Here is a 72,089-nt window from a genome sequence, read left to right on the forward strand (position 1 = left end):
TTCCATACTAATGCAATGGAACAAACAACTGATTTTTATAAAGCGTTACTAAGCAGAATTATGGCTTATGTAATATTGTGAAAATCCAGACCTCTCTATAAATTAAAATCTCAGTTGCTGTTTTAGGCCTAGCATACATCTCTCAATCCTATGCCTTATTGTATCCACTCGCTACCAAACTCTAGCACCTATAGTTGGACATGGATAAAAAGATCAGGTTGCCAGAATGCAACAGCGTACCATTTTCACTGCAATTCTTTTAAGTTATGGTACACCAATAGCAATTTATTCATCTGATAAGCTGGGGTAGGAAGGCTTAGGATATCGTTAAAGGGAATAATAAAAGGTATGAATTACAGATTCTAACTTCTTCATTTTAGCACATCCCAGCCAGTGAAACAATAGTCAAGTTGAGAATATTATGATCAAACACCTTCAAAAAAGTGTACATCTCAAATAATGCCTATTTTATCATCCCACCATCTTAGTCTTCTGCTGGGCATCCGGTCTACTCTGCTTCCCATTTGAACACTATGATAATGACATCCTACTGCTTGCTAGATAGTGGATAGACCTCATGTCAGATGACATACTTCTGTAGCTTTATGATGTCAGGGCTCCATTGGACCAATTGCTCTGAGTGAAGATGACACTCTGGAGGATTATGCATCAGCAAATATGCACTAGGGTACTACATGTAATTATGACTGAAATGCAAGTAGGCGCTGTAATGGTAAAGCACTCAGAGCCACTGAAAGCATTGAGCTACTTCTGAAATTGCGATGGAGTTGTGAGAATTGTGTCTCACAAAAAAACATCCATCTTGAGTATCAGAGTCACACGTGGAGAGTGCAGAGAAACATGTTAAATGAGCTTCCCTCCAGGAAAAAATACCTCATTCGCTCAATTTAAGACAGCTTATTCCAGCCTCAAAAGTTAGTATTTCCTCTGATGACATATTTCTAGCACAGGCATATAAAGAAGGATTTGTCAGCCTTAGAGACCGTCAAAGTCGTTGATTAATTAGAAGGAGCTCCATAATGACATCCACATTACTACCATGGTGACAGAAATTATATCTACGCAGAAGAGTCCACTATAAGGTACCGAGGACATTGAGATGCTATGAACTTCTTTTAATGACTAGCAAAAGGATTACATGTGAGGTTGACTTACCATATAAATACATCAATCAAGCAGAAGGCTGATGACGTTTCTTTTTTTTTTTGTTTGTGCGTCTCAGCAATGCAGGGAAGTTCTCTTCTGCAACACTGCCACCGCTGGTCAATCAGTATATTCTGCAGATGGAAAAGTCCACCGTTAGTCTATTATTAGAACATGACATTTTCCATACTAATGCAATGGAACAAACAACTGATTTTTATAAAGCGTTACTAAGAAGAATTATGGCTTATGTAATATTGTGAAAATCCAGACCTCTCTATAAATTAAAATCTCAGTTGCTGTTTTCAGCCTAGCATACATCTCTCAATCCTATGCCTTATTGTATCCACTCGCTACTAAACTCTAGCACCTATAGTTGGACATGGATAAAAAGATCAGGTTGCCAGAATGCAACAGCGTACCATTTTCACTGCAATTCTTTTAGGTTATGGTACACCAATAGCAATTTATTCATCTGATAAGCTGGGGTAGGAAGGCTTAGGATATCGTTAAAGGGAATAATAAAAGGTATGAATTACAGATTCTAACTTCTTCATTTTAGCACATCCCAGCCAGTGAAACAATAGTCAAGTTGAGAATATTATGATCAAACACACCTTCAAAAAAGTGTACATCTCAAATAATGCCTATTTTATCATCCCACCATCTTAGTCTTCTGCTGGGCATCCGGTCTACTCTGCTTCCCATTTGAACACTATGATAATGACATCCTACTGCTTGCTAGATAGTGGATAGACCTCATGTCAGATGACATACTTCTGTAGCTTTATGATGTCAGGGCTCCATTGGACCAATTGCTCTGAGTGAAGATGACACTCTGGAGGATTATGCATCAGCAAATATGCACTAGGGTACTACATGTAATTATGACTGAAATGCAAGTAGGCGCTGTAATGGTAAAGCACTCAGAGCCACTGAAAGCATTGAGCTACTTCTGAAATTGCGATGGAGTTGTGAGAATTGTGTCTCACAAAAAAACATCCATCTTGAGTATCAGAGTCACACGTGGAGAGTGCAGAGAAACATGTTAAATGAGCTTCCCTCCAGGAAAAAATACCTCATTCGCTCAATTTAAGACAGCTTATTCCAGCCTCAAAAGTTAGTATTTCCTCTGATGACATATTTCTAGCACAGGCATATAAAGAAGGATTTGTCAGCCTTAGAGACCGTCAAAGTCGTTGATTAATTAGAAGGAGCTCCATAATGACATCCACATTACTACCATGGTGACAGAAATTATATCTACGCAGAAGAGTCCACTATAAGGTACCGAGGACATTGAGATGCTATGAACTTCTTTTAATGACTAGCAAAAGGATTACATGTGAGGTTGACTTACCATATAAATCCATCAATCAAGCAGAAGGCTGATGACGTTGCTTTCTTTTTTTTGTTTGTGCGTCTCAGCAATGCAGGGAAGTTCTCTTCTGCAACACTGCCACCGCTGGTCAATCAGTATATTCTGCAGATGGAAAAGTCCACCGTTAGTCTATTATTAGAACATGACATTTTCCATACTAATGCAATGGAACAAACAACTGATTTTTATAAAGCGTTACTAAGAAGAATTATGGCTTATGTAATATTGTGAAAATCCAGACCTCTATAAATTAAAATCTCAGTTGCTGTTTTCAGCCTAGCATACATCTCTCAATCCTATGCCTTATTGTATCCACTCGCTACTAAACTCTAGCACCTATAGTTGGACATGGATAAAAAGATCAGGTTGCCAGAATGCAACAGCGTACCATTTTCACTGCAATTCTTTTAGGTTATGGTACACCAATAGCAATTTATTCATCTGATAAGCTGGGGTAGGAAGGCTTAGGATATCGTTAAAGGGAATAATAAAAGGTATGAATTACAGATTCTAACTTCTTCATTTTAGCACATCCCAGCCAGTGAAACAATAGTCAAGTTGAGAATATTATGATCAAACACACCTTCAAAAAAGTGTACATCTCAAATAATGCCTATTTTATCATCCCACCATCTTAGTCTTCTGCTGGGCATCCGGTCTACTCTGCTTCCCATTTGAACACTATGATAATGACATCCTACTGCTTGCTAGATAGTGGATAGACCTCATGTCAGATGACATACTTCTGTAGCTTTATGATGTCAGGGCTCCATTGGACCAATTGCTCTGAGTGAAGATGACACTCTGGAGGATTATGCATCAGCAAATATGCACTAGGGTACTACATGTAATTATGACTGAAATGCAAGTAGGCGCTGTAATGGTAAAGCACTCAGAGCCACTGAAAGCATTGAGCTACTTCTGAAATTGCGATGGAGTTGTGAGAATTGTGTCTCACAAAAAAACATCCATCTTGAGTATCAGAGTCACACGTGGAGAGTGCAGAGAAACATGTTAAATGAGCTTCCCTCCAGGAAAAAATACCTCATTCGCTCAATTTAAGACAGCTTATTCCAGCCTCAAAAGTTAGTATTTCCTCTGATGACATATTTCTAGCACAGGCATATAAAGAAGGATTTGTCAGCCTTAGAGACCGTCAAAGTCGTTGATTAATTAGAAGGAGCTCCATAATGACATCCACATTACTACCATGGTGACAGAAATTATATCTACGCAGAAGAGTCCACTATAAGGTACCGAGGACATTGAGATGCTATGAACTTCTTTTAATGACTAGCAAAAGGATTACATGTGAGGTTGACTTACCATATAAATACATCAATCAAGCAGAAGGCTGATGACGTTGCTTTCTTTTTTTTTTTTGTGCGTCTCAGCAATGCAGGGAAGTTCTCTTCTGCAACACTGCCACCGCTGGTCAATCAGTATATTCTGCAGATGGAAAAGTCCACCGTTAGTCTATTATTAGAACATGACATTTTCCATACTAATGCAATGGAACAAACAACTGATTTTTATAAAGCGTTACTAAGAAGAATTATGGCTTATGTAATATTGTGAAAATCCAGACCTCTCTATAAATTAAAATCTCAGTTGCTGTTTTCAGCCTAGCATACATCTCTCAATCCTATGCCTTATTGTATCCACTCGCTACTAAACTCTAGCACCTATAGTTGGACATGGATAAAAAGATCAGGTTGCCAGAATGCAACAGCGTACCATTTTCACTGCAATTCTTTTAGGTTATGGTACACCAATAGCAATTTATTCATCTGATAAGCTGGGGTAGGAAGGCTTAGGATATCGTTAAAGGGAATAATAAAAGGTATGAATTACAGATTCTAACTTCTTCATTTTAGCACATCCCAGCCAGTGAAACAATAGTCAAGTTGAGAATATTATGATCAAACACACCTTCAAAAAAGTGTACATCTCAAATAATGCCTATTTTATCATCCCACCATCTTAGTCTTCTGCTGGGCATCCGGTCTACTCTGCTTCCCATTTGAACACTATGATAATGACATCCTACTGCTTGCTAGATAGTGGATAGACCTCATGTCAGATGACATACTTCTGTAGCTTTATGATGTCAGGGCTCCATTGGACCAATTGCTCTGAGTGAAGATGACACTCTGGAGGATTATGCATCAGCAAATATGCACTAGGGTACTACATGTAATTATGACTGAAATGCAAGTAGGCGCTGTAATGGTAAAGCACTCAGAGCCACTGAAAGCATTGAGCTACTTCTGAAATTGCGATGGAGTTGTGAGAATTGTGTCTCACAAAAAAACATCCATCTTGAGTATCAGAGTCACACGTGGAGAGTGCAGAGAAACATGTTAAATGAGCTTCCCTCCAGGAAAAAATACCTCATTCGCTCAATTTAAGACAGCTTATTCCAGCCTCAAAAGTTAGTATTTCCTCTGATGACATATTTCTAGCACAGGCATATAAAGAAGGATTTGTCAGCCTTAGAGACCGTCAAAGTCGTTGATTAATTAGAAGGAGCTCCATAATGACATCCACATTACTACCATGGTGACAGAAATTATATCTACGCAGAAGAGTCCACTATAAGGTACCGAGGACATTGAGATGCTATGAACTTCTTTTAATGACTAGCAAAAGGATTACATGTGAGGTTGACTTACCATATAAATACATCAATCAAGCAGAAGGCTGATGACGTTTCTTTTTTTTTTTGTTTGTGCGTCTCAGCAATGCAGGGAAGTTCTCTTCTGCAACACTGCCACCGCTGGTCAATCAGTATATTCTGCAGATGGAAAAGTCCACCGTTAGTCTATTATTAGAACATGACATTTTCCATACTAATGCAATGGAACAAACAACTGATTTTTATAAAGCGTTACTAAGAAGAATTATGGCTTATGTAATATTGTGAAAATCCAGACCTCTCTATAAATTAAAATCTCAGTTGCTGTTTTCAGCCTAGCATACATCTCTCAATCCTATGCCTTATTGTATCCACTCGCTACTAAACTCTAGCACCTATAGTTGGACATGGATAAAAAGATCAGGTTGCCAGAATGCAACAGCGTACCATTTTCACTGCAATTCTTTTAGGTTATGGTACACCAATAGCAATTTATTCATCTGATAAGCTGGGGTAGGAAGGCTTAGGATATCGTTAAAGGGAATAATAAAAGGTATGAATTACAGATTCTAACTTCTTCATTTTAGCACATCCCAGCCAGTGAAACAATAGTCAAGTTGAGAATATTATGATCAAACACACCTTCAAAAAAGTGTACATCTCAAATAATGCCTATTTTATCATCCCACCATCTTAGTCTTCTGCTGGGCATCCGGTCTACTCTGCTTCCCATTTGAACACTATGATAATGACATCCTACTGCTTGCTAGATAGTGGATAGACCTCATGTCAGATGACATACTTCTGTAGCTTTATGATGTCAGGGCTCCATTGGACCAATTGCTCTGAGTGAAGATGACACTCTGGAGGATTATGCATCAGCAAATATGCACTAGGGTACTACATGTAATTATGACTGAAATGCAAGTAGGCGCTGTAATGGTAAAGCACTCAGAGCCACTGAAAGCATTGAGCTACTTCTGAAATTGCGATGGAGTTGTGAGAATTGTGTCTCACAAAAAAACATCCATCTTGAGTATCAGAGTCACACGTGGAGAGTGCAGAGAAACATGTTAAATGAGCTTCCCTCCAGGAAAAAATACCTCATTCGCTCAATTTAAGACAGCTTATTCCAGCCTCAAAAGTTAGTATTTCCTCTGATGACATATTTCTAGCACAGGCATATAAAGAAGGATTTGTCAGCCTTAGAGACCGTCAAAGTCGTTGATTAATTAGAAGGAGCTCCATAATGACATCCACATTACTACCATGGTGACAGAAATTATATCTACGCAGAAGAGTCCACTATAAGGTACCGAGGACATTGAGATGCTATGAACTTCTTTTAATGACTAGCAAAAGGATTACATGTGAGGTTGACTTACCATATAAATACATCAATCAAGCAGAAGGCTGATGACGTTGCTTTCTTTTTTTTTTTTGTGCGTCTCAGCAATGCAGGGAAGTTCTCTTCTGCAACACTGCCACCGCTGGTCAATCAGTATATTCTGCAGATGGAAAAGTCCACCGTTAGTCTATTATTAGAACATGACATTTTCCATACTAATGCAATGGAACAAACAACTGATTTTTATAAAGCGTTACTAAGAAGAATTATGGCTTATGTAATATTGTGAAAATCCAGACCTCTCTATAAATTAAAATCTCAGTTGCTGTTTTCAGCCTAGCATACATCTCTCAATCCTATGCCTTATTGTATCCACTCGCTACTAAACTCTAGCACCTATAGTTGGACATGGATAAAAAGATCAGGTTGCCAGAATGCAACAGCGTACCATTTTCACTGCAATTCTTTTAAGTTATGGTACACCAATAGCAATTTATTCATCTGATAAGCTGGGGTAGGAAGGCTTAGGATATCGTTAAAGGGAATAATAAAAGGTATGAATTACAGATTCTAACTTCTTCATTTTAGCACATCCCAGCCAGTGAAACAATAGTCAAGTTGAGAATATTATGATCAAACACACCTTCAAAAAAGTGTACATCTCAAATAATGCCTATTTTATCATCCCACCATCTTAGTCTTCTGCTGGGCATCCGGTCTACTCTGCTTCCCATTTGAACACTATGATAATGACATCCTACTGCTTGCTAGATAGTGGATAGACCTCATGTCAGATGACATACTTCTGTAGCTTTATGATGTCAGGGCTCCATTGGACCAATTGCTCTGAGTGAAGATGACACTCTGGAGGATTATGCATCAGCAAATATGCACTAGGGTACTACATGTAATTATGACTGAAATGCAAGTAGGCGCTGTAATGGTAAAGCACTCAGAGCCACTGAAAGCATTGAGCTACTTCTGAAATTGCGATGGAGTTGTGAGAATTGTGTCTCACAAAAAAACATCCATCTTGAGTATCAGAGTCACACGTGGAGAGTGCAGAGAAACATGTTAAATGAGCTTCCCTCCAGGAAAAAATACCTCATTCGCTCAATTTAAGACAGCTTATTCCAGCCTCAAAAGTTAGTATTTCCTCTGATGACATATTTCTAGCACAGGCATATAAAGAAGGATTTGTCAGCCTTAGAGACCGTCAAAGTCGTTGATTAATTAGAAGGAGCTCCATAATGACATCCACATTACTACCATGGTGACAGAAATTATATCTACGCAGAAGAGTCCACTATAAGGTACCGAGGACATTGAGATGCTATGAACTTCTTTTAATGACTAGCAAAAGGATTACATGTGAGGTTGACTTACCATATAAATACATCAATCAAGCAGAAGGCTGATGACGTTTCTTTTTTTTTTTGTTTGTGCGTCTCAGCAATGCAGGGAAGTTCTCTTCTGCAACACTGCCACCGCTGGTCAATCAGTATATTCTGCAGATGGAAAAGTCCACCGTTAGTCTATTATTAGAACATGACATTTTCCATACTAATGCAATGGAACAAACAACTGATTTTTATAAAGCGTTACTAAGAAGAATTATGGCTTATGTAATATTGTGAAAATCCAGACCTCTATAAATTAAAATCTCAGTTGCTGTTTTCAGCCTAGCATACATCTCTCAATCCTATGCCTTATTGTATCCACTCGCTACTAAACTCTAGCACCTATAGTTGGACATGGATAAAAAGATCAGGTTGCCAGAATGCAACAGCGTACCATTTTCACTGCAATTCTTTTAGGTTATGGTACACCAATAGCAATTTATTCATCTGATAAGCTGGGGTAGGAAGGCTTAGGATATCGTTAAAGGGAATAATAAAAGGTATGAATTACAGATTCTAACTTCTTCATTTTAGCACATCCCAGCCAGTGAAACAATAGTCAAGTTGAGAATATTATGATCAAACACACCTTCAAAAAAGTGTACATCTCAAATAATGCCTATTTTATCATCCCACCATCTTAGTCTTCTGCTGGGCATCCGGTCTACTCTGCTTCCCATTTGAACACTATGATAATGACATCCTACTGCTTGCTAGATAGTGGATAGACCTCATGTCAGATGACATACTTCTGTAGCTTTATGATGTCAGGGCTCCATTGGACCAATTGCTCTGAGTGAAGATGACACTCTGGAGGATTATGCATCAGCAAATATGCACTAGGGTACTACATGTAATTATGACTGAAATGCAAGTAGGCGCTGTAATGGTAAAGCACTCAGAGCCACTGAAAGCATTGAGCTACTTCTGAAATTGCGATGGAGTTGTGAGAATTGTGTCTCACAAAAAAACATCCATCTTGAGTATCAGAGTCACACGTGGAGAGTGCAGAGAAACATGTTAAATGAGCTTCCCTCCAGGAAAAAATACCTCATTCGCTCAATTTAAGACAGCTTATTCCAGCCTCAAAAGTTAGTATTTCCTCTGATGACATATTTCTAGCACAGGCATATAAAGAAGGATTTGTCAGCCTTAGAGACCGTCAAAGTCGTTGATTAATTAGAAGGAGCTCCATAATGACATCCACATTACTACCATGGTGACAGAAATTATATCTACGCAGAAGAGTCCACTATAAGGTACCGAGGACATTGAGATGCTATGAACTTCTTTTAATGACTAGCAAAAGGATTACATGTGAGGTTGACTTACCATATAAATACATCAATCAAGCAGAAGGCTGATGACGTTGCTTTCTTTTTTTTTTTTTGTGCGTCTCAGCAATGCAGGGAAGTTCTCTTCTGCAACACTGCCACCGCTGGTCAATCAGTATATTCTGCAGATGGAAAAGTCCACCGTTAGTCTATTATTAGAACATGACATTTTCCATACTAATGCAATGGAACAAACAACTGATTTTTATAAAGCGTTACTAAGAAGAATTATGGCTTATGTAATATTGTGAAAATCCAGACCTCTCTATAAATTAAAATCTCAGTTGCTGTTTTCAGCCTAGCATACATCTCTCAATCCTATGCCTTATTGTATCCACTCGCTACTAAACTCTAGCACCTATAGTTGGACATGGATAAAAAGATCAGGTTGCCAGAATGCAACAGCGTACCATTTTCACTGCAATTCTTTTAAGTTATGGTACACCAATAGCAATTTATTCATCTGATAAGCTGGGGTAGGAAGGCTTAGGATATCGTTAAAGGGAATAATAAAAGGTATGAATTACAGATTCTAACTTCTTCATTTTAGCACATCCCAGCCCGTGAAACAATAGTCAAGTTGAGAATATTATGATCAAACACACCTTCAAAAAAGTGTACATCTCAAATAATGCCTATTTTATCATCCCACCATCTTAGTCTTCTGCTGGGCATCCGGTCTACTCTGCTTCCCATTTGAACACTATGATAATGACATCCTACTGCTTGCTAGATAGTGGATAGACCTCATGTCAGATGACATACTTCTGTAGCTTTATGATGTCAGGGCTCCATTGGACCAATTGCTCTGAGTGAAGATGACACTCTGGAGGATTATGCATCAGCAAATATGCACTAGGGTACTACATGTAATTATGACTGAAATGCAAGTAGGCGCTGTAATGGTAAAGCACTCAGAGCCACTGAAAGCATTGAGCTACTTCTGAAATTGCGATGGAGTTGTGAGAATTGTGTCTCACAAAAAAACATCCATCTTGAGTATCAGAGTCACACGTGGAGAGTGCAGAGAAACATGTTAAATGAGCTTCCCTCCAGGAAAAAATACCTCATTCGCTCAATTTAAGACAGCTTATTCCAGCCTCAAAAGTTAGTATTTCCTCTGATGACATATTTCTAGCACAGGCATATAAAGAAGGATTTGTCAGCCTTAGAGACCGTCAAAGTCGTTGATTAATTAGAAGGAGCTCCATAATGACATCCACATTACTACCATGGTGACAGAAATTTTATCTACGCAGAAGAGTCCACTATAAGGTACCGAGGACATTGAGATGCTATGAACTTCTTTTAATGACTAGCAAAAGGATTACATGTGAGGTTGACTTACCATATAAATACATCAATCAAGCAGAAGGCTGATGACGTTTCTTTTTTTTTTTGTTTGTGCGTCTCAGCAATGCAGGGAAGTTCTCTTCTGCAACACTGCCACCGCTGGTCAATCAGTATATTCTGCAGATGGAAAAGTCCACCGTTAGTCTATTATTAGAACATGACATTTTCCATACTAATGCAATGGAACAAACAACTGATTTTTATAAAGCGTTACTAAGAAGAATTATGGCTTATGTAATATTGTGAAAATCCAGACCTCTCTATAAATTAAAATCTCAGTTGCTGTTTTCAGCCTAGCATACATCTCTCAATCCTATGCCTTATTGTATCCACTCGCTACTAAACTCTAGCACCTATAGTTGGACATGGATAAAAAGATCAGGTTGCCAGAATGCAACAGCGTACCATTTTCACTGCAATTCTTTTAGGTTATGGTACACCAATAGCAATTTATTCATCTGATAAGCTGGGGTAGGAAGGCTTAGGATATCGTTAAAGGGAATAATAAAAGGTATGCATTACAGATTCTAACTTCTTCATTTTAGCACATCCCAGCCAGTGAAACAATAGTCAAGTTGAGAATATTATGATCAAACACACCTTCAAAAAAGTGTACATCTCAAATAATGCCTATTTTATCATCCCACCATCTTAGTCTTCTGCTGGGCATCCGGTCTACTCTGCTTCCCATTTGAACACTATGATAATGACATCCTACTGCTTGCTAGATAGTGAATAGACCTCATGTCAGATGACATACTTCTGTAGCTTTATGATGTCAGGGCTCCATTGGACCAATTGCTCTGAGTGAAGTTGACACTCTGGAGGATTATGCATCAGCAAATATGCACTAGGGTACTACATGTAATTATGACTGAAATGCAAGTAGGCGCTGTAATGGTAAAGCACTCAGAGCCACTGAAAGCATTGAGCTACTTCTGAAATTGCGATGAAGTTGTGAGAATTGTGTCTCACAAAAAAACATCCATCTTGAGTATCAGAGTCACACGTGGAGAGTGCAGAGAAACATGTTAAATGAGCTTCCCTCCAGGAAAAAATACCTCATTCGCTCAATTTAAGACAGCTTATTCCAGCCTCAAAAGTTAGTATTTCCTCTGATGACATATTTCTAGCACAGGCATATAAAGAAGGATTGGTCAGCCTTAGAGACCGTCAAAGTCGTTGATTAATTAGAAGGAGCTCCATAATGACATCCACATTACTACCATGGTGACAGAAATTATATCTACGCAGAAGAGTCCACTATAAGGTACCGAGGACATTGAGATGCTATGAACTTCTTTTAATGACTAGCAAAAGGATTACATGTGAGGTTGACTTACCATATAAATACATCAATCAAGCAGAAGGCTGATGACGTTGCTTTCTTTTTTTTTTTTGTGCGTCTCAGCAATGCAGGGAAGTTCTCTTCTGCAACACTGCCACCGCTGGTCAATCAGTATATTCTGCAGATGGAAAAGTCCACCGTTAGTCTATTATTAGAACATGACATTTTCCATACTAATGCAATGGAACAAACAACTGATTTTTATAAAGCGTTACTAAGCAGAATTATGGCTTATGTAATATTGTGAAAATCCAGACCTCTCTATAAATTAAAATCTCAGTTGCTGTTTTAGGCCTAGCATACATCTCTCAATCCTATGCCTTATTGTATCCACTCGCTACCAAACTCTAGCACCTATAGTTGGACATGGATAAAAAGATCAGGTTGCCAGAATGCAACAGCGTACCATTTTCACTGCAATTCTTTTAAGTTATGGTACACCAATAGCAATTTATTCATCTGATAAGCTGGGGTAGGAAGGCTTAGGATATCGTTAAAGGGAATAATAAAAGGTATGAATTACAGATTCTAACTTCTTCATTTTAGCACATCCCAGCCAGTGAAACAATAGTCAAGTTGAGAATATTATGATCAAACACACCTTCAAAAAAGTGTACATCTCAAATAATGCCTATTTTATCATCCCACCATCTTAGTCTTCTGCTGGGCATCCGGTCTACTCTGCTTCCCATTTGAACACTATGATAATGACATCCTACTGCTTGCTAGATAGTGGATAGACCTCATGTCAGATGACATACTTCTGTAGCTTTATGATGTCAGGGCTCCATTGGACCAATTGCTCTGAGTGAAGATGACACTCTGGAGGATTATGCATCAGCAAATATGCACTAGGGTACTACATGTAATTATGACTGAAATGCAAGTAGGCGCTGTAATGGTAAAGCACTCAGAGCCACTGAAAGCATTGAGCTACTTCTGAAATTGCGATGGAGTTGTGAGAATTGTGTCTCACAAAAAAACATCCATCTTGAGTATCAGAGTCACACGTGGAGAGTGCAGAGAAACATGTTAAATGAGCTTCCCTCCAGGAAAAAATACCTCATTCGCTCAATTTAAGACAGCTTATTCCAGCCTCAAAAGTTAGTATTTCCTCTGATGACATTTCTAGCACAGGCATATAAAGAAGGATTTGTCAGCCTTAGAGACCGTCAAAGTCGTTGATTAATTAGAAGGAGCTCCATAATGACATCCACATTACTACCATGGTGACAGAAATTTTATCTACGCAGAAGAGTCCACTATAAGGTACCGAGGACATTGAGATGCTATGAACTTCTTTTAATGACTAGCAAAAGGATTACATGTGAGGTTGACTTACCATATAAATACATCAATCAAGCAGAAGGCTGATGACGTTTCTTTTTTTTTTTGTTTGTGCGTCTCAGCAATGCAGGGAAGTTCTCTTCTGCAACACTGCCACCGCTGGTCAATCAGTATATTCTGCAGATGGAAAAGTCCACCGTTAGTCTATTATTAGAACATGACATTTTCCATACTAATGCAATGGAACAAACAACTGATTTTTATAAAGCGTTACTAAGAAGAATTATGGCTTATGTAATATTGTGAAAATCCAGACCTCTATAAATTAAAATCTCAGTTGCTGTTTTCAGCCTAGCATACATCTCTCAATCCTATGCCTTATTGTATCCACTCGCTACTAAACTCTAGCACCTATAGTTGGACATGGATAAAAAGATCAGGTTGCCAGAATGCAACAGCGTACCATTTTCACTGCAATTCTTTTAGGTTATGGTACACCAATAGCAATTTATTCATCTGATAAGCTGGGGTAGGAAGGCTTAGGATATCGTTAAAGGGAATAATAAAAGGTATGAATTACAGATTCTAACTTCTTCATTTTAGCACATCCCAGCCAGTGAAACAATAGTCAAGTTGAGAATATTATGATCAAACACACCTTCAAAAAAGTGTACATCTCAAATAATGCCTATTTTATCATCCCACCATCTTAGTCTTCTGCTGGGCATCCGGTCTACTCTGCTTCCCATTTGAACACTATGATAATGACATCCTACTGCTTGCTAGATAGTGGATAGACCTCATGTCAGATGACATACTTCTGTAGCTTTATGATGTCAGGGCTCCATTGGACCAATTGCTCTGAGTGAAGATGACACTGGAGGATTATGCATCAGCAAATATGCACTAGGGTACTACATGTAATTATGACTGAAATGCAAGTAGGCGCTGTAATGGTAAAGCACTCAGAGCCACTGAAAGCATTGAGCTACTTCTGAAATTGCGATGGAGTTGTGAGAATTGTGTCTCACAAAAAAACATCCATCTTGAGTATCAGAGTCACACGTGGAGAGTGCAGAGAAACATGTTAAATGAGCTTCCCTCCAGGAAAAAATACCTCATTCGCTCAATTTAAGACAGCTTATTCCAGCCTCAAAAGTTAGTATTTCCTCTGATGACATATTTCTAGCACAGGCATATAAAGAAGGATTTGTCAGCCTTAGAGACCGTCAAAGTCGTTGATTAATTAGAAGGAGCTCCATAATGACATCCACATTACTACCATGGTGACAGAAATTATATCTACGCAGAAGAGTCCACTATAAGGTACCGAGGACATTGAGATGCTATGAACTTCTTTTAATGACTAGCAAAAGGATTACATGTGAGGTTGACTTACCATATAAATACATCAATCAAGCAGAAGGCTGATGACGTTGCTTTCTTTTTTTTTTTTTGTGCGTCTCAGCAATGCAGGGAAGTTCTCTTCTGCAACACTGCCACCGCTGGTCAATCAGTATATTCTGCAGATGGAAAAGTCCACCGTTAGTCTATTATTAGAACATGACATTTTCCATACTAATGCAATGGAACAAACAACTGATTTTTATAAAGCGTTACTAAGAAGAATTATGGCTTATGTAATATTGTGAAAATCCAGACCTCTCTATAAATTAAAATCTCAGTTGCTGTTTTCAGCCTAGCATACATCTCTCAATCCTATGCCTTATTGTATCCACTCGCTACTAAACTCTAGCACCTATAGTTGGACATGGATAAAAAGATCAGGTTGCCAGAATGCAACAGCGTACCATTTTCACTGCAATTCTTTTAAGTTATGGTACACCAATAGCAATTTATTCATCTGATAAGCTGGGGTAGGAAGGCTTAGGATATCGTTAAAGGGAATAATAAAAGGTATGAATTACAGATTCTAACTTCTTCATTTTAGCACATCCCAGCCAGTGAAACAATAGTCAAGTTGAGAATATTATGATCAAACACACCTTCAAAAAAGTGTACATCTCAAATAATGCCTATTTTATCATCCCACCATCTTAGTCTTCTGCTGGGCATCCGGTCTACTCTGCTTCCCATTTGAACACTATGATAATGACATCCTACTGCTTGCTAGATAGTGGATAGACCTCATGTCAGATGACATACTTCTGTAGCTTTATGATGTCAGGGCTCCATTGGACCAATTGCTCTGAGTGAAGATGACACTCTGGAGGATTATGCATCAGCAAATATGCACTAGGGTACTACATGTAATTATGACTGAAATGCAAGTAGGCGCTGTAATGGTAAAGCACTCAGAGCCACTGAAAGCATTGAGCTACTTCTGAAATTGCGATGGAGTTGTGAGAATTGTGTCTCACAAAAAAACATCCATCTTGAGTATCAGAGTCACACGTGGAGAGTGCAGAGAAACATGTTAAATGAGCTTCCCTCCAGGAAAAAATACCTCATTCGCTCAATTTAAGACAGCTTATTCCAGCCTCAAAAGTTAGTATTTCCTCTGATGACATATTTCTAGCACAGGCATATAAAGAAGGATTTGTCAGCCTTAGAGACCGTCAAAGTCGTTGATTAATTAGAAGGAGCTCCATAATGACATCCACATTACTACCATGGTGACAGAAATTTTATCTACGCAGAAGAGTCCACTATAAGGTACCGAGGACATTGAGATGCTATGAACTTCTTTTAATGACTAGCAAAAGGATTACATGTGAGGTTGACTTACCATATAAATACATCAATCAAGCAGAAGGCTGATGACGTTTCTTTTTTTTTTTGTTTGTGCGTCTCAGCAATGCAGGGAAGTTCTCTTCTGCAACACTGCCACCGCTGGTCAATCAGTATATTCTGCAGATGGAAAAGTCCACCGTTAGTCTATTATTAGAACATGACATTTTCCATACTAATGCAATGGAACAAACAACTGATTTTTATAAAGCGTTACTAAGAAGAATTATGGCTTATGTAATATTGTGAAAATCCAGACCTCTCTATAAATTAAAATCTCAGTTGCTGTTTTCAGCCTAGCATACATCTCTCAATCCTATGCCTTATTGTATCCACTCGCTACTAAACTCTAGCACCTATAGTTGGACATGGATAAAAAGATCAGGTTGCCAGAATGCAACAGCGTACCATTTTCACTGCAATTCTTTTAGGTTATGGTACACCAATAGCAATTTATTCATCTGATAAGCTGGGGTAGGAAGGCTTAGGATATCGTTAAAGGGAATAATAAAAGGTATGAATTACAGATTCTAACTTCTTCATTTTAGCACATCCCAGCCAGTGAAACAATAGTCAAGTTGAGAATATTATGATCAAACACACCTTCAAAAAAGTGTACATCTCAAATAATGCCTATTTTATCATCCCACCATCTTAGTCTTCTGCTGGGCATCCGGTCTACTCTGCTTCCCATTTGAACACTATGATAATGACATCCTACTGCTTGCTAGATAGTGGATAGACCTCATGTCAGATGACATACTTCTGTAGCTTTATGATGTCAGGGCTCCATTGGACCAATTGCTCTGAGTGAAGATGACACTGGAGGATTATGCATCAGCAAATATGCACTAGGGTACTACATGTAATTATGACTGAAATGCAAGTAGGCGCTGTAATGGTAAAGCACTCAGAGCCACTGAAAGCATTGAGCTACTTCTGAAATTGCGATGGAGTTGTGAGAATTGTGTCTCACAAAAAAACATCCATCTTGAGTATCAGAGTCACACGTGGAGAGTGCAGAGAAACATGTTAAATGAGCTTCCCTCCAGGAAAAAATACCTCATTCGCTCAATTTAAGACAGCTTATTCCAGCCTCAAAAGTTAGTATTTCCTCTGATGACATATTTCTAGCACAGGCATATAAAGAAGGATTTGTCAGCCTTAGAGACCGTCAAAGTCGTTGATTAATTAGAAGGAGCTCCATAATGACATCCACATTACTACCATGGTGACAGAAATTATATCTACGCAGAAGAGTCCACTATAAGGTACCGAGGACATTGAGATGCTATGAACTTCTTTTAATGACTAGCAAAAGGATTACATGTGAGGTTGACTTACCATATAAATACATCAATCAAGCAGAAGGCTGATGACGTTGCTTTCTTTTTTTTTTTTTGTGCGTCTCAGCAATGCAGGGAAGTTCTCTTCTGCAACACTGCCACCGCTGGTCAATCAGTATATTCTGCAGATGGAAAAGTCCACCGTTAGTCTATTATTAGAACATGACATTTTCCATACTAATGCAATGGAACAAACAACTGATTTTTATAAAGCGTTACTAAGAAGAATTATGGCTTATGTAATATTGTGAAAATCCAGACCTCTCTATAAATTAAAATCTCAGTTGCTGTTTTCAGCCTAGCATACATCTCTCAATCCTATGCCTTATTGTATCCACTCGCTACTAAACTCTAGCACCTATAGTTGGACATGGATAAAAAGATCAGGTTGCCAGAATGCAACAGCGTACCATTTTCACTGCAATTCTTTTAAGTTATGGTACACCAATAGCAATTTATTCATCTGATAAGCTGGGGTAGGAAGGCTTAGGATATCGTTAAAGGGAATAATAAAAGGTATGAATTACAGATTCTAACTTCTTCATTTTAGCACATCCCAGCCAGTGAAACAATAGTCAAGTTGAGAATATTATGATCAAACACACCTTCAAAAAAGTGTACATCTCAAATAATGCCTATTTTATCATCCCACCATCTTAGTCTTCTGCTGGGCATCCGGTCTACTCTGCTTCCCATTTGAACACTATGATAATGACATCCTACTGCTTGCTAGATAGTGGATAGACCTCATGTCAGATGACATACTTCTGTAGCTTTATGATGTCAGGGCTCCATTGGACCAATTGCTCTGAGTGAAGATGACACTCTGGAGGATTATGCATCAGCAAATATGCACTAGGGTACTACATGTAATTATGACTGAAATGCAAGTAGGCGCTGTAATGGTAAAGCACTCAGAGCCACTGAAAGCATTGAGCTACTTCTGAAATTGCGATGGAGTTGTGAGAATTGTGTCTCACAAAAAAACATCCATCTTGAGTATCAGAGTCACACGTGGAGAGTGCAGAGAAACATGTTAAATGAGCTTCCCTCCAGGAAAAAATACCTCATTCGCTCAATTTAAGACAGCTTATTCCAGCCTCAAAAGTTAGTATTTCCTCTGATGACATATTTCTAGCACAGGCATATAAAGAAGGATTTGTCAGCCTTAGAGACCGTCAAAGTCGTTGATTAATTAGAAGGAGCTCCATAATGACATCCACATTACTACCATGGTGACAGAAATTTTATCTACGCAGAAGAGTCCACTATAAGGTACCGAGGACATTGAGATGCTATGAACTTCTTTTAATGACTAGCAAAAGGATTACATGTGAGGTTGACTTACCATATAAATACATCAATCAAGCAGAAGGCTGATGACGTTTCTTTTTTTTTTTGTTTGTGCGTCTCAGCAATGCAGGGAAGTTCTCTTCTGCAACACTGCCACCGCTGGTCAATCAGTATATTCTGCAGATGGAAAAGTCCACCGTTAGTCTATTATTAGAACATGACATTTTCCATACTAATGCAATGGAACAAACAACTGATTTTTATAAAGCGTTACTAAGAAGAATTATGGCTTATGTAATATTGTGAAAATCCAGACCTCTCTATAAATTAAAATCTCAGTTGCTGTTTTCAGCCTAGCATACATCTCTCAATCCTATGCCTTATTGTATCCACTCGCTACTAAACTCTAGCACCTATAGTTGGACATGGATAAAAAGATCAGGTTGCCAGAATGCAACAGCGTACCATTTTCACTGCAATTCTTTTAGGTTATGGTACACCAATAGCAATTTATTCATCTGATAAGCTGGGGTAGGAAGGCTTAGGATATCGTTAAAGGGAATAATAAAAGGTATGCATTACAGATTCTAACTTCTTCATTTTAGCACATCCCAGCCAGTGAAACAATAGTCAAGTTGAGAATATTATGATCAAACACACCTTCAAAAAAGTGTACATCTCAAATAATGCCTATTTTATCATCCCACCATCTTAGTCTTCTGCTGGGCATCCGGTCTACTCTGCTTCCCATTTGAACACTATGATAATGACATCCTACTGCTTGCTAGATAGTGGATAGACCTCATGTCAGATGACATACTTCTGTAGCTTTATGATGTCAGGGCTCCATTGGACCAATTGCTCTGAGTGAAGTTGACACTCTGGAGGATTATGCATCAGCAAATATGCACTAGGGTACTACATGTAATTATGACTGAAATGCAAGTAGGCGCTGTAATGGTAAAGCACTCAGAGCCACTGAAAGCATTGAGCTACTTCTGAAATTGCGATGAAGTTGTGAGAATTGTGTCTCACAAAAAAACATCCATCTTGAGTATCAGAGTCACACGTGGAGAGTGCAGAGAAACATGTTAAATGAGCTTCCCTCCAGGAAAAAATACCTCATTCGCTCAATTTAAGACAGCTTATTCCAGCCTCAAAAGTTAGTATTTCCTCTGATGACATATTTCTAGCACAGGCATATAAAGAAGGATTGGTCAGCCTTAGAGACCGTCAAAGTCGTTGATTAATTAGAAGGAGCTCCATAATGACATCCACATTACTACCATGGTGACAGAAATTATATCTACGCAGAAGAGTCCACTATAAGGTACCGAGGACATTGAGATGCTATGAACTTCTTTTAATGACTAGCAAAAGGATTACATGTGAGGTTGACTTACCATATAAATACATCAATCAAGCAGAAGGCTGATGACGTTGCTTTCTTTTTTTTTTTTGTGCGTCTCAGCAATGCAGTGAAGTTCTCTTCTGCAACACTGCCACCGCTGGTCAATCAGTATATTCTGCAGATGGAAAAGTCCACCGTTAGTCTATTATTAGAACATGACATTTTCCATACTAATGCAATGGAACAAACAACTGATTTTTATAAAGCGTTACTAAGCAGAATTATGGCTTATGTAATATTGTGAAAATCCAGACCTCTCTATAAATTAAAATCTCAGTTGCTGTTTTAGGCCTAGCATACATCTCTCAATCCTATGCCTTATTGTATCCACTCGCTACCAAACTCTAGCACCTATAGTTGGACATGGATAAAAAGATCAGGTTGCCAGAATGCAACAGCGTACCATTTTCACTGCAATTCTTTTAAGTTATGGTACACCAATAGCAATTTATTCATCTGATAAGCTGGGGTAGGAAGGCTTAGGATATCGTTAAAGGGAATAATAAAAGGTATGAATTACAGATTCTAACTTCTTCATTTTAGCACATCCCAGCCAGTGAAACAATAGTCAAGTTGAGAATATTATGATCAAACACACCTTCAAAAAAGTGTACATCTCAAATAATGCCTATTTTATCATCCCACCATCTTAGTCTTCTGCTGGGCATCCGGTCTACTCTGCTTCCCATTTGAACACTATGATAATGACATCCTACTGCTTGCTAGATAGTGGATAGACCTCATGTCAGATGACATACTTCTGTAGCTTTATGATGTCAGGGCTCCATTGGACCAATTGCTCTGAGTGAAGATGACACTCTGGAGGATTATGCATCAGCAAATATGCACTAGGGTACTACATGTAATTATGACTGAAATGCAAGTAGGCGCTGTAATGGTAAAGCACTCAGAGCCACTGAAAGCATTGAGCTACTTCTGAAATTGCGATGGAGTTGTGAGAATTGTGTCTCACAAAAAAACATCCATCTTGAGTATCAGAGTCACACGTGGAGAGTGCAGAGAAACATGTTAAATGAGCTTCCCTCCAGGAAAAAATACCTCATTCGCTCAATTTAAGACAGCTTATTCCAGCCTCAAAAGTTAGTATTTCCTCTGATGACATTTCTAGCACAGGCATATAAAGAAGGATTTGTCAGCCTTAGAGACCGTCAAAGTCGTTGATTAATTAGAAGGAGCTCCATAATGACATCCACATTACTACCATGGTGACAGAAATTTTATCTACGCAGAAGAGTCCACTATAAGGTACCGAGGACATTGAGATGCTATGAACTTCTTTTAATGACTAGCAAAAGGATTACATGTGAGGTTGACTTACCATATAAATACATCAATCAAGCAGAAGGCTGATGACGTTTCTTTTTTTTTTTGTTTGTGCGTCTCAGCAATGCAGGGAAGTTCTCTTCTGCAACACTGCCACCGCTGGTCAATCAGTATATTCTGCAGATGGAAAAGTCCACCGTTAGTCTATTATTAGAACATGACATTTTCCATACTAATGCAATGGAACAAACAACTGATTTTTATAAAGCGTTACTAAGAAGAATTATGGCTTATGTAATATTGTGAAAATCCAGACCTCTATAAATTAAAATCTCAGTTGCTGTTTTCAGCCTAGCATACATCTCTCAATCCTATGCCTTATTGTATCCACTCGCTACTAAACTCTAGCACCTATAGTTGGACATGGATAAAAAGATCAGGTTGCCAGAATGCAACAGCGTACCATTTTCACTGCAATTCTTTTAGGTTATGGTACACCAATAGCAATTTATTCATCTGATAAGCTGGGGTAGGAAGGCTTAGGATATCGTTAAAGGGAATAATAAAAGGTATGAATTACAGATTCTAACTTCTTCATTTTAGCACATCCCAGCCAGTGAAACAATAGTCAAGTTGAGAATATTATGATCAAACACACCTTCAAAAAAGTGTACATCTCAAATAATGCCTATTTTATCATCCCACCATCTTAGTCTTCTGCTGGGCATCCGGTCTACTCTGCTTCCCATTTGAACACTATGATAATGACATCCTACTGCTTGCTAGATAGTGGATAGACCTCATGTCAGATGACATACTTCTGTAGCTTTATGATGTCAGGGCTCCATTGGACCAATTGCTCTGAGTGAAGATGACACTGGAGGATTATGCATCAGCAAATATGCACTAGGGTACTACATGTAATTATGACTGAAATGCAAGTAGGCGCTGTAATGGTAAAGCACTCAGAGCCACTGAAAGCATTGAGCTACTTCTGAAATTGCGATGGAGTTGTGAGAATTGTGTCTCACAAAAAAACATCCATCTTGAGTATCAGAGTCACACGTGGAGAGTGCAGAGAAACATGTTAAATGAGCTTCCCTCCAGGAAAAAATACCTCATTCGCTCAATTTAAGACAGCTTATTCCAGCCTCAAAAGTTAGTATTTCCTCTGATGACATATTTCTAGCACAGGCATATAAAGAAGGATTTGTCAGCCTTAGAGACCGTCAAAGTCGTTGATTAATTAGAAGGAGCTCCATAATGACATCCACATTACTACCATGGTGACAGAAATTATATCTACGCAGAAGAGTCCACTATAAGGTACCGAGGACATTGAGATGCTATGAACTTCTTTTAATGACTAGCAAAAGGATTACATGTGAGGTTGACTTACCATATAAATACATCAATCAAGCAGAAGGCTGATGACGTTGCTTTCTTTTTTTTTTTTTGTGCGTCTCAGCAATGCAGGGAAGTTCTCTTCTGCAACACTGCCACCGCTGGTCAATCAGTATATTCTGCAGATGGAAAAGTCCACCGTTAGTCTATTATTAGAACATGACATTTTCCATACTAATGCAATGGAACAAACAACTGATTTTTATAAAGCGTTACTAAGAAGAATTATGGCTTATGTAATATTGTGAAAATCCAGACCTCTCTATAAATTAAAATCTCAGTTGCTGTTTTCAGCCTAGCATACATCTCTCAATCCTATGCCTTATTGTATCCACTCGCTACTAAACTCTAGCACCTATAGTTGGACATGGATAAAAAGATCAGGTTGCCAGAATGCAACAGCGTACCATTTTCACTGCAATTCTTTTAAGTTATGGTACACCAATAGCAATTTATTCATCTGATAAGCTGGGGTAGGAAGGCTTAGGATATCGTTAAAGGGAATAATAAAAGGTATGAATTACAGATTCTAACTTCTTCATTTTAGCACATCCCAGCCAGTGAAACAATAGTCAAGTTGAGAATATTATGATCAAACACACCTTCAAAAAAGTGTACATCTCAAATAATGCCTATTTTATCATCCCACCATCTTAGTCTTCTGCTGGGCATCCGGTCTACTCTGCTTCCCATTTGAACACTATGATAATGACATCCTACTGCTTGCTAGATAGTGGATAGACCTCATGTCAGATGACATACTTCTGTAGCTTTATGATGTCAGGGCTCCATTGGACCAATTGCTCTGAGTGAAGATGACACTCTGGAGGATTATGCATCAGCAAATATGCACTAGGGTACTACATGTAATTATGACTGAAATGCAAGTAGGCGCTGTAATGGTAAAGCACTCAGAGCCACTGAAAGCATTGAGCTACTTCTGAAATTGCGATGGAGTTGTGAGAATTGTGTCTCACAAAAAAACATCCATCTTGAGTATCAGAGTCACACGTGGAGAGTGCAGAGAAACATGTTAAATGAGCTTCCCTCCAGGAAAAAATACCTCATTCGCTCAATTTAAGACAGCTTATTCCAGCCTCAAAAGTTAGTATTTCCTCTGATGACATATTTCTAGCACAGGCATATAAAGAAGGATTTGTCAGCCTTAGAGACCGTCAAAGTCGTTGATTAATTAGAAGGAGCTCCATAATGACATCCACATTACTACCATGGTGACAGAAATTTTATCTACGCAGAAGAGTCCACTATAAGGTACCGAGGACATTGAGATGCTATGAACTTCTTTTAATGACTAGCAAAAGGATTACATGTGAGGTTGACTTACCATATAAATACATCAATCAAGCAGAAGGCTGATGACGTTTCTTTTTTTTTTTGTTTGTGCGTCTCAGCAATGCAGGGAAGTTCTCTTCTGCAACACTGCCACCGCTGGTCAATCAGTATATTCTGCAGATGGAAAAGTCCACCGTTAGTCTATTATTAGAACATGACATTTTCCATACTAATGCAATGGAACAAACAACTGATTTTTATAAAGCGTTACTAAGAAGAATTATGGCTTATGTAATATTGTGAAAATCCAGACCTCTCTATAAATTAAAATCTCAGTTGCTGTTTTCAGCCTAGCATACATCTCTCAATCCTATGCCTTATTGTATCCACTCGCTACTAAACTCTAGCACCTATAGTTGGACATGGATAAAAAGATCAGGTTGCCAGAATGCAACAGCGTACCATTTTCACTGCAATTCTTTTAGGTTATGGTACACCAATAGCAATTTATTCATCTGATAAGCTGGGGTAGGAAGGCTTAGGATATCGTTAAAGGGAATAATAAAAGGTATGAATTACAGATTCTAACTTCTTCATTTTAGCACATCCCAGCCAGTGAAACAATAGTCAAGTTGAGAATATTATGATCAAACACACCTTCAAAAAAGTGTACATCTCAAATAATGCCTATTTTATCATCCCACCATCTTAGTCTTCTGCTGGGCATCCGGTCTACTCTGCTTCCCATTTGAACACTATGATAATGACATCCTACTGCTTGCTAGATAGTGGATAGACCTCATGTCAGATGACATACTTCTGTAGCTTTATGATGTCAGGGCTCCATTGGACCAATTGCTCTGAGTGAAGATGACACTGGAGGATTATGCATCAGCAAATATGCACTAGGGTACTACATGTAATTATGACTGAAATGCAAGTAGGCGCTGTAATGGTAAAGCACTCAGAGCCACTGAAAGCATTGAGCTACTTCTGAAATTGCGATGGAGTTGTGAGAATTGTGTCTCACAAAAAAACATCCATCTTGAGTATCAGAGTCACACGTGGAGAGTGCAGAGAAACATGTTAAATGAGCTTCCCTCCAGGAAAAAATACCTCATTCGCTCAATTTAAGACAGCTTATTCCAGCCTCAAAAGTTAGTATTTCCTCTGATGACATATTTCTAGCACAGGCATATAAAGAAGGATTTGTCAGCCTTAGAGACCGTCAAAGTCGTTGATTAATTAGAAGGAGCTCCATAATGACATCCACATTACTACCATGGTGACAGAAATTATATCTACGCAGAAGAGTCCACTATAAGGTACCGAGGACATTGAGATGCTATGAACTTCTTTTAATGACTAGCAAAAGGATTACATGTGAGGTTGACTTACCATATAAATACATCAATCAAGCAGAAGGCTGATGACGTTGCTTTCTTTTTTTTTTTTTGTGCGTCTCAGCAATGCAGGGAAGTTCTCTTCTGCAACACTGCCACCGCTGGTCAATCAGTATATTCTGCAGATGGAAAAGTCCACCGTTAGTCTATTATTAGAACATGACATTTTCCATACTAATGCAATGGAACAAACAACTGATTTTTATAAAGCGTTACTAAGAAGAATTATGGCTTATGTAATATTGTGAAAATCCAGACCTCTCTATAAATTAAAATCTCAGTTGCTGTTTTCAGCCTAGCATACATCTCTCAATCCTATGCCTTATTGTATCCACTCGCTACTAAACTCTAGCACCTATAGTTGGACATGGATAAAAAGATCAGGTTGCCAGAATGCAACAGCGTACCATTTTCACTGCAATTCTTTTAAGTTATGGTACACCAATAGCAATTTATTCATCTGATAAGCTGGGGTAGGAAGGCTTAGGATATCGTTAAAGGGAATAATAAAAGGTATGAATTACAGATTCTAACTTCTTCATTTTAGCACATCCCAGCCAGTGAAACAATAGTCAAGTTGAGAATATTATGATCAAACACACCTTCAAAAAAGTGTACATCTCAAATAATGCCTATTTTATCATCCCACCATCTTAGTCTTCTGCTGGGCATCCGGTCTACTCTGCTTCCCATTTGAACACTATGATAATGACATCCTACTGCTTGCTAGATAGTGGATAGACCTCATGTCAGATGACATACTTCTGTAGCTTTATGATGTCAGGGCTCCATTGGACCAATTGCTCTGAGTGAAGATGACACTCTGGAGGATTATGCATCAGCAAATATGCACTAGGGTACTACATGTAATTATGACTGAAATGCAAGTAGGCGCTGTAATGGTAAAGCACTCAGAGCCACTGAAAGCATTGAGCTACTTCTGAAATTGCGATGGAGTTGTGAGAATTGTGTCTCACAAAAAAACATCCATCTTGAGTATCAGAGTCACACGTGGAGAGTGCAGAGAAACATGTTAAATGAGCTTCCCTCCAGGAAAAAATACCTCATTCGCTCAATTTAAGACAGCTTATTCCAGCCTCAAAAGTTAGTATTTCCTCTGATGACATATTTCTAGCACAGGCATATAAAGAAGGATTTGTCAGCCTTAGAGACCGTCAAAGTCGTTGATTAATTAGAAGGAGCTCCATAATGACATCCACATTACTACCATGGTGACAGAAATTTTATCTACGCAGAAGAGTCCACTATAAGGTGCCGAGGACATTGAGATGCTATGAACTTCTTTTAATGACTAGCAAAAGGATTACATGTGAGGTTGACTTACCATATAAATACATCAATCAAGCAGAAGGCTGATGACGTTTCTTTTTTTTTTTGTTTGTGCGTCTCAGCAATGCAGGGAAGTTCTCTTCTGCAACACTGCCACCGCTGGTCAATCAGTATATTCTGCAGATGGAAAAGTCCACCGTTAGTCTATTATTAGAACATGACATTTTCCATACTAATGCAATGGAACAAACAACTGATTTTTATAAAGCGTTACTAAGAAGAATTATGGCTTATGTAATATTGTGAAAATCCAGACCTCTCTATAAATTAAAATCTCAGTTGCTGTTTTCAGCCTAGCATACATCTCTCAATCCTATGCCTTATTGTATCCACTCGCTACTAAACTCTAGCACCTATAGTTGGACATGGATAAAAAGATCAGGTTGCCAGAATGCAACAGCGTACCATTTTCACTGCAATTCTTTTAGGTTATGGTACACCAATAGCAATTTATTCATCTGATAAGCTGGGGTAGGAAGGCTTAGGATATCGTTAAAGGGAATAATAAAAGGTATGAATTACAGATTCTAACTTCTTCATTTTAGCACATCCCAGCCAGTGAAACAATAGTCAAGTTGAGAATATTATGATCAAACACACCTTCAAAAAAGTGTACATCTCAAATAATGCCTATTTTATCATCCCACCATCTTAGTCTTCTGCTGGGCATCCGGTCTACTCTGCTTCCCATTTGAACACTATGATAATGACATCCTACTGCTTGCTAGATAGTGGATAGACCTCATGTCAGATGACATACTTCTGTAGCTTTATGATGTCAGGGCTCCATTGGACCAATTGCTCTGAGTGAAGATGACACTCTGGAGGATTATGCATCAGCAAATATGCACTAGGGTACTACATGTAATTATGACTGAAATGCAAGTAGGCGCTGTAATGGTAAAGCACTCAGAGCCACTGAAAGCATTGAGCTACTTCTGAAATTGCGATGGAGTTGTGAGAATTGTGTCTCACAAAAAAACATCCATCTTGAGTATCAGAGTCACACGTGGAGAGTGCAGAGAAACATGTTAAATGAGCTTCCCTCCAGGAAAAAATACCTCATTCGCTCAATTTAAGACAGCTTATTCCAGCCTCAAAAGTTAGTATTTCCTCTGATGACATATTTCTAGCACAGGCATATAAAGAAGGATTTGTCAGCCTTAGAGACCGTCAAAGTCGTTGATTAATTAGAAGGAGCTCCATAATGACATCCACATTACTACCATGGTGACAGAAATTATATCTACGCAGAAGAGTCCACTATAAGGTACCGAGGACATTGAGATGCTATGAACTTCTTTTAATGACTAGCAAAAGGATTACATGTGAGGTTGACTTACCATATAAATACATCAATCAAGCAGAAGGCTGATGACGTTTCTTTTTTTTTTTGTTTGTGCGTCTCAGCAATGCAGGGAAGTTCTCTTCTGCAACACTGCCACCGCTGGTCAATCAGTATATTCTGCAGATGGAAAAGTCCACCGTTAGTCTATTATTAGAACATGACATTTTCCATACTAATGCAATGGAACAAACAACTGATTTTTATAAAGCGTTACTAAGCAGAATTATGGCTTATGTAATATTGTGAAAATCCAGACCTCTCTATAAATTAAAATCTCAGTTGCTGTTTTAGGCCTAGCATACATCTCTCAATCCTATGCCTTATTGTATCCACTCGCTACCAAACTCTAGCACCTATAGTTGGACATGGATAAAAAGATCAGGTTGCCAGAATGCAACAGCGTACCATTTTCACTGCAATTCTTTTAAGTTATGGTACACCAATAGCAATTTATTCATCTGATAAGCTGGGGTAGGAAGGCTTAGGATATCGTTAAAGGGAATAATAAAAGGTATGAATTACAGATTCTAACTTCTTCATTTTAGCACATCCCAGCCAGTGAAACAATAGTCAAGTTGAGAATATTATGATCAAACACACCTTCAAAAAAGTGTACATCTCAAATAATGCCTATTTTATCATCCCACCATCTTAGTCTTCTGCTGGGCATCCGGTCTACTCTGCTTCCCATTTGAACACTATGATAATGACATCCTACTGCTTGCTAGATAGTGGATAGACCTCATGTCAGATGACATACTTCTGTAGCTTTATGATGTCAGGGCTCCATTGGACCAATTGCTCTGAGTGAAGATGACACTCTGGAGGATTATGCATCAGCAAATATGCACTAGGGTACTACATGTAATTATGACTGAAATGCAAGTAGGCGCTGTAATGGTAAAGCACTCAGAGCCACTGAAAGCATTGAGCTACTTCTGAAATTGCGATGGAGTTGTGAGAATTGTGTCTCACAAAAAAACATCCATCTTGAGTATCAGAGTCACACGTGGAGAGTGCAGAGAAACATGTTAAATGAGCTTCCCTCCAGGAAAAAATACCTCATTCGCTCAATTTAAGACAGCTTATTCCAGCCTCAAAAGTTAGTATTTCCTCTGATGACATATTTCTAGCACAGGCATATAAAGAAGGATTTGTCAGCCTTAGAGACCGTCAAAGTCGTTGATTAATTAGAAGGAGCTCCATAATGACATCCACATTACTACCATGGTGACAGAAATTATATCTACGCAGAAGAGTCCACTATAAGGTACCGAGGACATTGAGATGCTATGAACTTCTTTTAATGACTAGCAAAAGGATTACATGTGAGGTTGACTTACCATATAAATACATCAATCAAGCAGAAGGCTGATGACGTTTCTTTTTTTTTTTGTTTGTGCGTCTCAGCAATGCAGGGAAGTTCTCTTCTGCAACACTGCCACCGCTGGTCAATCAGTATATTCTGCAGATGGAAAAGTCCACCGTTAGTCTATTATTAGAACATGACATTTTCCATACTAATGCAATGGAACAAACAACTGATTTTTATAAAGCGTTACTAAGAAGAATTATGGCTTATGTAATATTGTGAAAATCCAGACCTCTCTATAAATTAAAATCTCAGTTGCTGTTTTCAGCCTAGCATACATCTCTCAATCCTATGCCTTATTGTATCCACTCGCTACTAAACTCTAGCACCTATAGTTGGACATGGATAAAAAGATCAGGTTGCCAGAATGCAACAGCGTACCATTTTCACTGCAATTCTTTTAAGTTATGGTACACCAATAGCAATTTATTCATCTGATAAGCTGGGGTAGGAAGGCTTAGGATATCGTTAAAGGGAATAATAAAAGGTATGAATTACAGATTCTAACTTCTTCATTTTAGCACATCCCAGCCAGTGAAACAATAGTCAAGTTGAGAATATTATGATCAAACACACCTTCAAAAAAGTGTACATCTCAAATAATGCCTATTTTATCATCCCACCATCTTAGTCTTCTGCTGGGCATCCTGTCTACTCTGCTTCCCATTTGAACACTATGATAATGACATCCTACTGCTTGCTAGATAGTGGATAGACCTCATGTCAGATGACATACTTCTGTAGCTTTATGATGTCAGGGCTCCATTGGACCAATTGCTCTGAGTGAAGATGACACTCTGGAGGATTATGCATCAGCAAATATGCACTAGGGTACTACATGTAATTATGACTGAAATGCAAGTAGGCGCTGTAATGGTAAAGCACTCAGAGCCACTGAAAGCATTGAGCTACTTCTGAAATTGCGATGGAGTTGTGAGAATTGTGTCTCACAAAAAAACATCCATCTTGAGTATCAGAGTCACACTTGGAGAGTGCAGAGAAACATGTTAAATGAGCTTCCCTCCAGGAAAAAATACCTCATTCGCTCAATTTAAGACAGCTTATTCCAGCCTCAAAAGTTAGTATTTCCTCTGATGACATATTTCTAGCACAGGCATATAAAGAAGGATTGGTCAGCCTTAGAGACCGTCAAAGTCGTTGATTAATTAGAAGGAGCTCCATAATGACATCCACATTACTACCATGGTGACAGAAATTATATCTACGCAGAAGAGTCCACTATAAGGTACCGAGGACATTGAGATGCTATGAACTTCTTTTAATGACTAGCAAAAGGATTACATGTGAGGTTGACTTACCATATAAATACATCAATCAAGCAGAAGGCTGATGACGCTTCTTTTTTTTTTTTGTGCATCTCAGCAATGCAGGGAAGTTCTCTTCTGCAACACTGCCACCGCTGGTCAATCAGTATATTCTGCAGATGGAAAAGTCCACCGTTAGTCTATTATTAGAACATGACATTTTCCATACTAATGCAATGGCAAACAACTGATTTTTATAAAGCGTTACTAAGAAGAATTATGGCTTATGTAATATTGTGAAAATCCAGACCTCTCTATAAATTAAAATCTCAGTTGCTGTTTTCAGCCTAGCATACATCTCTCAATCCTATGCCTTATTGTATCCACTCGCTACTAAACTCTAGCACCTATAGTTGGACATGGATAAAAAGATCAGGTTGCCAGAATGCAACAGCGTACCATTTTCACTGCAATTCTTTTAAGTTATGGTACACCAATAGCAATTTATTCATCTGATAAGCTGGGGTAGGAAGGCTTAGGATATCGTTAAAGGGAATAATAAAAGGTATGAATTACAGATTCTAACTTCTTCATTTTAGCACATCCCAGCCAGTGAAACAATAGTCAAGTTGAGAATATTATGATCAAACACACCTTCAAAAAAGTGTACATCTCAAATAATGCCTATTTTATCATCCCACCATCTTAGTCTTCTGCTGGGCATCCGGTCTACTCTGCTTCCCATTTGAACACTATGATAATGACATCCTACTGCTTGCTAGATAGTGGATAGACCTCATGTCAGATGACATACTTCTGTAGCTTTATGATGTCAGGGCTCCATTGGACCAATTGCTCTGAGTGAAGATGACACTCTGGAGGATTATGCATCAGCAAATATGCACTAGGGTACTACATGTAATTATGACTGAAATGCAAGTAGGCGCTGTAATGGTAAAGCACTCAGAGCCACTGAAAGCATTGAGCTACTTCTGAAATTGCGATGGAGTTGTGAGAATTGTGTCTCACAAAAAAACATCCATCTTGAGTATCAGAGTCACACGTGGAGAGTGCAGAGAAACATGTTAAATGAGCTTCCCTCCAGGAAAAAATACCTCATTCGCTCAATTTAAGACAGCTTATTCCAGCCTCAAAAGTTAGTATTTCCTCTGATGACATATTTCTAGCACAGGCATATAAAGAAGGATTTGTCAGCCTTAGAGACCGTCAAAGTCGTTGATTAATTAGAAGGAGCTCCATAATGACATCCACATTACTACCATGGTGACAGAAATTATATCTACGCAGAAGAGTCCACTATAAGGTACCGAGGACATTGAGATGCTATGAACTTCTTTTAATGACTAGCAAAAGGATTACATGTGAGGTTGACTTACCATATAAATACATCAATCAAGCAGAAGGCTGATGACGTTGCTTTCTTTTTTTTTTTTTGTGCGTCTCAGCAATGCAGGGAAGTTCTCTTCTGCAACACTGCCACCGCTGGTCAATCAGTATATTCTGCAGATGGAAAAGTCCACCGTTAGTCTATTATTAGAACATGACATTTTCCATACTAATGCAATGGAACAAACAACTGATTTTTATAAAGCGTTACTAAGAAGAATTATGGTTTATGTAATATTGTGAAAATCCAGACCTCTCTATAAATTAAAATCTCAGTTGCTGTTTTCAGCCTAGCATACATCTCTCAATCCTATGCCTTATTGTATCCACTCGCTACCAAACTCTAGCACCTATAGTTGGACATGGATAAAAAGATCAGGTTGCCAGAATGCAACAGCGTACCATTTTCACTGCAATTCTTTTAAGTTATGGTACACCAATAGCAATTTATTCATCTGATAAGCTGGGGTAGGAAGGCTTAGGATATCGTTAAAGGGAATAATAAAAGGTATGAATTACAGATTCTAACTTCTTCATTTTAGCACATCCCAGCCAGTGAAACAATAGTCAAGTTGAGAATATTATGATCAAACACACCTTCAAAAAAGTGTACATCTCAAATAATGCCTATTTTATCATCCCACCATCTTAGTCTTCTGCTGGGCATCCTGTCTACTCTGCTTCCCATTTGAACACTATGATAATGACATCCTACTGCTTGCTAGATAGTGGATAGACCTCATGTCAGATGACCTACTTCTGTAGCTTTATGATGTCAGGGCTCCATTGGACCAATTGCTCTGAGTGAAGATGACACTCTGGAGGATTATGCATCAGCAAATATGCACTAGGGTACTACATGTAATTATGACTGAAATGCAAGTAGGCGCTGTAATGGTAAAGCACTCAGAGCCACTGAAAGCATTGAGCTACTTCTGAAATTGCGATGGAGTTGTGAGAATTGTGTCTCACAAAAAAACATCCATCTTGAGTATCAGAGTCACACGTGGAGAGTGCAGAGAAACATGTTAAATGAGCTTCCCTCCAGGAAAAAATACCTCATTCGCTCAATTTAAGACAGCTTATTCCAGCCTCAAAAGTTAGTATTTCCTCTGATGACATATTTCTAGCACAGGCATATAAAGAAGGATTTGTCAGCCTTAGAGACCGTCAAAGTCGTTGATTAATTAGAAGGAGCTCCATAATGACATCCACATTACTACCATGGTGACAGAAATTTTATCTACGCAGAAGAGTCCACTATAAGGTACCGAGGACATTGAGATGCTATGAACTTCTTTTAATGACTAGCAAAAGGATTAAATGTGAGGTTGACTTACCATATAAATACATCAATCAAGCAGAAGGCTGATGACGCTTCTTTTTTTTTTTTGTGCATCTCAGCAATGCAGGGAAGTTCTCTTCTGCAACACTGCCACCGCTGGTCAATCAGTATATTCTGCAGATGGAAAAGTCCACCGTTAGTCTATTATTAGAACATGACATTTTCCATACTAATGCAATGGCAAACAACTGATTTTTATAAAGCGTTACTAAGAAGAATTATGGCTTATGTAATATTGTGAAAATCCAGACCTCTCTATAAATTAAAATCTCAGTTGCTGTTTTCAGCCTAGCATACATCTCTCAATCCTATGCCTTATTGTATCCACTCGCTACTAAACTCTAGCACCTATAGTTGGACATGGATAAAAAGATCAGGTTGCCAGAATGCAACAGCGTACCATTTTCACTGCAATTCTTTTAAGTTATGGTACACCAATAGCAATTTATTCATCTGATAAGCTGGGGTAGGAAGGCTTAGGATATCGTTAAAGGGAATAATAAAAGGTATGAATTACAGATTCTAACTTCTTCATTTTAGCACATCCCAGCCAGTGAAACAATAGTCAAGTTGAGAATATTATGATCAAACACACCTTCAAAAAAGTGTACATCTCAAATAATGCCTATTTTATCATCCCACCATCTTAGTCTTCTGCTGGGCATCCGGTCTACTCTGCTTCCCATTTGAACACTATGATAATGACATCCTACTGCTTGCTAGATAGTGGATAGACCTCATGTCAGATGACATACTTCGGCTTTATGATGTCAGGGCTCCATTGGACCAATTGCTCTGAGTGAAGATGACACTCTGGAGGATTATGCATCAGCAAATATGCACTAGGGTACTACATGTAATTATGACTGAAATGCAAGTAGGCGCTGTAATGGTAAAGCACTCAGAGCCACTGAAAGCATTGAGCTACTTCTGAAATTGCGATGGAGTTGTGAGAATTGTGTCTCACAAAAAAACATCCATCTTGAGTATCAGAGTCACACGTGGAGAGTGCAGAGAAACATGTTAAATGAGCTTCCCTCCAGGAAAAAATACCTCATTCGCTCAATTTAAGACAGCTTATTCCAGCCTCAAAAGTTAGTATTTCCTCTGATGACATATTTCTAGCACAGGCATATAAAGAAGGATTTGTCAGCCTTAGAGACCGTCAAAGTCGTTGATTAATTAGAAGGAGCTCCATAATGACATCCACATTACTACCATGGTGACAGAAATTATATCTACGCAGAAGAGTCCACTATAAGGTACCGAGGACATTGAGATGCTATGAACTTCTTTTAATGACTAGCAAAAGGATTACATGTGAGGTTGACTTACCATATAAATACATCAATCAAGCAGAAGGCTGATGACGTTGCTTTCTTTTTTTTTTTTGTGCGTCTCAGCAATGCAGGGAAGTTCTCTTCTGCAACACTGCCACCGCTGGTCAATCAGTATATTCTGCAGATGGAAAAGTCCACCGTTAGTCTATTATTAGAACATGACATTTTCCATACTAATGCAATGGAACAAACAACTGATTTTTATAAAGCGTTACTAAGAAGAATTATGGCTTATGTAATATTGTGAAAATCCAGACCTCTCTATAAATTAAAATCTCAGTTGCTGTTTTCAGCCTAGCATACATCTCTCAATCCTATGCCTTATTGTATCCACTCGCTACTAAACTCTAGCACCTATAGTTGGACATGGATAAAAAGATCAGGTTGCCAGAATGCAACAGCGTACCATTTTCACTGCAATTCTTTTAGGTTATGGTACACCAATAGCAATTTATTCATCTGATAAGCTGGGGTAGGAAGGCTTAGGATATCGTTAAAGGGAATAATAAAAGGTATGAATTACAGATTCTAACTTCTTCATTTTAGCACATCCCAGCCAGTGAAACAATAGTCAAGTTGAGAATATTATGATCAAACACACCTTCAAAAAAGTGTACATCTCAAATAATGCCTATTTTATCATCCCACCATCTTAGTCTTCTGCTGGGCATCCGGTCTACTCTGCTTCCCATTTGAACACTATGATAATGACATCCTACTGCTTGCTAGATAGTGGATAGACCTCATGTCAGATGACATACTTCTGTAGCTTTATGATGTCAGGGCTCCATTGGACCAATTGCTCTGAGTGAAGATGACACTCTGGAGGATTATGCATCAGCAAATATGCACTAGGGTACTACATGTAATTATGACTGAAATGCAAGTAGGCGCTGTAATGGTAAAGCACTCAGAGCCACTGAAAGCATTGAGCTACTTCTGAAATTGCGATGGAGTTGTGAGAATTGTGTCTCACAAAAAAACATCCATCTTGAGTATCAGAGTCACACGTGGAGAGTGCAGAGAAACATGTTAAATGAGCTTCCCTCCAGGAAAAAATACCTCATTCGCTCAATTTAAGACAGCTTATTCCAGCCTCAAAAGTTAGTATTTCCTCTGATGACATATTTCTAGCACAGGCATATAAAGAAGGATTTGTCAGCCTTAGAGACCGTCAAAGTCGTTGATTAATTAGAAGGAGCTCCATAATGACATCCACATTACTACCATGGTGACAGAAATTATATCTACGCAGAAGAGTCCACTATAAGGTACCGAGGACATTGAGATGCTATGAACTTCTTTTAATGACTAGCAAAAGGATTACATGTGAGGTTGACTTACCATATAAATACATCAATCAAGCAGAAGGCTGATGACGTTTCTTTTTTTTTTTGTTTGTGCGTCTCAGCAATGCAGGGAAGTTCTCTTCTGCAACACTGCCACCGCTGGTCAATCAGTATATTCTGCAGATGGAAAAGTCCACCGTTAGTCTATTATTAGAACATGACATTTTCCATACTAATGCAATGGAACAAACAACTGATTTTTATAAAGCGTTACTAAGAAGAATTATGGCTTATGTAATATTGTGAAAATCCAGACCTCTCTATAAATTAAAATCTCAGTTGCTGTTTTCAGCCTAGCATACATCTCTCAATCCTATGCCTTATTGTATCCACTCGCTACCAAACTCTAGCACCTATAGTTGGACATGGATAAAAAGATCAGGTTGCCAGAATGCAACAGCGTACCATTTTCACTGCAATTCTTTTAAGTTATGGTACACCAATAGCAATTTATTCATCTGATAAGCTGGGGTAGGAAGGCTTAGGATATCGTTAAAGGGAATAATAAAAGGTATGAATTACAGATTCTAACTTCTTCATTTTAGCACATCCCAGCCAGTGAAACAATAGTCAAGTTGAGAATATTATGATCAAACACACCTTCAAAAAAGTGTACATCTCAAATAATGCCTATTTTATCATCCCACCATCTTAGTCTTCTGCTGGGCATCCTGTCTACTCTGCTTCCCATTTGAACACTATGATAATGACATCCTACTGCTTGCTAGATAGTGGATAGACCTCATGTCAGATGACATACTTCTGTAGCTTTATGATGTCAGGGCTCCATTGGACCAATTGCTCTGAGTGAAGATGACACTCTGGAGGATTATGCATCAGCAAATATGCACTAGGGTACTACATGTAATTATGACTGAAATGCAAGTAGGCGCTGTAATGGTAAAGCACTCAGAGCCACTGAAAGCATTGAGCTACTTCTGAAATTGCGATGGAGTTGTGAGAATTGTGTCTCACAAAAAAACATCCATCTTGAGTATCAGAGTCACACGTGGAGAGTGCAGAGAAACATGTTAAATGAGCTTCCCTCCAGGAAAAAATACCTCATTCGCTCAATTTAAGACAGCTTATTCCAGCCTCAAAAGTTAGTATTTCCTCTGATGACATATTTCTAGCACAGGCATATAAAGAAGGATTTGTCAGCCTTAGAGACCGTCAAAGTCGTTGATTAATTAGAAGGAGCTCCATAATGACATCCACATTACTACCATGGTGACAGAAATTTTATCTACGCAGAAGAGTCCACTATAAGGTACCGAGGACATTGAGATGCTATGAACTTCTTTTAATGACTAGCAAAAGGATTACATGTGAGGTTGACTTACCATATAAATACATCAATCAAGCAGAAGGCTGATGACGTTTCTTTTTTTTTTTGTTTGTGCGTCTCAGCAATGCAGGGAAGTTCTCTTCTGCAACACTGCCACCGCTGGTCAATCAGTATATTCTGCAGATGGAAAAGTCCACCGTTAGTCTATTATTAGAACATGACATTTTCCATACTAATGCAATGGAACAAACAACTGATTTTTATAAAGCGTTACTAAGAAGAATTATGGCTTATGTAATATTGTGAAAATCCAGACCTCTCTATAAATTAAAATCTCAGTTGCTGTTTTCAGCCTAGCATACATCTCTCAATCCTATGCCTTATTGTATCCACTCGCTACCAAACTCTAGCACCTATAGTTGGACATGGATAAAAAGATCAGGTTGCCAGAATGCAACAGCGTACCATTTTCACTGCAATTCTTTTAAGTTATGGTACACCAATAGCAATTTATTCATCTGATAAGCTGGGGTAGGAAGGCTTAGGATATCGTTAAAGGGAATAATAAAAGGTATGAATTACAGATTCTAACTTCTTCATTTTAGCACATCCCAGCCAGTGAAACAATAGTCAAGTTGAGAATATTATGATCAAACACACCTTCAAAAAAGTGTACATCTCAAATAATGCCTATTTTATCATCCCACCATCTTAGTCTTCTGCTGGGCATCCGGTCTACTCTGCTTCCCATTTGAACACTATGATAATGACATCCTACTGCTTGCTAGATAGTGGATAGACCTCATGTCAGATGACATACTTCTGTAGCTTTATGATGTCAGGGCTCCATTGGACCAATTGCTCTGAGTGAAGATGACACTCTGGAGGATTATGCATCAGCAAATATGCACTAGGGTACTACATGTAATTATGACTGAAATGCAAGTAGGCGCTGTAATGGTAAAGCACTCAGAGCCACTGAAAGCATTGAGCTACTTCTGAAATTGCGATGAAGTTGTGAGAATTGTGTCTCACAAAAAAACATCCATCTTGAGTATCAGAGTCACACGTGGAGAGTGCAGAGAAACATGTTAAATGAGCTTCCCTCCAGGAAAAAATACCTCATTCGCTCAATTTAAGACAGCTTATTCCAGCCTCAAAAGTTAGTATTTCCTCTGATGACATATTTCTAGCACAGGCATATAAAGAAGGATTTGTCAGCCTTAGAGACCGTCAAAGTCGTTGATTAATTAGAAGGAGCTCCATAATGACATCCACATTACTACCATGGTGACAGAAATTTTATCTACGCAGAAGAGTCCACTATAAGGTACCGAGGACATTGAGATGCTATGAACTTCTTTTAATGACTAGCAAAAGGATTAAATGTGAGGTTGACTTACCATATAAATACATCAATCAAGCAGAAGGCTGATGACGCTTCTTTTTTTTTTTTTGTGCATCTCAGCAATGCAGGGAAGTTCTCTTCTGCAACGCTGCCACCGCTGGTCAATCAGTATATTCTGCAGATGGAAAAGTCCACCGTTAGTCTATTATTAGAACATGACATTTTCCATACTAATGCAATGGAACAAACAACTGATTTTTATAAAGCGTTACTAAGAAGAATTATGGCTTATGTAATATTGTGAAAATCCAGACCTCTCTATAAATTAAAATCTCAGTTGCTGTTTTCAGCCTAGCATACATCTCTCAATCCTATGCCTTATTGTATCCACTCGCTACTAAACTCTAGCACCTATAGTTGGACATGGATAAAAAGATCAGGTTGCCAGAATGCAACAGCGTACCATTTTCACTGCAATTCTTTTAAGTTATGGTACACCAATAGCAATTTATTCATCTGATAAGCTGGGGTAGGAAGGCTTAGGATATCGTTAAAGGGAATAATAAAAGGTATGAATTACAGATTCTAACTTCTTCATTTTAGCACATCCCAGCCAGTGAAACAATAGTCAAGTTGAGAATATTATGATCAAACACCTTCAAAAAAGTGTACATCTCAAATAATGCCTATTTTATCATCCCACCATCTTAGTCTTCTGCTGGGCATCCGGTCTACTCTGCTTCCCATTTGAACACTATGATAATGACATCCTACTGCTTGCTAGATAGTGGATAGACCTCATGTCAGATGACATACTTCTGTAGCTTTATGATGTCAGGGCTCCATTGGACCAATTGCTCTGAGTGAAGATGACACTCTGGAGGATTATGCATCAGCAAATATGCACTAGGGTACTACATGTAATTATGACTGAAATGCAAGTAGGCGCTGTAATGGTAAAGCACTCAGAGCCACTGAAAGCATTGAGCTACTTCTGAAATTGCGATGAAGTTGTGAGAATTGTGTCTCACAAAAAAACATCCATCTTGAGTATCAGAGTCACACGTGGAGAGTGCAGAGAAACATGTTAAATGAGCTTCCCTCCAGGAAAAAATACCTCATTCGCTCAATTTAAGACAGCTTATTCCAGCCTCAAAAGTTAGTATTTCCTCTGATGACATATTTCTAGCACAGGCATATAAAGAAGGATTTGTCAGCCTTAGAGACCGTCAAAGTCGTTGATTAATTAGAAGGAGCTCCATAATGACATCCACATTACTACCATGGTGACAGAAATTTTATCTACGCAGAAGAGTCCACTATAAGGTACCGAGGACATTGAGATGCTATGAACTTCTTTTAATGACTAGCAAAAGGATTAAATGTGAGGTTGACTTACCATATAAATACATCAATCAAGCAGAAGGCTGATGACGCTTCTTTTTTTTTTTTTGTGCATCTCAGCAATGCAGGGAAGTTCTCTTCTGCAACGCTGCCACCGCTGGTCAATCAGTATATTCTGCAGATGGAAAAGTCCACCGTTAGTCTATTATTAGAACATGACATTTTCCATACTAATGCAATGGAACAAACAACTGATTTTTATAAAGCGTTACTAAGAAGAATTATGGCTTATGAAATATTGTGAAAATCCAGACCTCTCTATAAATTAAAATCTCAGTTGCTGTTTTCAGCCTAGCATACATCTCTCAATCCTATGCCTTATTGTATCCACTCGCTACCAAACTCTAGCACCTATAGTTGGACATGGATAAAAAGATCAGGTTGCCAGAATGCAACAGCGTACCATTTTCACTGCAATTCTTTTAAGTTATGGTACACCAATAGCAATTTATTCATCTGATAAGCTGGGGTAGGAAGGCTTAGGATATCGTTAAAGGGAATAATAAAAGGTATGAATTACAGATTCTAACTTCTTCATTTTAGCACATCCCAGCCAGTGAAACAATAGTCAAGTTGAGAATATTATGATCAAACACACCTTCAAAAAAGTGTACATCTCAAATAATGCCTATTTTATCATCCCACCATCTTAGTCTTCTGCTGGGCATCCGGTCTACTCTGCTTCCCATTTGAACACTATGATAATGACATCCTACTGCTTGCTAGATAGTGGATAGACCTCATGTCAGATGACATACTTCTGTAGCTTTATGATGTCAGGGCTCCATTGGACCAATTGCTCTGAGTGAAGATGACACTCTGGAGGATTATGCATCAGCAAATATGCACTAGGGTACTACATGTAATTATGACTGAAATGCAAGTAGGCGCTGTAATGGTAAAGCACTCAGAGCCACTGAAAGCATTGAGCTACTTCTGAAATTGCGATGGAGTTGTGAGAATTGTGTCTCACAAAAAAACATCCATCTTGAGTATCAGAGTCACACGTGGAGAGTGCAGAGAAACATGTTAAATGAGCTTCCCTCCAGGAAAAAATACCTCATTCGCTCAATTTAAGACAGCTTATTCCAGCCTCAAAAGTTAGTATTTCCTCTGATGACATATTTCTAGCACAGGCATATAAAGAAGGATTTGTCAGCCTTAGAGACCGTCAAAGTCGTTGATTAATTAGAAGGAGCTCCATAATGACATCCACATTACTACCATGGTGACAGAAATTTTATCTACGCAGAAGAGTCCACTATAAGGTACCGAGGACATTGAGATGCTATGAACTTCTTTTAATGACTAGCAAAAGGATTAAATGTGAGGTTGACTTACCATATAAATACATCAATCAAGCAGAAGGCTGATGACGCTTCTTTTTTTTTTTTTGTGCATCTCAGCAATGCAGGGAAGTTCTCTTCTGCAACGCTGCCACCGCTGGTCAATCAGTATATTCTGCAGATGGAAAAGTCCACCGTTAGTCTATTATTAGAACATGACATTTTCCATACTAATGCAATGGAACAAACAACTGATTTTTATAAAGCGTTACTAAGAAGAATTATGGCTTATGAAATATTGTGAAAATCCAGACCTCTCTATAAATTAAAATCTCAGTTGCTGTTTTCAGCCTAGCATACATCTCTCAATCCTATGCCTTATTGTATCCACTCGCTACCAAACTCTAGCACCTATAGTTGGACATGGATAAAAAGATCAGGTTGCCAGAATGCAACAGCGTACCATTTTCACTGCAATTCTTTTAAGTTATGGTACACCAATAGCAATTTATTCATCTGATAAGCTGGGGTAGGAAGGCTTAGGATATCGTTAAAGGGAATAATAAAAGGTATGAATTACAGATTCTAACTTCTTCATTTTAGCACATCCCAGCCAGTGAAACAATAGTCAAGTTGAGAATATTATGATCAAACACACCTTCAAAAAAGTGTACATCTCAAATAATGCCTATTTTATCATCCCACCATCTTAGTCTTCTGCTGGGCATCCGGTCTACTCTGCTTCCCATTTGAACACTATGATAATGACATCCTACTGCTTGCTAGATAGTGGATAGACCTCATGTCAGATGACATACTTCTGTAGCTTTATGATGTCAGGGCTCCATTGGACCAATTGCTCTGAGTGAAGATGACACTCTGGAGGATTATGCATCAGCAAATATGCACTAGGGTACTACATGTAATTATGACTGAAATGCAAGTAGGCGCTGTAATGGTAAAGCACTCAGAGCCACTGAAAGCATTGAGCTACTTCTGAAATTGCGATGAAGTTGTGAGAATTGTGTCTCACAAAAAAACATCCTTCTTGAGTATCAGAGTCACACGTGGAGAGTGCAGAGAAACATGTTAAATGAGCTTCCCTCCAGGAAAAAATACCTCATTCGCTCAATTTAAGACAGCTTATTCCAGCCTCAAAAGTTAGTATTTCCTCTGATGACATATTTCTAGCACAGGCATATAAAGAAGGATTTGTCAGCCTTAGAGACCGTCAAAGTCGTTGATTAATTAGAAGGAGCTCCATAATGACATCCACATTACTACCATGGTGACAGAAATTTTATCTACGCAGAAGAGTCCACTATAAGGTACCGAGGACATTGAGATGCTATGAACTTCTTTTAATGACTAGCAAAAGGATTAAATGTGAGGTTGACTTACCATATAAATACATCAATCAAGCAGAAGGCTGATGACGCTTCTTTTTTTTTTTTTGTGCATCTCAGCAATGCAGGGAAGTTCTCTTCTGCAACGCTGCCACCGCTGGTCAATCAGTATATTCTGCAGATGGAAAAGTCCACCGTTAGTCTATTATTAGAACATGACATTTTCCATACTAATGCAATGGAACAAACAACTGATTTTTATAAAGCGTTACTAAGAAGAATTATGGCTTATGAAATATTGTGAAAATCCAGACCTCTCTATAAATTAAAATCTCAGTTGCTGTTTTCAGCCTAGCATACATCTCTCAATCCTATGCCTTATTGTATCCACTCGCTACCAAACTCTAGCACCTATAGTTGGACATGGATAAAAAGATCAGGTTGCCAGAATGCAACAGCGTACCATTTTCACTGCAATTCTTTTAAGTTATGGTACACCAATAGCAATTTATTCATCTGATAAGCTGGGGTAGGAAGGCTTAGGATATCGTTAAAGGGAATAATAAAAGGTATGAATTACAGATTCTAACTTCTTCATTTTAGCACATCCCAGCCAGTGAAACAATAGTCAAGTTGAGAATATTATGATCAAACACACCTTCAAAAAAGTGTACATCTCAAATAATGCCTATTTTATCATCCCACCATCTTAGTCTTCTGCTGGGCATCCGGTCTACTCTGCTTCCCATTTGAACACTATGATAATGACATCCTACTGCTTGCTAGATAGTGGATAGACCTCATGTCAGATGACATACTTCTGTAGCTTTATGATGTCAGGGCTCCATTGGACCAATTGCTCTGAGTGAAGATGACACTCTGGAGGATTATGCATCAGCAAATATGCACTAGGGTACTACATGTAATTATGACTGAAATGCAAGTAGGCGCTGTAATGGTAAAGCACTCAGAGCCACTGAAAGCATTGAGCTACTTCTGAAATTGCGATGGAGTTGTGAGAATTGTGTCTCACAAAAAAACATCCATCTTGAGTATCAGAGTCACACGTGGAGAGTGCAGAGAAACATGTTAAATGAGCTTCCCTCCAGGAAAAAATACCTCATTCGCTCAATTTAAGACAGCTTATTCCAGCCTCAAAAGTTAGTATTTCCTCTGATGACATATTTCTAGCACAGGCATATAAAGAAGGATTTGTCAGCCTTAGAGACCGTCAAAGTCGTTGATTAATTAGAAGGAGCTCCATAATGACATCCACATTACTACCATGGTGACAGAAATTTTATCTACGCAGAAGAGTCCACTATAAGGTACCGAGGACATTGAGATGCTATGAACTTCTTTTAATGACTAGCAAAAGGATTAAATGTGAGGTTGACTTACCATATAAATACATCAATCAAGCAGAAGGCTGATGACGCTTCTTTTTTTTTTTTTGTGCATCTCAGCAATGCAGGGAAGTTCTCTTCTGCAACGCTGCCACCGCTGGTCAATCAGTATATTCTGCAGATGGAAAAGTCCACCGTTAGTCTATTATTAGAACATGACATTTTCCATACTAATGCAATGGAACAAACAACTGATTTTTATAAAGCGTTACTAAGAAGAATTATGGCTTATGAAATATTGTGAAAATCCAGACCTCTCTATAAATTAAAATCTCAGTTGCTGTTTTCAGCCTAGCATACATCTCTCAATCCTATGCCTTATTGTATCCACTCGCTACCAAACTCTAGCACCTATAGTTGGACATGGATAAAAAGATCAGGTTGCCAGAATGCAACAGCGTACCATTTTCACTGCAATTCTTTTAAGTTATGGTACACCAATAGCAATTTATTCATCTGATAAGCTGGGGTAGGAAGGCTTAGGATATCGTTAAAGGGAATAATAAAAGGTATGAATTACAGATTCTAACTTCTTCATTTTAGCACATCCCAGCCAGTGAAACAATAGTCAAGTTGAGAATATTATGATCAAACACACCTTCAAAAAAGTGTACATCTCAAATAATGCCTATTTTATCATCCCACCATCTTAGTCTTCTGCTGGGCATCCGGTCTACTCTGCTTCCCATTTGAACACTATGATAATGACATCCTACTGCTTGCTAGATAGTGGATAGACCTCATGTCAGATGACATACTTCTGTAGCTTTATGATGTCAGGGCTCCATTGGACCAATTGCTCTGAGTGAAGATGACACTCTGGAGGATTATGCATCAGCAAATATGCACTAGGGTACTACATGTAATTATGACTGAAATGCAAGTAGGCGCTGTAATGGTAAAGCACTCAGAGCCACTGAAAGCATTGAGCTACTTCTGAAATTGCGATGAAGTTGTGAGAATTGTGTCTCACAAAAAAACATCCATCTTGAGTATCAGAGTCACACGTGGAGAGTGCAGAGAAACATGTTAAATGAGCTTCCCTCCAGGAAAAAATACCTCATTCGCTCAATTTAAGACAGCTTATTCCAGCCTCAAAAGTTAGTATTTCCTCTGATGACATATTTCTAGCACAGGCATATAAAGAAGGATTTGTCAGCCTTAGAGACCGTCAAAGTCGTTGATTAATTAGAAGGAGCTCCATAATGACATCCACATTACTACCATGGTGACAGAAATTTTATCTACGCAGAAGAGTCCACTATAAGGTACCGAGGACATTGAGATGCTATGAACTTCTTTTAATGACTAGCAAAAGGATTACATGTGAGGTTGACTTACCATATAAATACATCAATCAAGCAGAAGGCTGATGACGTTTCTTTTTTTTTTTGTTTGTGCGTCTCAGCAATGCAGGGAAGTTCTCTTCTGCAACACTGCCACCGCTGGTCAATCAGTATATTCTGCAGATGGAAAAGTCCACCGTTAGTCTATTATTAGAACATGACATTTTCCATACTAATGCAATGGAACAAACAACTGATTTTTATAAAGCGTTACTAAGAAGAATTATGGCTTATGTAATATTGTGAAAATCCAGACCTCTCTATAAATTAAAATCTCAGTTGCTGTTTTCAGCCTAGCATACATCTCTCAATCCTATGCCTTATTGTATCCACTCGCTACCAAACTCTAGCACCTATAGTTGGACATGGATAAAAAGATCAGGTTGCCAGAATGCAACAGCGTACCATTTTCACTGCAATTCTTTTAAGTTATGGTACACCAATAGCAATTTATTCATCTGATAAGCTGGGGTAGGAAGGCTTAGGATATCGTTAAAGGGAATAATAAAAGGTATGAATTACAGATTCTAACTTCTTCATTTTAGCACATCCCAGCCAGTGAAACAATAGTCAAGTTGAGAATATTATGATCAAACACACCTTCAAAAAAGTGTACATCTCAAATAATGCCTATTTTATCATCCCACCATCTTAGTCTTCTGCTGGGCATCCGGTCTACTCTGCTTCCCATTTGAACACTATGATAATGACATCCTACTGCTTGCTAGATAGTGGATAGACCTCATGTCAGATGACATACTTCTGTAGCTTTATGATGTCAGGGCTCCATTGGACCAATTGCTCTGAGTGAAGATGACACTCTGGAGGATTATGCATCAGCAAATATGCACTAGGGTACTACATGTAATTATGACTGAAATGCAAGTAGGCGCTGTAATGGTAAAGCACTCAGAGCCACTGAAAGCATTGAGCTACTTCTGAAATTGCGATGAAGTTGTGAGAATTGTGTCTCACAAAAAAACATCCATCTTGAGTATCAGAGTCACACGTGGAGAGTGCAGAGAAACATGTTAAATGAGCTTCCCTCCAGGAAAAAATACCTCATTCGCTCAATTTAAGACAGCTTATTCCAGCCTCAAAAGTTAGTATTTCCTCTGATGACATATTTCTAGCACAGGCATATAAAGAAGGATTTGTCAGCCTTAGAGACCGTCAAAGTCGTTGATTAATTAGAAGGAGCTCCATAATGACATCCACATTACTACCATGGTGACAGAAATTTTATCTACGCAGAAGAGTCCACTATAAGGTACCGAGGACATTGAGATGCTATGAACTTCTTTTAATGACTAGCAAAAGGATTAAATGTGAGGTTGACTTACCATATAAATACATCAATCAAGCAGAAGGCTGATGACGCTTCTTTTTTTTTTTTGTGCATCTCAGCAATGCAGGGAAGTTCTCTTCTGCAACGCTGCCACCGCTGGTCAATCAGTATATTCTGCAGATGGAAAAGTCCACCGTTAGTCTATTATTAGAACATGACATTTTCCATACTAATGCAATGGAACAAACAACTGATTTTTATAAAGCGTTACTAAGAAGAATTATGGCTTATGTAATATTGTGAAAATCCAGACCTCTCTATAAATTAAAATCTCAGTTGCTGTTTTCAGCCTAGCATACATCTCTCAATCCTATGCCTTATTGTATCCACTCGCTACTAAACTCTAGCACCTATAGTTGGACATGGATAAAAAGATCAGGTTGCCAGAATGCAACAGCGTACCATTTTCACTGCAATTCTTTTAAGTTATGGTACACCAATAGCAATTTATTCATCTGATAAGCTGGGGTAGGAAGGCTTAGGATATCGTTAAAGGGAATAATAAAAGGTATGAATTACAGATTCTAACTTCTTCATTTTAGCACATCCCAGCCAGTGAAACAATAGTCAAGTTGAGAATATTATGATCAAACACACCTTCAAAAAAGTGTACATCTCAAATAATGCCTATTTTATCATCCCACCATCTTAGTCTTCTGCTGGGCATCCGGTCTACTCTGCTTCCCATTTGAACACTATGATAATGACATCCTACTGCTTGCTAGATAGTGGATAGACCTCATGTCAGATGACATACTTCTGTAGCTTTATGATGTCAGGGCTCCATTGGACCAATTGCTCTGAGTGAAGATGACACTCTGGAGGATTATGCATCAGCAAATATGCACTAGGGTACTACATGTAATTATGACTGAAATGCAAGTAGGCGCTGTAATGGTAAAGCACTCAGAGCCACTGAAAGCATTGAGCTACTTCTGAAATTGCGATGGAGTTGTGAGAATTGTGTCTCACAAAAAAACATCCATCTTGAGTATCAGAGTCACACGTGGAGAGTGCAGAGAAACATGTTAAATGAGCTTCCCTCCAGGAAAAAATACCTCATTCGCTCAATTTAAGACAGCTTATTCCAGCCTCAAAAGTTAGTATTTCCTCTGATGACATATTTCTAGCACAGGCATATAAAGAAGGATTTGTCAGCCTTAGAGACCGTCAAAGTCGTTGATTAATTAGAAGGAGCTCCATAATGACATGCACATTACTACCATGGTGACAGAAATTATATCTACGCAGAAGAGTCCACTATAAGGTACCGAGGACATTGAGATGCTATGAACTTCTTTTAATGACTAGCAAAAGGATTACATGTGAGGTTGACTTACCATATAAATACATCAATCAAGCAGAAGGCTGATGACGTTGCTTTCTTTTTTTTTTTTGTGCGTCTCAGCAATGCAGGAAAGTTCTCTTCTGCAACACTGCCACCGCTGGTCAATCAGTATATTCTGCAGATGGAAAAGTCCACCGTTAGTCTATTATTAGAACATGACATTTTCCATACTAATGCAATGGAACAAACAACTGATTTTTATAAAGCGTTACTAAGAAGAATTATGGCTTATGTAATATTGTGAAAATCCAGACCTCTCTATAAATTAAAATCTCAGTTGCTGTTTTCAGCCTAGCATACATCTCTCAATCCTATGCCTTATTGTATCCACTCGCTACTAAACTCTAGCACCTATAGTTGGACATGGATAAAAAGATCAGGTTGCCAGAATGCAACAGCGTACCATTTTCACTGCAATTCTTTTAAGTTATGGTACACCAATAGCAATTTATTCATCTGATAAGCTGGGGTAGGAAGGCTTAGGATATCGTTAAAGGGAATAATAAAAGGTATGAATTACAGATTCTAACTTCTTCATTTTAGCACATCCCAGCCAGTGAAACAATAGTCAAGTTGAGAATATTATGATCAAACACACCTTCAAAAAAGTGTACATCTCAAATAATGCCTATTTTATCATCCCACCATCTTAGTCTTCTGCTGGGCATCCGGTCTACTCTGCTTCCCATTTGAACACTATGATAATGACATCCTACTGCTTGCTAGATAGTGGATAGACCTCATGTCAGATGACATACTTCTGTAGCTTTATGATGTCAGGGCTCCATTGGACCAATTGCTCTGAGTGAAGATGACACTCTGGAGGATTATGCATCAGCAAATATGCACTAGGGTACTACATGTAATTATGACTGAAATGCAAGTAGGCGCTGTAATGGTAAAGCACTCAGAGCCACTGAAAGCATTGAGCTACTTCTGAAATTGCGATGAAGTTGTGAGAATTGTGTCTCACAAAAAAACATCCATCTTGAGTATCAGAGTCACACGTGGAGAGTGCAGAGAAACATGTTAAATGAGCTTCCCTCCAGGAAAAAATACCTCATTCGCTCAATTTAAGACAGCTTATTCCAGCCTCAAAAGTTAGTATTTCCTCTGATGACATATTTCTAGCACAGGCATATAAAGAAGGATTTGTCAGCCTTAGAGACCGTCAAAGTCGTTGATTAATTAGAAGGAGCTCCATAATGACATCCACATTACTACCATGGTGACAGAAATTATATCTACGCAGAAGAGCCCACTATAAGGTACCGAGGACATTGAGATGCTATGAACTTCTTTTAATGACTAGCAAAAGGATTACATGTGAGGTTGACTTACCATATAAATACATCAATCAAGCAGAAGGCTGATGACGTTTCTTTTTTTTTTTGTTTGTGCGTCTCAGCAATGCAGGGAAGTTCTCTTCTGCAACACTGCCACCGCTGGTCAATCAGTATATTCTGCAGATGGAAAAGTCCACCGTTAGTCTATTATTAGAACATGACATTTTCCATACTAATGCAATGGAACAAACAACTGATTTTTATAAAGCGTTACTAAGAAGAATTATGGCTTATGTAATATTGTGAAAATCCAGACCTCTCTATAAATTAAAATCTCAGTTGCTGTTTTCAGCCTAGCATACATCTCTCAATCCTATGCCTTATTGTATCCACTCGCTACCAAACTCTAGCACCTATAGTTGGACATGGATAAAAAGATCAGGTTGCCAGAATGCAACAGCGTACCATTTTCACTGCAATTCTTTTAAGTTATGGTACACCAATAGCAATTTATTCATCTGATAAGCTGGGGTAGGAAGGCTTAGGATATCGTTAAAGGGAATAATAAAAGGTATGAATTACAGATTCTAACTTCTTCATTTTAGCACATCCCAGCCAGTGAAACAATAGTCAAGTTGAGAATATTATGATCAAACACACCTTCAAAAAAGTGTACATCTCAAATAATGCCTATTTTATCATCCCACCATCTTAGTCTTCTGCTGGGCATCCGGTCTACTCTGCTTCCCATTTGAACACTATGATAATGACATCCTACTGCTTGCTAGATAGTGGATAGACCTCATGTCAGATGACATACTTCTGTAGCTTTATGATGTCAGGGCTCCATTGGACCAATTGCTCTGAGTGAAGATGACACTCTGGAGGATTATGCATCAGCAAATATGCACTAGGGTACTACATGTAATTATGACTGAAATGCAAGTAGGCGCTGTAATGGTAAAGCACTCAGAGCCACTGAAAGCATTGAGCTACTTCTGAAATTGCGATGGAGTTGTGAGAATTGTGTCTCACAAAAAAACATCCATCTTGAGTATCAGAGTCACACGTGGAGAGTGCAGAGAAACATGTTAAATGAGCTTCCCTCCAGGAAAAAATACCTCATTCGCTCAATTTAAGACAGCTTATTCCAGCCTCAAAAGTTAGTATTTCCTCTGATGACATATTTCTAGCACAGGCATATAAAGAAGGATTTGTCAGCCTTAGAGACCGTCAAAGTCGTTGATTAATTAGAAGGAGCTCCATAATGACATCCACATTACTACCATGGTGACAGAAATTATATCTACGCAGAAGAGTCCACTATAAGGTACCGAGGACATTGAGATGCTATGAACTTCTTTTAATGACTAGCAAAAGGATTACATGTGAGGTTGACTTACCATATAAATACATCAATCAAGCAGAAGGCTGATGACGTTGCTTTCTTTTTTTTTTTTGTGCGTCTCAGCAATGCAGGGAAGTTCTCTTCTGCAACACTGCCATCGCTGGTCAATCAGTATATTCTGCAGATGGAAAAGTCCACCATTAGTCTATTATTAGAACATGACATTTTCCATACTAATGCAATGGAACAAACAACTGATTTTTATAAAGCGTTACTAAGAAGAATTATGGCTTATGTAATATTGTGAAAATCCAGACCTCTCTATAAATTAAAATCTCAGTTGCTGTTTTCAGCCTAGCATACATCTCTCAATCCTATGCCTTATTGTATCCACTCGCTACTAAACTCTAGCACCTATAGTTGGACATGGATAAAAAGATCAGGTTGCCAGAATGCAACGGCGTACCATTTTCACTGCAATTCTTTTAAGTTATGGTACACCAATAGCAATTTATTCATCTGATAAGCTGGGGTAGGAAGGCTTAGGATATCGTTAAAGGGAATAATAAAAGGTATGAATTACAGATTCTAACTTCTTCATTTTAGCACACCCCAGCCAATGAAACAATAGTCAAGTTGAGAATATTATGATCAAACACACCTTCAAAAAAGTGTACATCTCAAATAATGCCTATTTTATCATCCCACCATCTTAGTCTTCTGCTGGGCATCCGGTCTACTCTGCTTCCCATTTGAACACTATGATAATGACATCCTACTGCTTGCTAGATAGTGGATAGACCTCATGTCAGATGACATACTTCTGTAGCTTTATGATGTCAGGGCTCCATTGGACCAATTGCTCTGAGTGAAGATGACACTCTGGAGGATTATGCATCAGCAAATATGCACTAGGGTACTACATGTAATTATGACTGAAATGCAAGTAGGCGCTGTAATGGTAAAGCACTCAGAGCCACTGAAAGCATTGAGCTACTTCTGAAATTGCGATGGAGTTGTGAGAATTGTGTCTCACAAAAAAACATCCATCTTGAGTATCAGAGTCACACGTGGAGAGTGCAGAGAAACATGTTAAATGAGCTTCCCTCCAGGAAAAAATACCTCATTCGCTCAATTTAAGACAGCTTATTCCAGCCTCAAAAGTTAGTATTTCCTCTGCTGACATATTTCTAGCACAGGCATATAAAGAAGGATTTGTCAGCCTTAGAGACCGTCAAAGTCGTTGATTAATTAGAAGGAGCTCCATAATGACATCCACATTACTACCATGGTGACAGAAATTTTATCTACGCAGAAGAGTCCACTATAAGGTACCGAGGACATTGAGATGCTATGAACTTCTTTTAATGACTAGCAAAAGGATTAAATGTGAGGTTGACTTACCATATAAATACATCAATCAAGCAGAAGGCTGATGACGCTTCTTTTTTTTTTTTGTGCGTCTCAGCAATGCAGGGAAGTTCTCTTCTGCAACACTGCCATCGCTGGTCAATCAGTATATTCTGCAGATGGAAAAGTCCACCATTAGTCTATTATTAGAACATGACATTTTCCATACTAATGCAATGGAACAAACAACTGATTTTTATAAAGCGTTACTAAGAAGAATTATGGCTTATGTAATATTGTGAAAATCCAGACCTCTCTATAAATTAAAATCTCAGTTGCTGTTTTCAGCCTAGCATACATCTCTCAATCCTATGCCTTATTGTATCCACTCGCTACTAAACTCTAGCACCTATAGTTGGACATGGATAAAAAGATCAGGTTGCCAGAATGCAACAGCGTACCATTTTCACTGCAATTCTTTTAAGTTATGGTACACCAATAGCAATTTATTCATCTGATAAGCTGGGGTAGGAAGGCTTAGGATATCGTTAAAGGGAATAATAAAAGGTATGAATTACAGATTCTAACTTCTTCATTTTAGCACATCCCAGCCAGTGAAACAATAGTCAAGTTGAGAATATTATGATCAAACACACCTTCAAAAATGTGTACATCTCAAATAATGCCTATTTTATCATCCCACCATCTTAGTCTTCTGCTGGGCATCCGGTCTACTCTGCTTCCCATTTGAACACTATGATAATGACATCCTACTGCTTGCTAGATAGTGGATAGACCTCATGTCAGATGACATACTTCTGTAGCTTTATGATGTCAGGGCTCCATTGGACCAATTGCTCTGAGTGAAGATGACACTCTGGAGGATTATGCATCAGCAAATATGCACTAGGGTACTACATGTAATTATGACTGAAATGCAAGTAGGCGCTGTAATGGTAAAGCACTCAGAGCCACTGAAAGCATTGAGCTACTTCTGAAATTGCGATGGAGTTGTGAGAATTGTGTCTCACAAAAAAACATCCATCTTGAGTATCAGAGTCACACGTGGAGAGTGCAGAGAAACATGTTAAATGAGCTTCCCTCCAGGAAAAAATACCTCATTCGCTCAATTTAAGACAGCTTATTCCAGCCTCAAAAGTTAGTATTTCCTCTGCTGACATATTTCTAGCACAGGCATATAAAGAAGGATTTGTCAGCCTTAGAGACCGTCAAAGTCGTTGATTAATTAGAAGGAGCTCCATAATGACATCCACATTACTACCATGGTGACAGAAATTATATCTACGCAGAAGAGTCCACTATAAGGTACCGAGGACATTGAGATGCTATGAACTTCTTTTAATGACTAGCAAAAGGATTACATGTGAGGTTGACTTACCATATAAATACATCAATCAAGCAGAAGGCTGATGACGTTTCTTTTTTTTTTTGTGCGTCTCAGCAATGCAGGGAAGTTCTCTTCTGCAACACTGCCACCGCTGGTCAATCAGTATATTCCGCAGATGGAAAAGTCCACCGTTAGTCTATTATTAGAACATGACATTTTCCATACTAATGCAATGGAACAAACCACTGATTTTTATAAAGCGTTACTAAGAAGAATTATGGCTTATGTAATATTGTGAAAATCCAGACCTCTCTATAAATTAAAATCTCAGTTGCTGTTTTCAGCCTAGCATACATCTCTCAATCCTATGCCTTATTGTATCCACTCGCTACTAAACTCTAGCACCTATAGTTGGACATGGATAAAAAGATCAGGTTGCCAGAATGCAACAGCGTACCATTTTCACTGCAATTCTTTTAAGTTATGGTACACCAATAGCAATTTATTCATCTGATAAGCTGGGGTAGGAAGGCTTAGGATATCGTTAAAGGGAATAATAAAAGGTATGAATTACAGATTCTAACTTCTTCATTTTAGCACACCCCAGCCAATGAAACAATAGTCAAGTTGAGAATATTATGATCAAACACACCTTCAAAAAAGTGTACATCTCAAATAATGCCTATTTTATCATCCCACCATCTTAGTCTTCTGCTGGGCATCCGGTCTACTCTGCTTCCCATTTGAACACTATGATAATGACATCCTACTGCTTGCTAGATAGTGGATAGACCTCATGTCAGATGACATACTTCTGTAGCTTTATGATGTCAGGGCTCCATTGGACCAATTGCTCTGAGTGAAGATGACACTCTGGAGGATTATGCATCAGCAAATATGCACTAGGGTACTACATGTAATTATGACTGAAATGCAAGTAGGCGCTGTAATGGTAAAGCACTCAGAGCCACTGAAAGCATTGAGCTACTTCTGAAATTGCGATGGAGTTGTGAGAATTGTGTCTCACAAAAAAACATCCATATTGAGTATCAGAGTCACACGTGGAGAGTGCAGAGAAACATGTTAAATGAGCTTCCCTCCAGGAAAAAATACCTCATTCGCTCAATTTAAGACAGCTTATTCCAGCCTCAAAAGTTAGTATTTCCTCTGCTGACATATTTCTAGCACAGGCATATAAAGAAGGATTTGTCAGCCTTAGAGACCGTCAAAGTCGTTGATTAATTAGAAGGAGCTCCATAATGACATCCACATTACTACCATGGTGACAGAAATTATATCTACGCAGAAGAGCCCACTATAAGGTACCGAGGACATTGAGATGCTATGAACTTCTTTTAATGACTAGCAAAAGGATTACATGTGAGGTTGACTTACCATATAAATACATCAATCAAGCAGAAGGCTGATGACGTTTTTTTTTTTGTTTGTGCGTCTCAGCAATGCAGGGAAGTTCTCTTCTGCAACACTGCCACCGCTGGTCAATCAGTATATTCTGCAGATGGAAAAGTCCACCGTTAGTCTATTATTAGAACATGACATTTTCCATACTAATGCAATGGAACAAACAACTGATTTTTATAAAGCGTTACTAAGAAGAATTATGGCTTATGTAATATTGTGAAAATCCAGACCTCTCTATAAATTAAAATCTCAGTTGCTGTTTTCAGCCTAGCATACATCTCTCAATCCTATGCCTTATTGTATCCACTCGCTACCAAACTCTAGCACCTATAGTTGGACATGGATAAAAAGATCAGGTTGCCAGAATGCAACAGCGTACCATTTTCACTGCAATTCTTTTAAGTTATGGTACACCAATAGCAATTTATTCATCTGATAAGCTGGGGTAGGAAGGCTTAGGATATCGTTAAAGGGAATAATAAAAGGTATGAATTACAGATTCTAACTTCTTCATTTTAGCACATCCCAGCCAGTGAAACAATAGTCAAGTTGAGAATATTATGATCAAACACACCTTCAAAAAAGTGTACATCTCAAATAATGCCTATTTTATCATCCCACCATCTTAGTCTTCTGCTGGGCATCCGGTCTACTCTGCTTCCCATTTGAACACTATGATAATGACATCCTACTGCTTGCTAGATAGTGGATAGACCTCATGTCAGATGACATACTTCTGTAGCTTTATGATGTCAGGGCTCCATTGGACCAATTGCTCTGAGTGAAGATGACACTCTGGAGGATTATGCATCAGCAAATATGCACTAGGGTACTACATGTAATTATGACTGAAATGCAAGTAGGCGCTGTAATGGTAAAGCACTCAGAGCCACTGAAAGCATTGAGCTACTTCTGAAATTGCGATGAAGTTGTGAGAATTGTGTCTCACAAAAAAACATCCATCTTGAGTATCAGAGTCACACGTGGAGAGTGCAGAGAAACATGTTAAATGAGCTTCCCTCCAGGAAAAAATACCTCATTCGCTCAATTTAAGACAGCTTATTCCAGCCTCAAAAGTTAGTATTTCCTCTGATGACATATTTCTAGCACAGGCATATAAAGAAGGATTTGTCAGCCTTAGAGACCGTCAAAGTCGTTGATTAATTAGAAGGAGCTCCATAATGACATCCACATTACTACCATGGTGACAGAAATTTTATCTACGCAGAAGAGTCCACTATAAGGTACCGAGGACATTGAGATGCTATGAACTTCTTTTAATGACTAGCAAAAGGATTAAATGTGAGGTTGACTTACCATATAAATACATCAATCAAGCAGAAGGCTGATGACGCTTCTTTTTTTTTTTTTGTGCATCTCAGCAATGCAGGGAAGTTCTCTTCTGCAACGCTGCCACCGCTGGTCAATCAGTATATTCTGCAGATGGAAAAGTCCACCGTTAGTCTATTATTAGAACATGACATTTTCCATACTAATGCAATGGAACAAACAACTGATTTTTATAAAGCGTTACTAAGAAGAATTATGGCTTATGTAATATTGTGAAAATCCAGACCTCTCTATAAATTAAAATCTCAGTTGCTGTTTTCAGCCTAGCATACATCTCTCAATCCTATGCCTTATTGTATCCACTCGCTACTAAACTCTAGCACCTATAGTTGGACATGGATAAAAAGATCAGGTTGCCAGAATGCAACAGCGTACCATTTTCACTGCAATTCTTTTAAGTTATGGTACACCAATAGCAATTTATTCATCTGATAAGCTGGGGTAGGAAGGCTTAGGATATCGTTAAAGGGAATAATAAAAGGTATGAATTACAGATTCTAACTTCTTCATTTTAGCACATCCCAGCCAGTGAAACAATAGTCAAGTTGAGAATATTATGATCAAACACACCTTCAAAAAAGTGTACATCTCAAATAATGCCTATTTTATCATCCCACCATCTTAGTCTTCTGCTGGGCATCCGGTCTACTCTGCTTCCCATTTGAACACTATGATAATGACATCCTACTGCTTGCTAGATAGTGGATAGACCTCATGTCAGATGACATACTTCTGTAGCTTTATGATGTCAGGGCTCCATTGGACCAATTGCTCTGAGTGAAGATGACACTCTGGAGGATTATGCATCAGCAAATATGCACTAGGGTACTACATGTAATTATGACTGAAATGCAAGTAGGCGCTGTAATGGTAAAGCACTCAGAGCCACTGAAAGCATTGAGCTACTTCTGAAATTGCGATGGAGTTGTGAGAATTGTGTCTCACAAAAAAACATCCATCTTGAGTATCAGAGTCACACGTGGAGAGTGCAGAGAAACATGTTAAATGAGCTTCCCTCCAGGAAAAAATACCTCATTCGCTCAATTTAAGACAGCTTATTCCAGCCTCAAAAGTTAGTATTTCCTCTGATGACATATTTCTAGCACAGGCATATAAAGAAGGATTTGTCAGCCTTAGAGACCGTCAAAGTCGTTGATTAATTAGAAGGAGCTCCATAATGACATGCACATTACTACCATGGTGACAGAAATTATATCTACGCAGAAGAGTCCACTATAAGGTACCGAGGACATTGAGATGCTATGAACTTCTTTTAATGACTAGCAAAAGGATTACATGTGAGGTTGACTTACCATATAAATACATCAATCAAGCAGAAGGCTGATGACGTTGCTTTCTTTTTTTTTTTTGTGCGTCTCAGCAATGCAGGAAAGTTCTCTTCTGCAACACTGCCACCGCTGGTCAATCAGTATATTCTGCAGATGGAAAAGTCCACCGTTAGTCTATTATTAGAACATGACATTTTCCATACTAATGCAATGGAACAAACAACTGATTTTTATAAAGCGTTACTAAGAAGAATTATGGCTTATGTAATATTGTGAAAATCCAGACCTCTCTATAAATTAAAATCTCAGTTGCTGTTTTCAGCCTAGCATACATCTCTCAATCCTATGCCTTATTGTATCCACTCGCTACTAAACTCTAGCACCTATAGTTGGACATGGATAAAAAGATCAGGTTGCCAGAATGCAACAGCGTACCATTTTCACTGCAATTCTTTTAAGTTATGGTACACCAATAGCAATTTATTCATCTGATAAGCTGGGGTAGGAAGGCTTAGGATATCGTTAAAGGGAATAATAAAAGGTATGAATTACAGATTCTAACTTCTTCATTTTAGCACATCCCAGCCAGTGAAACAATAGTCAAGTTGAGAATATTATGATCAAACACACCTTCAAAAAAGTGTACATCTCAAATAATGCCTATTTTATCATCCCACCATCTTAGTCTTCTGCTGGGCATCCGGTCTACTCTGCTTCCCATTTGAACACTATGATAATGACATCCTACTGCTTGCTAGATAGTGGATAGACCTCATGTCAGATGACATACTTCTGTAGCTTTATGATGTCAGGGCTCCATTGGACCAATTGCTCTGAGTGAAGATGACACTCTGGAGGATTATGCATCAGCAAATATGCACTAGGGTACTACATGTAATTATGACTGAAATGCAAGTAGGCGCTGTAATGGTAAAGCACTCAGAGCCACTGAAAGCATTGAGCTACTTCTGAAATTGCGATGAAGTTGTGAGAATTGTGTCTCACAAAAAAACATCCATCTTGAGTATCAGAGTCACACGTGGAGAGTGCAGAGAAACATGTTAAATGAGCTTCCCTCCAGGAAAAAATACCTCATTCGCTCAATTTAAGACAGCTTATTCCAGCCTCAAAAGTTAGTATTTCCTCTGATGACATATTTCTAGCACAGGCATATAAAGAAGGATTTGTCAGCCTTAGAGACCGTCAAAGTCGTTGATTAATTAGAAGGAGCTCCATAATGACATCCACATTACTACCATGGTGACAGAAATTATATCTACGCAGAAGAGCCCACTATAAGGTACCGAGGACATTGAGATGCTATGAACTTCTTTTAATGACTAGCAAAAGGATTACATGTGAGGTTGACTTACCATATAAATACATCAATCAAGCAGAAGGCTGATGACGTTTCTTTTTTTTAATGTTTGTGCGTCTCAGCAATGCAGGGAAGTTCTCTTCTGCAACACTGCCACCGCTGGTCAATCAGTATATTCTGCAGATGGAAAAGTCCACCGTTAGTCTATTATTAGAACATGACATTTTCCATACTAATGCAATGGAACAAACAACTGATTTTTATAAAGCGTTACTAAGAAGAATTATGGCTTGTGTAATATTGTGAAAATCCAGACCTCTCTATAAATTAAAATCTCAGTTGCTGTTTTCAGCCTAGCATACATCTCTCAATCCTATGCCTTATTGTATCCACTCGCTACCAAACTCTAGCACCTATAGTTGGACATGGATAAAAAGATCAGGTTGCCAGAATGCAACAGCGTACCATTTTCACTGCAATTCTTTTAAGTTATGGTACACCAATAGCAATTTATTCATCTGATAAGCTGGGGTAGGAAGGCTTAGGATATCGTTAAAGGGAATAATAAAAGGTATGAATTACAGATTCTAACTTCTTCATTTTAGCACATCCCAGCCAGTGAAACAATAGTCAAGTTGAGAATATTATGATCAAACACACCTTCAAAAAAGTGTACATCTCAAATAATGCCTATTTTATCATCCCACCATCTTAGTCTTCTGCTGGGCATCCGGTCTACTCTGCTTCCCATTTGAACACTATGATAATGACATCCTACTGCTTGCTAGATAGTGGATAGACCTCATGTCAGATGACATACTTCTGTAGCTTTATGATGTCAGGGCTCCATTGGACCAATTGCTCTGAGTGAAGATGACACTCTGGAGGATTATGCATCAGCAAATATGCACTAGGGTACTACATGTAATTATGACTGAAATGCAAGTAGGCGCTGTAATGGTAAAGCACTCAGAGCCACTGAAAGCATTGAGCTACTTCTGAAATTGCGATGGAGTTGTGAGAATTGTGTCTCACAAAAAAACATCCATCTTGAGTATCAGAGTCACACGTGGAGAGTGCAGAGAAACATGTTAAATGAGCTTCCCTCCAGGAAAAAATACCTCATTCGCTCAATTTAAGACAGCTTATTCCAGCCTCAAAAGTTAGTATTTCCTCTGATGACATATTTCTAGCACAGGCATATAAAGAAGGATTTGTCAGCCTTAGAGACCGTCAAAGTCGTTGATTAATTAGAAGGAGCTCCATAATGACATCCACATTACTACCATGGTGACAGAAATTTTATCTACGCAGAAGAGTCCACTATAAGGTACCGAGGACATTGAGATGCTATGAACTTCTTTTAATGACTAGCAAAAGGATTAAATGTGAGGTTGACTTACCATATAAATACATCAATCAAGCAGAAGGCTGATGACGCTTCTTTTTTTTTTTTGTGCATCTCAGCAATGCAGGGAAGTTCTCTTCTGCAACGCTGCCACCGCTGGTCAATCAGTATATTCTGCAGATGGAAAAGTCCACCGTTAGTCTATTATTAGAACATGACATTTTCCATACTAATGCAATGGAACAAACAACTGATTTTTATAAAGCGTTACTAAGAAGAATTATGGCTTATGTAATATTGTGAAAATCCAGACCTCTCTATAAATTAAAATCTCAGTTGCTGTTTTAGGCCTAGCATACATCTCTCAATCCTATGCCTTATTGTATCCACTCGCTACCAAACTCTAGCACCTATAGTTGGACATGGATAAAAAGATCAGGTTGCCAGAATGCAACAGCGTACCATTTTCACTGCAATTCTTTTAAGTTATGGTACACCAATAGCAATTTATTCATCTGATAAGCTGGGGTAGGAAGGCTTAGGATATCGTTAAAGGGAATAATAAAAGGTATGAATTACAGATTCTAACTTCTTCATTTTAGCACATCCCAGCCAGTGAAACAATAGTCAAGTTGAGAATATTATGATCAAACACACCTTCAAAAAAGTGTACATCTCAAATAATGCCTATTTTATCATCCCACCATCTTAGTCTTCTGCTGGGCATCCGGTCTACTCTGCTTCCCATTTGAACACTATGATAATGACATCCTACTGCTTGCTAGATAGTGGATAGACCTCATGTCAGATGACATACTTCTGTAGCTTTATGATGTCAGGGCTCCATTGGACCAATTGCTCTGAGTGAAGATGACACTCTGGAGGATTATGCATCAGCAAATATGCACTAGGGTACTACATGTAATTATGACTGAAATGCAAGTAGGCGCTGTAATGGTAAAGCACTCAGAGCCACTGAAAGCATTGAGCTACTTCTGAAATTGCGATGGAGTTGTGAGAATTGTGTCTCACAAAAAAACATCCATCTTGAGTATCAGAGTCACACGTGGAGAGTGCAGAGAAACATGTTAAATGAGCTTCCCTCCAGGAAAAAATACCTCATTCGCTTAATTTAAGACAGCTTATTCCAGCCTCAAAAGTTAGTATTTCCTCTGATGACATATTTCTAGCACAGGCATATAAAGAAGGATTTGTCAGCCTTAGAGACCGTCAAAGTCGTTGATTAATTAGAAGGAGCTCCATAATGACATCCACATTACTACCATGGTGACAGAAATTATATCTACGCAGAAGAGTCCACTATAAGGTACCGAGGACATTGAGATGCTATGAACTTCTTTTAATGACTAGCAAAAGGATTACATGTGAGGTTGACTTACCATATAAATACATCAATCAAGCAGAAGGCTGATGACGTTGCTTTCTTTTTTTTTTTTGTGCGTCTCAGCAATGCAGGGAAGTTCTCTTCTGCAACACTGCCATCGCTGGTCAATCAGTATATTCTGCAGATGGAAAAGTCCACCATTAGTCTATTATTAGAACATGACATTTTCCATACTAATGCAATGGAACAAACAACTGATTTTTATAAAGCGTTACTAAGAAGAATTATGGCTTATGTAATATTGTGAAAATCCAGACCTCTCTATAAATTAAAATCTCAGTTGCTGTTTTCAGCCTAGCATACATCTCTCAATCCTATGCCTTATTGTATCCACTCGCTACTAAACTCTAGCACCTATAGTTGGACATGGATAAAAAGATCAGGTTGCCAGAATGCAACGGCGTACCATTTTCACTGCAATTCTTTTAAGTTATGGTACACCAATAGCAATTTATTCATCTGATAAGCTGGGGTAGGAAGGCTTAGGATATCGTTAAAGGGAATAATAAAAGGTATGAATTACAGATTCTAACTTCTTCATTTTAGCACACCCCAGCCAATGAAACAATAGTCAAGTTGAGAATATTATGATCAAACACACCTTCAAAAAAGTGTACATCTCAAATAATGCCTATTTTATCATCCCACCATCTTAGTCTTCTGCTGGGCATCCGGTCTACTCTGCTTCCCATTTGAACACTATGATAATGACATCCTACTGCTTGCTAGATAGTGGATAGACCTCATGTCAGATGACATACTTCTGTACCTTTATGATGTCAGGGCTCCATTGGACCAATTGCTCTGAGTGAAGATGACACTCTGGAGGATTATGCATCAGCAAATATGCACTAGGGTACTACATGTAATTATGACTGAAATGCAAGTAGGCGCTGTAATGGTAAAGCACTCAGAGCCACTGAAAGCATTGAGCTACTTCTGAAATTGCGATGGAGTTGTGAGAATTGTGTCTCACAAAAAAACATCCATCTTGAGTATCAGAGTCACACGTGGAGAGTGCAGAGAAACATGTTAAATGAGCTTCCCTCCAGGAAAAAATACCTCATTCGCTCAATTTAAGACAGCTTATTCCAGCCTCAAAAGTTAGTATTTCCTCTGCTGACATATTTCTAGCACAGGCATATAAAGAAGGATTTGTCAGCCTTAGAGACCGTCAAAGTCGTTGATTAATTAGAAGGAGCTCCATAATGACATCCACATTACTACCATGGTGACAGAAATTTTATCTACGCAGAAGAGTCCACTATAAGGTACCGAGGACATTGAGATGCTATGAACTTCTTTTAATGACTAGCAAAAGGATTAAATGTGAGGTTGACTTACCATATAAATACATCAATCAAGCAGAAGGCTGATGACGTTTCTTTTTTTTTTTGTTTGTGCGTCTCAGCAATGCAGGGAAGTTCTCTTCTGCAACACTGCCACCGCTGGTCAATCAGTATATTCTGCAGATGGAAAAGTCCACCGTTAGTCTATTATTAGAACATGACATTTTCCATACTAATGCAATGGAACAAACAACTGATTTTTATAAAGCGTTACTAAGAAGAATTATGGCTTATGTAATATTGTGAAAATCCAGACCTCTCTATAAATTAAAATCTCAGTTGCTGTTTTCAGCCTAGCATACATCTCTCAATCCTATGCCTTATTGTATCCACTCGCTACTAAACTCTAGCACCTATAGTTGGACATGGATAAAAAGATCAGGTTGCCAGAATGCAACAGCGTACCATTTTCACTGCAATTCTTTTAAGTTATGGTACACCAATAGCAATTTATTCATCTGATAAGCTGGGGTAGGAAGGCTTAGGATATCGTTAAAGGGAATAATAAAAGGTATGAATTACAGATTCTAACTTCTTCATTTTAGCACACCCCAGCCAATGAAACAATAGTCAAGTTGAGAATATTATGATCAAACACACCTTCAAAAAAGTGTACATCTCAAATAATGCCTATTTTATCATCCCACCATCTTAGTCTTCTGCTGGGCATCCGGTCTACTCTGCTTCCCATTTGAACACTATGATAATGACATCCTACTGCTTGCTAGATAGTGGATAGACCTCATGTCAGATGACATACTTCTGTAGCTTTATGATGTCAGGGCTCCATTGGACCAATTGCTCTGAGTGAAGATGACACTCTGGAGGATTATGCATCAGCAAATATGCACTAGGGTACTACATGTAATTATGACTGAAATGCAAGTACGCGCTGTAATGGTAAAGCACTCAGAGCCACTGAAAGCATTGAGCTACTTCTGAAATTGCGATGGAGTTGTGAGAATTGTGTCTCACAAAAAAACATCCATCTTGAGTATCAGAGTCACACGTGGAGAGTGCAGAGAAACATGTTAAATGAGCTTCCCTCCAGGAAAAAATACCTCATTCGCTCAATTTAAGACAGCTTATTCCAGCCTCAAAAGTTAGTATTTCCTCTGCTGACATATTTCTAGCACAGGCATATAAAGAAGGATTTGTCAGCCTTAGAGACCGTCAAAGTCGTTGATTAATTAGAAGGAGCTCCATAATGACATCCACATTACTACCATGGTGACAGAAATTTTATCTACGCAGAAGAGTCCACTATAAGGTACCGAGGACATTGAGATGCTATGAACTTCTTTTAATGACTAGCAAAAGGATTAAATGTGAGGTTGACTTACCATATAAATACATCAATCAAGCAGAAGGCTGATGACGCTTCTTTTTTTTTTTTGTGCGTCTCAGCAATGCAGGGAAGTTCTCTTCTGCAACACTGCCATCGCTGGTCAATCAGTATATTCTGCAGATGGAAAAGTCCACCATTAGTCTATTATTAGAACATGACATTTTCCATACTAATGCAATGGAACAAACAACTGATTTTTATAAAGCGTTACTAAGAAGAATTATGGCTTATGTAATATTGTGAAAATCCAGACCTCTCTATAAATTAAAATCTCAGTTGCTGTTTTCAGCCTAGCATACATCTCTCAATCCTATGCCTTATTGTATCCACTCGCTACTAAACTCTAGCACCTATAGTTGGACATGGATAAAAAGATCAGGTTGCCAGAATGCAACAGCGTACCATTTTCACTGCAATTCTTTTAAGTTATGGTACACCAATAGCAATTTATTCATCTGATAAGCTGGGGTAGGAAGGCTTAGGATATCGTTAAAGGGAATAATAAAAGGTATGAATTACAGATTCTAACTTCTTCATTTTAGCACATCCCAGCCAGTGAAACAATAGTCAAGTTGAGAATATTATGATCAAACACACCTTCAAAAATGTGTACATCTCAAATAATGCCTATTTTATCATCCCACCATTTTAGTCTTCTGCTGGGCATCCGGTCTACTCTGCTTCCCATTTGAACACTATGATAATGACATCCTACTGCTTGCTAGATAGTGGATAGACCTCATGTCAGATGACATACTTCTGTAGCTTTATGATGTCAGGGCTCCATTGGACCAATTGCTCTGAGTGAAGATGACACTCTGGAGGATTATGCATCAGCAAATATGCACTAGGGTACTACATGTAATTATGACTGAAATGCAAGTAGGCGCTGTAATGGTAAAGCACTCAGAGCCACTGAAAGCATTGAGCTACTTCTGAAATTGCGATGGAGTTGTGAGAATTGTGTCTCACAAAAAAACATCCATCTTGAGTATCAGAGTCACACGTGGAGAGTGCAGAGAAACATGTTAAATGAGCTTCCCTCCAGGAAAAAATACCTCATTCGCTCAATTTAAGACAGCTTATTCCAGCCTCAAAAGTTAGTATTTCCTCTGCTGACATATTTCTAGCACAGGCATATAAAGAAGGATTTGTCAGCCTTAGAGACCGTCAAAGTCGTTGATTAATTAGAAGGAGCTCCATAATGACATCCACATTACTACCATGGTGACAGAAATTATATCTACGCAGAAGAGTCCACTATAAGGTACCGAGGACATTGAGATGCTATGAACTTCTTTTAATGACTAGCAAAAGGATTACATGTGAGGTTGACTTACCATATAAATACATCAATCAAGCAGAAGGCTGATGACGTTTCTTTTTTTTTTTGTGCGTCTCAGCAATGCAGGGAAGTTCTCTTCTGCAACACTGCCACCGCTGGTCAATCAGTATATTCCGCAGATGGAAAAGTCCACCGTTAGTCTATTATTAGAACATGACATTTTCCATACTAATGCAATGGAACAAACCACTGATTTTTATAAAGCGTTACTAAGAAGAATTATGGCTTATGTAATATTGTGAAAATCCAGACCTCTCTATAAATTAAAATCTCAGTTGCTGTTTTCAGCCTAGCATACATCTCTCAATCCTATGCCTTATTGTATCCACTCGCTACTAAACTCTAGCACCTATAGTTGGACATGGATAAAAAGATCAGGTTGCCAGAATGCAACAGCGTACCATTTTCACTGCAATTCTTTTAAGTTATGGTACACCAATAGCAATTTATTCATCTGATAAGCTGGGGTAGGAAGGCTTAGGATATCGTTAAAGGGAATAATAAAAGGTATGAATTACAGATTCTAACTTCTTCATTTTAGCACACCCCAGCCAATGAAACAATAGTCAAGTTGAGAATATTATGATCAAACACACCTTCAAAAAAGTGTACATCTCAAATAATGCCTATTTTATCATCCCACCATCTTAGTCTTCTGCTGGGCATCCGGTCTACTCTGCTTCCCATTTGAACACTATGATAATGACATCCTACTGCTTGCTAGATAGTGGATAGACCTCATGTCAGATGACATACTTCTGTAGCTTTATGATGTCAGGGCTCCATTGGACCAATTGCTCTGAGTGAAGATGACACTCTGGAGGATTATGCATCAGCAAATATGCACTAGGGTACTACATGTAATTATGACTGAAATGCAAGTAGGCGCTGTAATGGTAAAGCACTCAGAGCCACTGAAAGCATTGAGCTACTTCTGAAATTGCGATGGAGTTGTGAGAATTGTGTCTCACAAAAAAACATCCATATTGAGTATCAGAGTCACACGTGGAGAGTGCAGAGAAACATGTTAAATGAGCTTCCCTCCAGGAAAAAATACCTCATTCGCTCAATTTAAGACAGCTTATTCCAGCCTCAAAAGTTAGTATTTCCTCTGCTGACATATTTCTAGCACAGGCATATAAAGAAGGATTTGTCAGCCTTAGAGACCGTCAAAGTCGTTGATTAATTAGAAGGAGCTCCATAATGACATCCACATTACTACCATGGTGACAGAAATTATATCTACGCAGAAGAGCCCACTATAAGGTACCGAGGACATTGAGATGCTATGAACTTCTTTTAATGACTAGCAAAAGGATTACATGTGAGGTTGACTTACCATATAAATACATCAATCAAGCAGAAGGCTGATGACGTTTCTTTTTTTTTTTGTTTGTGCGTCTCAGCAATGCAGGGAAGTTCTCTTCTGCAACACTGCCACCGCTGGTCAATCAGTATATTCTGCAGATGGAAAAGTCCACCGTTAGTCTATTATTAGAACATGACATTTTCCATACTAATGCAATGGAACAAACAACTGATTTTTATAAAGCGTTACTAAGAAGAATTATGGCTTATGTAATATTGTGAAAATCCAGACCTCTCTATAAATTAAAATCTCAGTTGCTGTTTTCAGCCTAGCATACATCTCTCAATCCTATGCCTTATTGTATCCACTCGCTACCAAACTCTAGCACCTATAGTTGGACATGGATAAAAAGATCAGGTTGCCAGAATGCAACAGCGTACCATTTTCACTGCAATTCTTTTAAGTTATGGTACACCAATAGCAATTTATTCATCTGATAAGCTGGGGTAGGAAGGCTTAGGATATCGTTAAAGGGAATAATAAAAGGTATGAATTACAGATTCTAACTTCTTCATTTTAGCACATCCCAGCCAGTGAAACAATAGTCAAGTTGAGATTATGATCAAACACACCTTCAAAAAAGTGTACATCTCAAATAATGCCTATTTTATCATCCCACCATCTTAGTCTTCTGCTGGGCATCCGGTCTACTCTGCTTCCCATTTGAACACTATGATAATGACATCCTACTGCTTGCTAGATAGTGGATAGACCTCATGTCAGATGACATACTTCTGTAGCTTTATGATGTCAGGGCTCCATTGGACCAATTGCTCTGAGTGAAGATGACACTCTGGAGGATTATGCATCAGCAAATATGCACTAGGGTACTACATGTAATTATGACTGAAATGCAAGTAGGCGCTGTAATGGTAAAGCACTCAGAGCCACTGAAAGCATTGAGCTACTTCTGAAATTGCGATGGAGTTGTGAGAATTGTGTCTCACAAAAAAACATCCATCTTGAGTATCAGAGTCACACGTGGAGAGTGCAGAGAAACATGTTAAATGAGCTTCCCTCCAGGAAAAAATACCTCATTCGCTCAATTTAAGACAGCTTATTCCAGCCTCAAAAGTTAGTATTTCCTCTGATGACATATTTCTAGCACAGGCATATAAAGAAGGATTTGTCAGCCTTAGAGACCGTCAAAGTCGTTGATTAATTAGAAGGAGCTCCATAATGACATCCACATTACTACCATGGTGACAGAAATTTTATCTACGCAGAAGAGTCCACTATAAGGTACCGAGGACATTGAGATGCTATGAACTTCTTTTAATGACTAGCAAAAGGATTAAATGTGAGGTTGACTTACCATATAAATACATCAATCAAGCAGAAGGCTGATGACGCTTCTTTTTTTTTTTTGTGCATCTCAGCAATGCAGGGAAGTTCTCTTCTGCAACGCTGCCACCGCTGGTCAATCAGTATATTCTGCAGATGGAAAAGTCCACCGTTAGTCTATTATTAGAACATGACATTTTCCATACTAATGCAATGGAACAAACAACTGATTTTTATAAAGCGTTACTAAGAAGAATTATGGCTTATGTAATATTGTGAAAATCCAGACCTCTCTATAAATTAAAATCTCAGTTGCTGTTTTAGGCCTAGCATACATCTCTCAATCCTATGCCTTATTGTATCCACTCGCTACCAAACTCTAGCACCTATAGTTGGACATGGATAAAAAGATCAGGTTGCCAGAATGCAACAGCGTACCATTTTCACTGCAATTCTTTTAAGTTATGGTACACCAATAGCAATTTATTCATCTGATAAGCTGGGGTAGGAAGGCTTAGGATATCGTTAAAGGGAATAATAAAAGGTATGAATTACAGATTCTAACTTCTTCATTTTAGCACATCCCAGCCAGTGAAACAATAGTCAAGTTGAGAATATTATGATCAAACACACCTTCAAAAAAGTGTACATCTCAAATAATGCCTATTTTATCATCCCACCATCTTAGTCTTCTGCTGGGCATCCGGTCTACTCTGCTTCCCATTTGAACACTATGATAATGACATCCTACTGCTTGCTAGATAGTGGATAGACCTCATGTCAGATGACATACTTCTGTAGCTTTATGATGTCAGGGCTCCATTGGACCAATTGCTCTGAGTGAAGATGACACTCTGGAGGATTATGCATCAGCAAATATGCACTAGGGTACTACATGTAATTATGACTGAAATGCAAGTAGGCGCAAGTAGGCGCTGTAATGGTAAAGCACTCAGAGCCACTGAAAGCATTGAGCTACTTCTGAAATTGCGATGGAGTTGTGAGAATTGTGTCTCACAAAAAAACATCCATCTTGAGTATCAGAGTCACACGTGGAGAGTGCAGAGAAACATGTTAAATGAGCTTCCCTCCAGGAAAAAATACCTCATTCGCTTAATTTAAGACAGCTTATTCCAGCCTCAAAAGTTAGTATTTCCTCTGCTGACATATTTCTAGCACAGGCATATAAAGAAGGATTTGTCAGCCTTAGAGACCGTCAAAGTCGTTGATTAATTAGAAGGAGCTCCATAATGACATCCACATTACTACCATGGTGACAGAAATTTTATCTACGCAGAAGAGTCCACTATAAGGTACCGAGGACATTGAGATGCTATGAACTTCTTTTAATGACTAGCAAAAGGATTAAATGTGAGGTTGACTTACCATATAAATACATCAATCAAGCAGAAGGCTGATGACGTTTCTTTTTTTTTTTGTTTGTGCGTCTCAGCAATGCAGGGAAGTTCTCTTCTGCAACACTGCCACCGCTGGTCAATCAGTATATTCTGCAGATGGAAAAGTCCACCGTTAGTCTATTATTAGAACATGACATTTTCCATACTAATGCAATGGAACAAACAACTGATTTTTATAAAGCGTTACTAAGAAGAATTATGGCTTATGTAATATTGTGAAAATCCAGACCTCTCTATAAATTAAAATCTCAGTTGCTGTTTTCAGCCTAGCATACATCTCTCAATCCTATGCCTTATTGTATCCACTCGCTACTAAACTCTAGCACCTATAGTTGGACATGGATAAAAAGATCAGGTTGCCAGAATGCAACAGCGTACCATTTTCACTGCAATTCTTTTAAGTTATGGTACACCAATAGCAATTTATTCATCTGATAAGCTGGGGTAGGAAGGCTTAGGATATCGTTAAAGGGAATAATAAAAGGTATGAATTACAGATTCTAACTTCTTCATTTTAGCACACCCCAGCCAATGAAACAATAGTCAAGTTGAGAATATTATGATCAAACACACCTTCAAAAAAGTGTACATCTCAAATAATGCCTATTTTATCATCCCACCATCTTAGTCTTCTGCTGGGCATCCGGTCTACTCTGCTTCCCATTTGAACACTATGATAATGACATCCTACTGCTTGCTAGATAGTGGATAGACCTCATGTCAGATGACATACTTCTGTAGCTTTATGATGTCAGGGCTCCATTGGACCAATTGCTCTGAGTGAAGATGACACTCTGGAGGATTATGCATCAGCAAATATGCACTAGGGTACTACATGTAATTATGACTGAAATGCAAGTAGGCGCTGTAATGGTAAAGCACTCAGAGCCACTGAAAGCATTGAGCTACTTCTGAAATTGCGATGGAGTTGTGAGAATTGTGTCTCACAAAAAAACATCCATCTTGAGTATCAGAGTCACACGTGGAGAGTGCAGAGAAACATGTTAAATGAGCTTCCCTCCAGGAAAAAATACCTCATTCGCTCAATTTAAGACAGCTTATTCCAGCCTCAAAAGTTAGTATTTCCTCTGCTGACATATTTCTAGCACAGGCATATAAAGAAGGATTTGTCAGCCTTAGAGACCGTCAAAGTCGTTGATTAATTAGAAGGAGCTCCATAATGACATCCACATTACTACCATGGTGACAGAAATTTTATCTACGCAGAAGAGTCCACTATAAGGTACCGAGGACATTGAGATGCTATGAACTTCTTTTAATGACTAGCAAAAGGATTAAATGTGAGGTTGACTTACCATATAAATACATCAATCAAGCAGAAGGCTGATGACGCTTCTTTTTTTTTTTTGTGCGTCTCAGCAATGCAGGGAAGTTCTCTTCTGCAACACTGCCATCGCTGGTCAATCAGTATATTCTGCAGATGGAAAAGTCCACCATTAGTCTATTATTAGAACATGACATTTTCCATACTAATGCAATGGAACAAACAACTGATTTTTATAAAGCGTTACTAAGAAGAATTATGGCTTATGTAATATTGTGAAAATCCAGACCTCTCTATAAATTAAAATCTCAGTTGCTGTTTTCAGCCTAGCATACATCTCTCAATCCTATGCCTTATTGTATCCACTCGCTACTAAACTCTAGCACCTATAGTTGGACATGGATAAAAAGATCAGGTTGCCAGAATGCAACAGCGTACCATTTTCACTGCAATTCTTTTAAGTTATGGTACACCAATAGCAATTTATTCATCTGATAAGCTGGGGTAGGAAGGCTTAGGATATCGTTAAAGGGAATAATAAAAGGTATGAATTACAGATTCTAACTTCTTCATTTTAGCACATCCCAGCCAGTGAAACAATAGTCAAGTTGAGAATATTATGATCAAACACACCTTCAAAAATGTGTACATCTCAAATAATGCCTATTTTATCATCCCACCATCTTAGTCTTCTGCTGGGCATGCGGTCTACTCTGCTTCCCATTTGAACACTATGATAATGACATCCTACTGCTTGCTAGATAGTGGATAGACCTCATGTCAGATGACATACTTCTGTAGCTTTATGATGTCAGGGCTCCATTGGACCAATTGCTCTGAGTGAAGATGACACTCTGGAGGATTATGCATCAGCAAATATGCACTAGGGTACT

Source organism: Triturus cristatus, chromosome 8, assembly GCF_964204655.1.
Source record: "Triturus cristatus chromosome 8, aTriCri1.1, whole genome shotgun sequence".
NCBI lineage: Eukaryota > Metazoa > Chordata > Amphibia > Caudata > Salamandridae > Triturus > Triturus cristatus.